The sequence below is a fragment of the Pangasianodon hypophthalmus genome, chromosome 25 (genome assembly GCF_027358585.1).
Source record: "Pangasianodon hypophthalmus isolate fPanHyp1 chromosome 25, fPanHyp1.pri, whole genome shotgun sequence".
Classification (NCBI taxonomy): domain Eukaryota; kingdom Metazoa; phylum Chordata; class Actinopteri; order Siluriformes; family Pangasiidae; genus Pangasianodon; species Pangasianodon hypophthalmus.
Genome location: NC_069734.1, coordinates 19,130,433 through 19,185,432, shown reverse-complemented (window position 1 = coordinate 19,185,432; position 55,000 = coordinate 19,130,433). Strand labels below are relative to the sequence as shown.

Sequence of the window (55,000 nt, the reverse complement as noted above, 5' to 3'; positions counted from 1 at the left end):
AGAGTGATACTCACAGCCAATCAGAGCACACTGTACTGCTCCCACCCAATCAGACTGATACTCTCAGCCAATCAGAACACACTGTACTGCTCCCACCCAATCAGAGTGATACTCACAGCCAATCAGAGCACACTGTACTGCTCCCACCCAATCAGAGTAATACTCTCAGCCAATCAGAGCACACTGTACTGCTCCCACCCAATCAGACTGATACTCTCAGCCAATCAGAGCACACTGTACTGCTCCCACCCAATCAGAGTGATACTCTCAGCCAATCAGAGCACACTGTACTGCTCCCACCCAATCAGAGTAATACTCTCAGCCAATCAGAGCACACTGTACTGCTCCCACCCAATCAGACTGATACTCTCAGCCAATCAGAGCACACTGTACTGCTCCCACCCAATCAGACTGATACTCTCAGCCAATCAGAACACACTGTACTGCTCCCACCCAATCAGACTGATACTCTCAGCCAATCAGAGCACACTGTACTGCTCCCACCCAATCAGAGTGATACTCTCAGCCAATCAGAGCACACTGTACTGCTCCCACCCAATCAGAGTAATACTCTCAGCCAATCAGAGCACACTGTACTGCTCCCACCCAATCAGACTGATACTCACAGCCAATCAGAGCACACTGTACTGCTCCCACCCAATCAGACTGATACTCTCAGCCAATCAGAGCACACTGTACTGCTCCCACCCAATCAGAGTGATACTCACAGCCAATCAGAGCACACTGTACTGCTCCCACCCAATCAGACTGATACTCTCAGCCAATCAGAACACACTGTACTGCTCCCACCCAATCAGACTGATACTCACAGCCAATCAGAGCACACTGTACTGCTCCCACCCAATCAGACTGATACTCTCAGCCAATCAGAGCACACTGTACTGCTCCCACCCAATCAGACTGATACTCACAGCCAATCAGAACACACTGTACTGCTACCAGCCAATCAGAGTAATACTCTCAGCCAATCAGAGCACACTGTACTGCTCCCACCCAATCAGACTGATACTCTCAGCCAATCAGAGCACACTGTACTGCTCCCACCCAAGCAGAGTGATACTCTCAGCCAATCAGAGCACACTGTACTGCTCCCACCCAATCAGAGTAATACTCTCAGCCAATCAGAGCACACTGTACTGCTCCCACCCAATCAGAGTAATACTCTCAGCCAATCAGAACACACTGTACTGCTCCCACCCAATCAGACTGATACTCTCAGCCAATCAGAGCACACTGTACTGCTCCCACCCAATCAGACTGATACTCTCAGCCAATCAGAGCACACTGTACTGCTCCCACCCAATCAGACTGATACTCTCAGCCAATCAGAACACACTGTACTGCTCCCACCCAATCAGACTGATACTCTCAGCCAATCAGAGCACACTGTACTGCTCCCACCCAATCAGAGTGATACTCTCAGCCAATCAGAGCACACTGTACTGCTCCCACCCAATCAGAGTAATACTCTCAGCCAATCAGAGCACACTGTACTGCTCCCACCCAATCAGACTGATACTCACAGCCAATCAGAGCACACTGTACTGCTCCCACCCAATCAGAGTGATACTCACAGCCAATCAGAGCACACTGTACTGCTCCCACCCAATCAGACTGATACTCTCAGCCAATCAGAACACACTGTACTGCTCCCACCCAATCAGACTGATACTCACAGCCAATCAGAGCACACTGTACTGCTCCCACCCAATCAGACTGATACTCTCAGCCAATCAGAGCACACTGTACTGCTCCCACCCAATCAGAGTAATACTCTCAGCCAATCAGAGCACACTGTACTGCTCCCACCCAATCAGACTGATACTCTCAGCCAATCAGAGCACACTGTACTGCTCCCACCCAATCAGACTGATACTCACAGCCAATCAGAGCACACTGTACTGCTCCCACCCAATCAGAGTGATACTCACAGCCAATCAGAACACACTGTACTCTTTCTCCCACCCAATCAGTGATGTGATACAGCCAATCAGAACACACTGTACGGCTCTCAACCAGTGAGAACACACTGTACTCTTTCTCTCACCCAATCAGAATATACTGTACTCCTCTCACCCAATCAGAATATACTGTACTCCTCTCAGCCAATCAGAATATACTGTACTCCTCTCACCCAATCAGAATATACTGTACTCCTCTCACCCAATCAGAATATACTGTACTCCTCTCAGCCAATCAGAACATACTGTACTCCTCTCAGCCAATCAGAACATACTGTACTCCTCTCAGCCAATCAGAACATACTGTACTCCTCTCAGCCAATCAGAACACCCTGTAATGCTCTCACCCAATCAGAGGACACTCTACACTCTATATTCTACACACTATGAGGTCACATTTTTTATCTCATAACTCTTTTATTGGAAGCCGCAGGCGATGCGGCACTGAGGGGAAAAAGGCAGCCATTAAAATTCAGATTTGCGTTCTTATCTCCTCGTAACCTTGAGTTCTTTTTATCTGAGAGATGAAAGTGCAAGTGTGTGTGTGTGTGTGTGTGTGTGTGTGTGTGTGTGTGTGTGTGTGTGTGTGTGCGAGCGCACTCAAATTGGACAGCTAACCTTTATCAAGCCCTAAATCCTCTCTAGATTGCGCGCCTTCAGGGGGCTTTAATTCCTGAAGGCTAACGCAGAAGCTCATCTGCGCGGCTGTGTGTCATTTTATTCCTCTTCACCGTGTTGTGTTTATCAGAGTGGCTGCGGGTGAGAGTCTGTTCGACAGAGCGCCACCTGCTGAGCGGCAGCAGGAAACGACCAGATACTGCGCCTGCAGGAACGCGTACAGCTCCTCGGCCTGTCTATCTGACGATCACGTCGACTTCACCTCGCTCTTCCCCTCCAGAGACGCCACGGCCGAGTATACCCAGGGGTCAAAGGTCACTCATGTGGGATCTGGAGGAACCTCTTACACTGGTGCAGGTCTGTTTTAAACTTCATGTGGGGTACACTTCTTGTTTTTCAGTGAGACAGGTTCGGTGTTGAACAGTGAGACAGGTCTGGTGTTTTTCAGTGAGACAGGTCTGGTGTTTTTCAGTGAGACAGGTTCAGTGTTGAACAGTGAGACAGGTCCGGTGTTTTTCAGTGAGACAGGTCCGGTGTTTTTCAGTGAGACAGGTCCGGTGTTTTTCAGTGAGACAGGTTTCCTATGTAACTGAGCTCTATTTCATTCTCCTGTGCATTTCAGGTAAGAAGTGGAGACGAAGTGCGCACTCCGTCCTCCATCCTGTTCACTCCGTCCTCCATCCTGTTCACTCTGTCCATCGTCTCAGCAGCATGGATGTGGAGCGCTTTGCGTACTTCTTTCCGTACGATCACCTCTCCTCCTCCTCCTCCTCCACTGATCCCTCGTTCCCGGGCGCTTCCTGGCCGACCCCCAGTGGTTTAACGTCGTCTAAAGCTCTGGAGCTGTGTCGCTCCGCCCTGGTGAACTCCACCCTGGGCTCGGCGTGCAGGGGGCTTGTGGGCCGGAGGATGGAGGACGCAGTGGATCTGTGCATCCTGGACCTGCAGATTAAAGACGACCTGGAGTGGGAGCGGGAGCTTCTGCCCTTCCTGGAGAACGAGTGTGAGAGGAGGTGGCTGGAGGGCCGTGCGAGTGCAGTGGGCGTGTCCGAGTTCGGGGGGACGGAGGTGGAGACGGCGCTGCGCTGTCCTGATCTGTGTAACGGGAAAGGGCGCTGTGTGGAGTGGGGCTGTCAGTGCGATTCAGGACACAGCCACTACGACTGCAGCCTCGCCATCAGTAAGTGTTTATTCCACATTAAATACTCACTCAGTTATAATTCTGTACCTGTGCTCTGATTGGCTGAGAGCAGTAGTGATGTAACACATGAGGAGTGTACTGATAGAGGTCCTAGGCTGTGTCCTAAATAGTGCCCTACTTCCTAATCCCTCCGTTCTCTACAGCTAGGGTGTGACTTCTACACTAACCTACTGCTGTGCACTGGATATTACCCACAATGCTTTGCAGCACGCATACAAGATAGCAAAAGTCTCCAATTAAATAACCTAGTGAGCAGAAGCTAGCTAACCTAGCGAGTGAGTGAAAGCTAACTGTGTGTTTGCTACATGGAGGTTGAATCTCAATTGTCTTCTTGAGTGACACTGAAGGCGGAGTCTCAGATCAATCAAATGTACTCATTAGCATATTAGACCCCGCCCACTGTGACAGTCAGCTCAGTGTGTCCAGCTGCTGTTCGAGTGTTTTATCACGTGTACGGTACGTAGTTATTAGAATTCTGCATGTTTAATGGAAACTGGAGTTTTATACAAACACTTAATCCATTTTCTGGAATGTTTTCTGATAAATAAAGTGATAAAGAAGATAAGAGAAGCGACAGTTCACTGAGGGGGAATATTTTTTTCTCGTGTGTGAAGAGTGAAGGAGGACGCGTGAAGTCGTTTACTCCGTATTTACGCCGATCTCCTCTCATGTTTTTGAGCTGGGAGCCAGAAGATGTTTTAATTAAAGCAGGACAGGACGACTTCTCGCAGCTGGCACTCGAGATGGCAGAGTGATATCAAACGCTGCCAGAGGATCAGATGTTCCTCCTCAGATGTTCTTCCTGTTCTCCTCATCAGCGCTCGCTTCCTCTCGCTTCAGCTCCAAACACGACCCTTAATTACGTTTCTCTTCTCACGGTGATATCTCATCTCCATACCCTCAGCTCAGAGACGCCTCTGCTCCACCACCGGGGACGAGACAGATGGTGGATTTCACTCTCAGACCTTCTCCAGTGTGGATTTGTTTTGTTTTTTTAATGATTGCTCATGTTGATGTTTTCATGCAGAAAATGATCAGTCGTTATTGCGTAAGCGCTAAACTCAGCTCACGTTGACCTGAACAGAAGATGAAGATTAAACGAGCTCCGTTATTCCTCCTCTCCGAATTTTACAAACTGAATCTGAACTTGAGAAACGGAGCTGCTGACCTTCACACAGTTTGCGTAGGAGCTTCACGCTTCAGCGTCGGAGTACGCTGCTACGAGTTAGCTCTCAAACAATACGCCAAAGCGTCTCCTTTCCTCCACATGAGCCAATCCAAGCATGAATCTGGAATGATTGGCAGTCGCGTACGTGTTTCGAACAGAAGCCCCGCCCCCTTCCCCTATTTCACATTAGTAATCTTTCATGTCGAATAGATTTTCCTGATGGAAAGATGCACTGATGCAGCGCTCTCGCTTTCCGTCACGCTAAACGGAGAATGTTTCGAGTTCGTTCACGTGTAATAAAATCTATTAGTGTGTGTTCCTCTTAGCTAATGTTACACATGTATAAAGCTAGCATTAGCTAATTATGTTTATTAGGGAGCTACCGAAAATTAGCAGCCAAAAATGGTGAAAAATGACACTTTTGAGTTTTTTGAATGATGCCAAAAAATTTTGACTTCAAAACAAATATATATAAAATAGGGTTAGGGTTAACTTGTCACTCGTCTTGTTCAGGAAGTGGTTTCTTTACATGCTTCCTTTAGGAAACATCAGAGTCGAGGCTTCTTCAGTGGCCCTCTGAGGGAACCCGTGAAGGTTCTCAGCAGAACCCTAGACCATAAAGTGTTTCCCTAATCAGAAACGGTTCCGAGTCTAATCTTTTAAGAACTTTTAATTATTAAGAGAACCTTCTGAAGAACCATTTTATAAAATGTTAAACTGCTGACAGGTTCTGGGTTTTAGGAGGAAAATAATGAGCAGTAATTTTGGCATTTGTTCTGCAAGCTTCTCTAATGTGTGTGTGTGTGTGTGTGTGTGTGTGTGTGTGTGTGTAGCCCAGCCAGTGGAGCTGACTGATGTAGAGAACAGTGGATTGTGTGATATTCGAGCGTTCAGCTGTGACACTGTGAGAGTTTTCGGCCTCGGATTCATCGACTCGCCCAAACTCGTCTGTCTCATCACCAAACTCACGGTGAGTGTGTGTGTGTGTGTGTGTGTGTGTGTGTGTTAGTTAATGTTAATCATCTAAATCATTAGAGCTTCACATCGTCACTGCTCGTTTCTCTTCTCTGGTGAAGTTTCATGTCAGTTCCAGTTTTTCAGAATCAGTTTAATTCAGTTTTTTTTCTTTGCGTCTGTTCCTGAGCGTTTAAACTCATCCTTCTTCTGTCTCTCTCCCTCGCTCACCCTCTGTCTCTCTCTCTCTCTCCCTCGCTCTCTCTCTCTCTCTCTCTGTCTCTCTCTCCCTCTGTCTCTCTCTCTCTCTCTGTCTCTCTTTCCTCGTATATTAATGAGTCGTTAGAGAATCTTTGTAGCCGGTGGAGTTTAAAGGCCAAGTTTAATTTCCACCTCATCATAATGAGAAGAGTCTCACACACATACACATACACACACACACACACACACACACACACACACACACACACACAACTAGCAAACGAAAGAAAGCTAACCTAGCGAGCTAACCTCATGTCATCTCGGGGAGTTTTCCCCGCCACCGCTGCCTCTGACTTGCTCATTAGAGATAAATGTATAAGTTTAAAATTAATATCCTGAATGTTTATATTTCTGTAAAGCTGCTTCGTGACAAAGTCCAGTGTTAAAAACGTTATAGAAATAAAACTGAAGTGAAGTGAATAGCAGGCGTAGGGCGCATTGAGAGGGGCGGAGTCTTGGACAGAAGGCTGTCAGTCAAGCTGCTGATTAGAATATTAGGCCACACCCCATTCTGTCATTCTCAGATCAGCGTCACACTGTATAAGCTACTTATATTTATTATATTCAGAAAGAGTGGTGGTGTGTTTGTGTGTGTTTGTTTCGTAGCGTGTAAACGAGGAGTGGATTAGCGGAGACGAGCGGAGAACCGAAGCGTCGTTCCTGAGCTCGAAGGCCGTGGACTGCGCTGTTCCCCGACTCAGCAGCATGGCCTCCGACAGCGTGGACTTCCTGTCCGACCAGCAGCCGTACGCTAGATGGGAGATAAAAGTACGAAAGTGTGAAGCTCAGGAAACTGAATCAGTGGCTAATCAGCAGTTTCCCAGCTAAACATGCTAATATGGCTAGTTTTATGCTCCAGTGGTCAGTTATTGTTAGCAAATCTGATTTCTAAACGCTGCCTTTTTCATTTTTTTTTATTAGCGTAGTCGTCTCCACAGTTGGAAACAAGACGTCTCACTTAAGTCTCAGTTTTCGTCCGTCATTAGCTAGTTAGCTACGCTACAACGCTTCGGCTAACATAGTAGCTAACCCTTATGCTAATTAATAGATAAAATTTCAGAAAAGTTCCTGAAATTCTGAGTCACGGAGTTGCACGAGTTTTTCAGATAACGTTTGTCAGCTAATATTGCTAATGTGCTATGCTAATGTTTTTGGTGTCCTGATAGCACTGATAGCGTAGTTAGCACTGTTAGCATTGTTAGCATTTCTCACCTTGTTTAATTATAACATAGTTAGTGACTTTTTGAATGCTAACATCCTGCAAAAGTGTGAGGTTTTGACCTTAATCTCACTTCATTCTCTTCACCTCCAGGGTGTGTGTGTGTGTGTGTGTTTACGGTGTGTTATAAATGAGCGGCGTGTGATGGAGAGGATCATTAGCGTGAGTGTGTGTGTGTGTGAATGTGGAGCGGTTGGGAAGGTTAAGGGAAAGTCAAGAACACACTTCAGGTGAAATGGATCACTGACAGCTTCATCATCATCATCACCTCATTAATCTGTGTGAATCTCACACACCTTTTCCTTGTACGCTAATAACCAGCATATGTGGTGCTAGTTTTTCTTCGTCGTTTGTCATCTGAGATGCTAACATGGCTAATCCTGATGTATAACTCCGTTCTCATGGCCACACAAACCGTATATAGAACCTCAAATAAAGTTAAAAATCGCTAACGTAAGTAATCATCTGAGAGCTACAACAACGACAACAAGCTATTTACGTTTGTAGACGACTGAAAGTTCGGCTGCCATTTTTTTCCAAGCTGAAAATATGATGTCATTTCCAGTAAGAAAATGTAGCGAGCGTCGACACTGCTTGGTTTTTGCGGTGCATTGTGAGATTTTTTTTTTTATGGAGCTGGAAGGATTTTGCGATTGAGACAGCCCTTAAAATGGCCGACGCCCTGACGACTGACCTACTAGCGAGCTGATTGAGACGCAACCACGGTCTCTTCTTTCCTTTTAAAGACAGAACCACAATTTCAGTGACATTTAAATCAAGATTTTAGTCTAATCTAACGAGGGAGTGAAGCTAGCACGAAGCCGAGCGCATAACACGTAAATCACGCAGCTGAATGTCACACTGATTAGTGCGTTAGTTAGCTTTATAAGCTACATATATACAGTACAAAGCCACTACTGTCTCATTTCAACTACTAAAAAAATATTCAGGCCACGCCCACGAGCAACAACAGCAGCCGTTAGAACACGCCCACAAGCGACAAACTAACTTGTTAGCGTTATATTTAAGTGGAAAAGAAACGTAAGCGCACAAATCAGTTCAGGATTTAATCTGAACAGAGTTTTCATGAGGAAATCATTAGAAAGCTCTAAAACTAAAAATCCAGATTTAGAGGACGGCGTCAGATTAGCACACACAATGCTGAGAGGAAGTGGAACACACTGAACAGGAAGTTGTCTTCGGGTTTAGTGTGCTGTGTGAGGGAACGTTCAGCGGTGTGTGTGTGTGTGCGTGTGTGTGTGTCAGCACCTTTAATATACAATATCATCCTGTTTAAAATGTGAGCGCAGCGATGCGGGAAATAAGTTTCCCGTTCTGAGTGACAGGAGCGGAATCAGATTTACGACTGCAGATTAGACGTGACGTGACGTTGCTGTAAGGACATCAGTGACTTTAGAGATAATAATAATAATAAAGCAGAGTTATTATCCGTCTCTTCACTTTTCACACACAAAGCTGCTCACACAAAGTTTGTCAGCTAAAAATAAAAAATGCTACCTATGCTAATGCACCATGTGCCCTTTCTAACCTTCTCCCAGAGCGAACACCTGAACGGGATTCCTCCAGGCGTAACGCTCAGGTATCGTTTAAGATGAAGCTAGGAGAGAGAGTTGTGTAATGTAGGACGGCGTCACGGGGGCTACGGTATTAATAATGTTAGCATGTTCTTATGCTAAATGGAAGATAAAAACAGAACTTGGTCATGATGGAGACAAACACTAACGTGAAATATAACTATGATAATTTTATTAATTAGTTTAGATTAATTCGCCCTGTAACCTTCCACTGATTATGATTAGCGCACGTTTCTGGACATTTTCTGCACTTGAAGCTAGCACATGTGTGTGTGTGTGTGTGTGTGTGTGTGTTTTGGGAGATCCTCTGCAGATGAATAAGTGCAGTTTTGCACACACACAGAACTTATTCCTGACCGTTCAGACGTCTTCATGTGGACCGGGTTCAGAGATTTGGACGGGGGTTTAAGCGGTTCTGGTCCAGTCTGGAGCTCGGTGTCTCAGTCACTGCTAACCGCAGAGCTCTCATCAGTTTATCTGTGAAGCTGCGCACTTTCAGGAGGGCCGCGATTTCATTTCAGCAGTTTCTACAGATCCGGTGTTTCTACAGAACGAGTGACGAGACGAGAGAGAAACGTGGCACACGACCGTGAAGAGTGTGTGTGTGTGTGTGTGTGTGTGTGTGTGGACAGTTTGGGAAGGTCATAATCACATTTTTACTCCCATTCGACCCACACGTAGCACAAATTATATAACGCTGTTTTTTATTGTATTAGGTTCTTTTATCATGAAATTAATTCACCCTCTCTCTGTCTCTCTCTTTTTTCCTTTATTGGCCTCTTGCTCTCTCTCTCTCTCTCTCTTTCTCTCTCTGTCAAAGTCAAAAGGTTGCTTTACTGGCATGACAAATGTTAACATTTGTACTCTCTCTGTCTCTGTGTCTCTATCTCTCTCTTTCTCTCTGCCTCCCTCTCTTTCTTTCTCTGTCTCTCTCTCTCTCTCTGCCTCCCTCTTTCTCTCTGTCTCACTCTATTACTCTGCCTCTCAAATTCTAATTCTAATGAGCTTTATTGGTATGACATATTGTACAATGTATTGCCAAAGTATTTATATGGGTAAGGAATAAAACCTGAACAGAGAACAAATGATAAGATTAACAAGTGAAGAAAAACAAAAGAAAAAGGTACAGAACAAAAGGTTTCTCTCTCTCTTTCTCTCTCTCTCTCCCTCAGGTCTCTAATGATGGCAGTGTGTTCAGTAACAGGAAGGTGTTTACACTCTATGATGGCGTGTGTCAGCAGTGTTCACGCTCTGGAGACTGTAAATTAAAGGTAACGCACTTTAACAGTAAAGATCAGTGTATACACACACACACACACACAGAAACACACACCCCCCTTTATCGCTACATTAATAAATCACTGACCCTTCTTCAGACCATGTATCACTCCATCCATCCATCCGTCCGTCAGTTACTTCTGCCAGTTTCATGTCTCTCCTTCCATCCATCCTGCAATGAACTTTGCCATTTATCCATCTATCCATTTTATTAAATGTCCTGTCCTTCACTCCATCCCTCATTCCATCCCTCACTCCATCCCTCACTCCATCCATCCATGACCACACGGTTCAGTGTAAGTTCACCAGCACTGAAAGTTCAGTAGTGAAGAGGAAGAACCAGCTCATGTTTCCAGCAGTTCAACTACTAAATGTCATGTAAGAGCTAAACTACAGTGTGTGTGTGTGTGTGTGTGTGTGTGTGTGTGTGTGTGACCACAGCAATTTACCAATAATTACAATTATATATTTATTAAAGAACAGCTTGTCATACTTTTTATCCCTTTATAGGTACATTTACATGTTGCCTAATGTCCATGAAGCAAGTTAGTTCAATTTGTTTTTTATTTGTATAGCATTTTTCACAATTTAAACAATCCAGATTCAGATTTAGTTCCTCACCAGAATTTCTTTTTTCCTCTTTCTTGATGCTAATAAGACAAAAATGTACAATTAATAAAAATAATTAAATAAATTAAATAAATAAATATAGATTTAATGTTGAAAGTTTGGGATATTTTTTTTATACCCAAACTCTAATTGGAACATTTCCAGAACTTTGTCTCAGAGTTATCCTGATTGTTTCTTGGGCTTCATGGCGCTGTGTGTTTCGGTGTGTTCTCTAACAGACTCGGAGATCTTTCAGGAACAGGTGTGTTTATACTGAGATCATGTCACACTTTAATTACACACAGGTCGACTCCGTTCATCTCATTCTGTCACTTCTGATAGCATCAAAACTAATTTAGGGGCTTTACAGTGATGGGGGTGAATACTTACGCACTTTTTGTATTTGTAAATAATTGTAAACAGTGTTTTTTTTCCTGCACTTCAGTTTTATGGCTCTTTTCAGTTCCAGACTGTAAAACGACAGAGTGTGGGAAAAGTTCAAGGGGGGTGAATACTTGTGCAACACACAGTGTGTCTCTCTCTCTCTCTCTCTCTCTCTCTCTCTCTCTCTCTCAGGACAGGGTGTGTGTTATAGATGGAGTGTGTGTTGCTGACGGGGACGCGAGTGTGTCGAGTGTGTGTCTGATGTGTAACTCCACTGAATCGACACACAGCTGGAGTCTGAATGGTGGTAAAGTCTCTCTCTGTGTCTCACTCCATTATTCTGTTCATTCTCTTTCATTATTCAGTCTCTTCATCACCACCTTCCCTCTCTTCTTCCTCCTCATCCCAGAGAACCTGCCTCCCTCGCTCCTCGCCCCTCAGTCCGTCCTGCACTCGTTTATCGGCGAGGACTTTGTGTATCAGCTGGAGGCTCGGGATCCCGAGGGCTCGGACGTGTCCTTCCTGTTAGAGGCGGGGCCGAGCGCGGCGTCGCTCTCACGCTCAGGACTCATCACCCTGAGGGTCACGACCCCGGAAACACTGACGTTCAGCTTCACCATCACAGACGAGTGTCACGCTCACAGCACACACAGCCTGCAGGTGAGACACGCAGACAGACGGACAGATCGATACAAGGAGGAGGACACAGGAAAACAGAGTGACAGAGAGAGAGAAAATGAACAAGGAAAAAGAGGAGAATCAGCAGTGCGTGAAAGAGAGACGGACAGAGAGAGAGAGAGAGAGAAAGGGACAGAGAGAAAGGGACAGAGAGAGAGAAAAGGTGAACAAGGAAAAAGAGGAGAGAATCAGCAGTGTGTGAAAGAGACAGACAGAGAGAGAGAGAGAGAGAGAGAGAGAGAGAGAGAGAGAGAAAGAGAGACGGACAGAGTGAAAGAGATGGAGAGCGAGAGAAAAAGAGAGAAAAATTAACTTAGTAACCTATGAAATTAATAACTAAACGATTAATAACAAAATTAAATAAATAATAAAATTTAACTGATAAGTTATGAAATTAGTGCAGTAACATTAAATTAATTTAGCTTATTAATAACTTATTAAAATAAATTAACAATTTATTAAATTAGAACTTTGAAAAAACAACCTAAATTATGGTATTATTCGAATTAAATTTACTGAATAATGTGTTAAATTAATAATAATAATATTACAAATTATTAACAACTAAGTCATGAAATGAGTAACTTAAAATTAACTTGGTAACTTATTCAATTAATTTATGAAACAGCAACTTATAAAATTAACTTACTAAATTAACATAATTTATGAAATTTGTAACTTATTAAATTAACTGAGTAAGTTATGAAATTAGTAACTTATAAAATTAACTCAATTTATGAAATAGAGCTTAGAAAAAACTTAGTAAATGAACTTAATGAAATGAAATTAATTTATTAAATGAGTAACATATAAAATTAATTTACTAACTTGTGAAATTATTATGACATGATTTTTACTAAACGAGGCTGAAGGCAGATTGGATTTACTGTGATGTGTTGTGTGTTGACGTGTGTCTCAGGTGAGCGTGAGGCCGTGTGTGTGTATGAACGGCGGCTCGTGTGTGTCCGACGTTAGCCGTCCTGCCGGAAGCGGAGAGCACGTGTGTGTCTGTCCACCTGGTTTCCATGGTGACCTGTGCCAGGATGGGACGGATTTTTGCCGCTCAGGTCCCTGTGTTTCAGGAGTGTGTGTGAACCAGCGGGACGGATTCACCTGTGTGTGTCCAGACGGACTGACAGGTACATTCTTACACTTTTACACTGCGTTTTATTACAGTATACACTCTGTACCTGGGCTTTAAGCTTCCATTACCTGTTAGCTACATTAACGTTAGCCTTGGATTAGCCTGAAACGCAAAACTAACCAAACAATATACACCAAACATACCTGAGCTAATGAATTAATTCATAAGGAAATAATTCTGTGAAACTCTATTAATCTCTTTACTTTACTTTATAGCACTACTTTATTGAAATAGATGTAATTACAACATCACTATTGTTACTGTTTAACTCCTTTAAGCTACGCTGTTAAACTCTGTTAATAATGACAATCATAATCTTTATTTATTTATATAGCAAGTTTAAAATCTCTAATAAAGGATCAGGATTAGTTCAAATTGGTCAGCATTAGGTCTCTAGTGTTTACGTATATTTTTGAACGATGTGTTTAGACCTGTCCCCGTCCATGAACACGAGGCTCCGCCCCCAGAGTCTCTACTGGCCAGCGGAGTTCATCTAGCGTTAGCGATGAGTCTGTTTTGTTTCGCATTAGGAAAGATAACGTTACCTCATGATGAGATAAATACCTAGCTGTAGCATGACTCGACAGGAGACCCAAACACACGATACAGAGTTTAATGTGCTGTGTGTGTGTGTGTGTGTGTTACAGGGACGTCTTTCAGCCAATCAGAACACACCGTAGTGATCAGTTTAATGTATGTGTGTGTGTGTGTGTGTGTGTGTGTGAGAGAGAGAGAGAGAGAGAGAGAGATGAAGCGTAGTGTGAGTGATGTGACCGTGATATCGGAGCTCAGCAGGGAAGCGAGTTCTCCATCTCGTCTTCAGCTGGTTTTAAGTTGCAGTTTGTTTTTCGCTCGTTATTGCGGAGCTTTGACTGACGCGGCGAACTGCTGCGCTGGAACAGGGTTTATGAGAGACGCTGCAGGATGACCAGAGAAGGAAAAACCACAAAAGCACACATGAAAAAAACATAAGACCTGGACAGTTTGCTGTAGGCACGAGATGCTCCATCTGCCATTCTCTCTCTCTCCCTCTCTCCCTCCATCACCTTCTCTCTCTCTCCATCCCCTTCTCTCTCTATCCCCTCCTCTCTCCATCCCGCTCTCTCTTTCTCTGCCTCCCCCACACACACTCTCCATCTCTCTCTCTCTCTCTCTCTCTCACCATCCCTCTCTCCATCCCTCTCTCACACTCTCTCACACACTCCCTCTCTCCGTCCCTCTCTCTGTCACTCTCACTCACTCTCTCCATCCCTCTCTTTCTCTCTCTCTCTGCCCCTCCTACACACACACTCTGTCTCTCTCTCTCTCACCGTCCCTCTCTCCATCCCTCTCACACTCTCTCTCTCTCTCTCTCACTCACTCTCTCCACCCCCCCCCACACTCACTCTTTGTCCCTCTCTCTCTCTCTCACTCACTGTGTGTGTGTGTGTGTGTGTGTGTGTGTGCGTGTGTTATGCGACAGAAATAAACAGCACATGCAGTAAACCCTGGTATAAATCCAATGCATGACGCCACCACAGTTAATATCAAGTTTTTAATATGAGGCGTTGAATTAGAATTATATTTACACTCGAGAACAACGCTGTTCCTTCAACGACTTTACAGCGACCTGCTCAAAGACACTTACAGTTTAATCTCATCCTTAATCTTCTGAGTTTTCTCTGAACACAGCACCGACTGTGGCCTCGTAGTGACTTTCTGATATTGCAGAAGCACTTAATCACAGAAAAGCTGACATCTGAGAATTTGACTTAGGCTATGTTACGTGTATGAAAGCTCGCTAGACACAGACGTGGATGGTATTAGAGCTGGATTCCATTTTCCTCAGAAGTGTGAAGTCGGAATTTCAACCTCCGTGCGTTCGAGCTACAAAGTGGTGAAAATCACGGACACCTACATGTTCGTGTTTGGTTAGCATCGAGCTATCCAGCTAACTGTGCTCAGTGCTGTGTATTTATCTCAGAACACTGAAGTGTGGAGTCAGTGTTATAGATTTAACATTTATAGATTTAAATTTTAGGGGTTTTTTTGGTTTTCTGTTTTTTTTTTGTTGTGTATTTTGTTTTGTGTTAATAATTATGAATCTCCACGTGCAGAGTAAAGAACTCATTTCTAACCCGGTGATGTGTGTTAATGAGAAACGACAGAGCGAAGTGAGGTGGAGTTCACACACAAACTGTAGGGGTGGTGTTCTATTTTTTATGATACACTGTGTGATTGTGATGTGTGTAACGTCACTCAGCTCTGCTGTAGAAGGTTTACAGAACACACACACACACACACACTCCTGTGATGTTCTCTGAGGAGACAGAACCTCAGAATGAGTGTAAAACAGGGAGAACTCCCTGAACCTCCTGCTCACACACACAGTTTAAACAGAATAAAATCCCTCAGTCACACAGGGCTGTTAAATAAATACTTAATGATTGCTCTGTGTGTGTGTGTTTGTGTGTGTGTGTGTATGTGTGTGTGTGAGATGCAGGGCGGGTGTGTGAGGAGGATGTAGATGAGTGTGAGCCAGCGCCGTGTTTCACCAGTGTGAGGTGTGTAAACACCTTCGGCTCATTTACCTGTGGCAGCTGCCCTCCAGGTACACAGGGAGATGGCATCACCTGTACAGGTAAACCCTAAACCTTTAACCCTAACCCCTAAACCCTCCGGGTACACAGGGAGATGGCATCACCTGTACAGGTAAACCCTAAACCTTTAACCCTAACCCCTAAACCCTCCGGGTACACAGGGAGATGGCATCACCTCTACAAGTAAACCCTAACCCCTAACCTTAATCTCTAATCCATAAACCCTACCCACTAAACCCTAGCCCTGCAGGTGCATGTACCTGGACACTAGACATTGTAAATTAGGTGTGTGATTGAGATGCCGTGTGCACGATTCTAATTTGGCAGCTATACAGTTCCATGACTTGTTAGCAACATTAGCCTCGTAGCTCAGCTGCAGAACTAAAGAAACAAACTTCAGCATAAAAACTTGGATCTTGACAGACGAAACTACACCTCCAAGGTTATTAAGTGTGTGTGTTATTTTTATTTTATGTGTTGACTGGGAGTGGTGTGGACATGTTTTCCATTTCCACTGTGCACGCACTCTCTCTCTCTCTCTCTCTCTCACACACACACACACACACACACACAAACTCCACTTGGTTAATAATTGTTTTGACACTAATCTGTGTGTGAATGGAGCGAGGGTCGTGTCCTCAATCTCATCCTCCCTGCAGAAGGTTATACATCATACACCATGCACACTGTTATCAGTGTGTGTGTTCAGAGCTGCTCAAGTTTAAAAAGTTTCACTTCATCTCTGTAACATACACACACACACACACACTCATCTATACCAATAGCATTGTGTGTATTGATACGTATGAAACATTATTTGCTAGCTAAATGTTACACTTCTCTCTCTCTCTCTCTCTAGTTGACCTGGTCACTTCTTTACCTGCAGTTCGAGTCCACACTAACATGGCTGCCTCCCTTGGCCTGGCCTTAACCCCCTCCTCCAGCCCCACCTTGGACAACAGACAGATGATGAGTGGCAAGTGTCTCTCTGTTTGTGTGTGTGTATGTGTGTGTGTGAGATGCAGGGCGGGTGTGTGAGGAGGATGTAGATGAGTGTGAGCCAGCGCCGTGCTGGTTTTGTCCTAAATTTGCACAGATTAAAAAGCTTTAATTCTCTGTTTAATACCACACTATACAGTTTAGATTGTATAGAACAGTGTAGTGTATGGTGTAAATGTATGTGAAGTTACTTGTGGCCACCCATACTCGGAATTTGTGCTCTGCATTTAACCCATCCAAGTACGCACAGTAATGAACAAACAAACAAACACACACCAGGAGCAGTGGGCAGCCTTTTTTGCTGCGGCGCCCAGGGAGCAGTTGGGGGTTCGGTGCCTTGCTCAAGGGTCTCACCTCAGTCGTGGTATTGAGGGTGGGAGAAAGCGCTGGTCATTCACTCCCCCACCTACAATCCCTGCCAGACCTGAGACTCGAACCCACAACCTTCAGGTTCATCTTCGGGTTACAAGTCCGACTCGCTATCCATTAGGCCATGACTGCCCCCCTGCATGTATGGTGTGTAGTGTAGGGTGTGGTGTAGGTGTGCAGTATAGTGTGGGGTGTATGGGGTGTTGTGTAATGTATGGTGTAAGTTTAGGTGTGTAGTGTGCAGTGTAGGTGTGCAGTGTAGTGTATGGTGTCAGTGTAGGTGTGTAGTGCATGTGTAATGTGTGGTGTAGGTGTAGGTTTGCAGTGTAGTGTGTGGTGTCAGTGTGTAGTGTGCAGTGTAGCTGTGCAGTGTGTGTGGCGTAGGTGTGTAGTGTAGTGACCTTCAGGTTCACCTTTGGGTTACAAGTCCAACTCTCTATCCATTAGGCCACGACTGCCCCCTACATGTGTGGTGTAGGTGTGCAGTGTGTGGTGTAGGTGTGTAGTAGGTGTGTAGTGTGCGGTGTAGGTTTGTAGTGTGCGGTGTAGGTGTGTAGTGTGCGTGGTGTATGTGTTTTGTGTACTGTGTGGTGCATGGTGTGGTGTAAGTGTGTAGTGTGCAGTGTAGTGTGCGGTGTAGGTGTGTAGTGTGCGGTGTAGTGCGAGCGCCACCACGCTCCCTCCGATCCTCTAGCACTGCTCGACTGGTCCCACCATCTCTCAGGGTAGAAGGAAGGCATGCGTCGAGACTCTTCTCTGTTCTGGCACCAAGGTGGTGGAATGAACTTCCCCTAGATGTCCGAACAGCTGAGTCACTGGCAGTCTTCAAACGACGGCTAAAGACTTACCTCTTCATAAAGTACTTAAATTAGCACTTTCACCAAATAAAAAAAAATAAATTAATAAATAAAAATGGAAAAAAAAAAAAAAAAAAACCCTCCCCAACAGAGTTTTGGACTGATGGTATTCCTAGTTTGTGACCTAGTGGTGTATTTGGGGGCAGTCGTGGCCTAATGGATAGAGAGTTGGACTTGTAACCTGAAGGTTGTGGGTTCGAGTCTCAGGTCTGGCAGGGATTGTAGGTGGGGGGAGTGAATGACCAGCGCTCTCTTCCACCCTCAATATTATGACTGAGGTGAGACCCTTCAGGAAGGCACCGAACCCTCAACTGCTCCAGGTTCGCAGCAAAAAAAAAAAAAAAAGGCTGTCCACTGCTCTGTGTGTGCGCGCGCACTTGGATGGGTTAAATGCAGAGCACAAATTCCAAGTATGGGTCACGTCACTTCACTTTTGATAGACTTCAAAGCACTATTGTAAGTTGTGCTGGATAAGGGCGTCTGCCAAATGCCATGAATGTAAATGTAGTGCATGGTGTGTAGTGTAGATGTAGTGTGGTGTATGGTGTCAGTGTAGGTGTGTAGTGTATAGGGAAGTGGTAGCTCAGTGGTTAAGACATTGGACTCCTGATCGGAAAGTTGAGAGTTCAAATCCCAGCACCCGCAACTGCTCAGCTATATAAATGAGATCATTATAAGTCACTCTGGATAAGGGCGTAGTGTGTAGTGTGTGATGTAGGAGGGTGGTGTATAGGGAAGTGGTAGCTCAGTGGTTAAGACATTGGACTCCTGAGCAGAAGGTTGAGAGTTCAAATCCCAGCACCCTCAACTGCTCAGGTGGCAGTGTAGTGGGTGTGTGCGCTGCAGGTGTCAGTGTAGTGGGTGTGGGTGTGCTGCAGGTGGCAGTGTAGTGGGTGTGTGTGCTGCAGGTGTCAGTGTAGTGTAGTGTAGTGGGTGGGTGCGCTGCAGGTGTCAGTGTAGTGTAGTGGGTGTGTGTGCTGCAGTTGGTAGTGTAGAGGGTGTGTGTGCTGCAGGTGTCAGTGTAGTGTAGTGGGTGTGTGTAGTGTAGTGGGTGGGTGCGCTGCAGGTGGCAGTGTAGTGTAGAGGGTGGGTGCGCTGCAGGTGGCAGTGTAGTGTTGTGGGTGGGTGCGCTGCAGGTGGCAGTGTAGTGTTGTGGGTGTGTGCGCTGCAGGTGGCAGTGTAGTGTTGTGGGTGTGTGCGCTGCAGGTGGCAGTGTAGTGTAGAGGGTGGGTGCGCTGCAGGTGGCAGGGTGTGTGTAGTGTAGTGTAGTGGGTGGGTGCGCTGCAGGTGGCAGTGTAGTGTAGAGGGTGGGTGCACTGCAGGTGGTGGGTGGGTGCGCTGCAGGTGGTGGGTGGGTGCGCTGCAGGTGGCAGTGTAGTGTGGTGGGTGGGTGGGTGCGCTGCAGGTGGCAGTGTAGTGTAGTGTGGTTGGTTGGTTGGTGGGTGGGTGGGTGGGTGCGCTGCAGGTGGCAGTGTAGTGTGGTGGGTGGGTGGGTGCGCTGCAGGTGGCAGTGTAGTGTGGTGGGTGGGTGGGTGCGCTGCAGGTGGCAGTGTAGTGTGGTTGGTTGGTTGGTTGGTGGGTGGGTGCGCTGCAGGTGGCAGTGTAGTGTAGTGTGGTGGGTGCGCGGGTGCGCTGCAGGTGGCAGTGTAGTGTAGTGTGGTGGGTGCGCGGGTGCGCTGCAGGTGGCAGTGTAGTGTAGTGTGGTGGGTGCGCGGGTGCGCTGCAGGTGGCAGTGTAGTGTAGTGTGGTGGGTGCGCGGGTGCGCTGCAGGTGGCAGTGTAGTGTAGTGTGGTGGGTGCGCGGGTGCGCTGCAGGTGGCAGTGTAGTGTAGTGTGGTGGGTGCGCGGGTGCGCTGCAGGTGGCAGTGTAGTGTAGTGTGGTGGGTGGGCGGGTGCGCTGCAGGTGGCAGTGTAGTGTAGTGGGTGTGTGTGCTGCAGGTGGCAGTGTAGTGTAGTGGGGGGGTGTGCTGCAGGTGTCAGTGTAGTGTAGTGGGGGGGGTGTGCTGCAGGTGTCAGTGTAGTGTAGTGGGGGGGGTGTCAGTGTAGTGTAGTGGGGGGGGTGTAGTGTAGTGTGTGCGCTGCAGGTGTCAGTGTAGTGGGTGTGTGTGCTGCAGGTGTCAGTGTAGTGGGTGTGTGTGCTGCAGTTGTCAGTGTAGTGGGTGTGTGTACTGCAGTTGTCAGTGTAGTGTAGTGTAGTGTAGTGGGTGTGTGTACTGCAGTTGTCAGTGTAGTGTAGAGGGTGGGTGTGCTGCAGGTGGCAGTGTAGTGGGTGTGTGTGCTGCAGGTGGCAGTGTAGTGTAGTGTAGTGGGTGTGTGTGCTGCAGGTGTCAGTGTAGTGTAGTGTAGTGTAGAGGGTGTGTGTGCTGCAGGTGTCAGTGTAGTGTAGTGTAGTGGGTGGGTGCGCTGCAGGTGTCAGTGTAGTGTAGTGGGTGGGTGCGCTGCAGGTGTCAGTGTAGTGTAGTGGGTGTGCTGCAGGTGTAGGGTGTGTCAGTGTAGTGTAGTGTGTGTGTAGTGTGTGTGGTGTAGGTGTGTGGTGTAGTGTGTGTGGTGTAGGAGTGTAGTGTGTAGTGGTGTGTGGTGTATTGTGTAGTGTAGGTGTGTGTAGTGTAGTGTGTAGTGTAGGTGTGCAGTGTGTAGTGGTGTGTGGTGTATTGTGTAGTGTAGTGTGTAGTGTAGTGTAGTGTGTGTGTGCTGTAGGTGTGTGTAGTGTAGTGTAGTGTAGTGTAGTGTAGTGTGTGTGTGGTGTAGGTGTGCAGTGTGTCAGTGGATTTTATGGCAGTGGTGGTAGTTTTTCATCCAGCAGCAGCGATAGTTAAGAGTTGATCATTTCTAAGCCAGTGCACACTGGTGCCATCTGGTGGTCAAACGCATGAAGTGCACACAGTCCTGTACTGCAGGCTATAGCGGGGTTTGGGCCATAAATTCATATTACTCATAAACAATAAAGGCAACTGGCAATGCTAAAGAATGCTGTATAACAAAAACACAATGCCTTTACAGTATACACAATACACACAAACTCATTCATGGACATTTAAGCCACACACAGTTCCTCACTCCCTGCTTCACACAGCAGGATCATGTGGGTTTAACTGACGTGTGAAACGTGTGAGGCTTTCATTCTGCTTGTTGAGTTGCTTATTCTGAGTTTATTTGTTGACACAGGGATTTTTCCCCTCGTTTTGTTCGCTGGTTCAAAAAATATCACAATCACAAATTCAGTCAAAATCGCTGCTACCTGGAAGGACCGCTGTTACACGTGCTATTGGTTTACGTTTCGTTTAAATCGGTTTCCAGTGCAGTTACGTGGCTGTGTGCCGAAGCCAAGCTTCAGACGTCAGTGGTGACGTGTTTATGGCAGATGACATGGAGCACTGACGGAGTGTTTTAATCACTACAAAGCACACACGTGTTATTGTTACTCTCTGAGAGGATCGATTCTGCTTCAGCACAGAAGTTTTTAATTTCTCACGATGGTGGAGTGTTGTGTGACGGCTTTTCAGGGAAATAACCTTCATTTTCCGTGGATTTGACATCACACTTTCTGTGTGTGTGTGTGTGTGTGTGTGTGTGTGTGTGTGTGTGTGTGAGGAGCAGAACGAGGGCGTTGTGTGCGTTTTGGTTCCTCTCAGCTCTCAGACCGCTCTCACTCTCCACCCGCATTATTACACCTTACACAAACACGCCAGGAAGTGTGTGTCGCTCGGCTAATGGCTCTCTGAAGGACCCTCTTTGTTCCCTCATTTCTTCTCCTCTGAAGGTTAAGAGTGTGACATACACTTAAATCCCTGTGTCCTAATTGAAACTGGAATTGGAACGAGGCCGGCCTGCGCTGCACGACAGGAAAGAATATTTTTGTTCTTTCTTTATAAAACGCGAGATCTTCTCAGAAAAGGAGGTTTTATAAAAGCTTTAATGTTAGTGTGAAGGGTTAAAGGTCTCTCTCTCACTCACACTCACACACACACACACACACACACTCACACACACTCACACACACTCACACACACTCACACACACTCACACACACAGAGCAGCTGAATTTCGATCATTACAGGTAAAAGGCTTTTAGTCTTTATTCAGCGTTACACAATAGAGAGCGTTCTGCACCTTTTAGAAGCTGAAGCTAAAAAACTCACTGATGAAACTCACTTTGTTCAAGAAATAAACTGAAATGTTCTGCAAAAAGATAAAATATTTAAATAGATATTTTTTTTTCTTTTTTTAATGCCTCGTTTTTCATTGTAGAATTTTTGATGTATATTTTTTCTTAGCTTTTTTTTTTTTGCTGCGCTTTAAATTTTGTCATTTTATTTATATATCGTTTGCTTTGTTTGTTTTTTTTTATTATTATTTTGCTGAAATGAAAGAAACCAGGTGAAAAGCGAGACGTTCTTGAACAGTTTCTACAATAGCTCACTAATAACACACTTTTGTTATTTTAAACGATAAAAGCAATACTGTTGTGAAATCAGTTTTAACTCCTGCGTGCACGACGTTTTTACATGTTCATGTTTTTTCTTCAGAACTCGAGGTTAATGAGAACGCGGCCGGGCTGGAAATGAATACGCGGAGAGAGGAAATGAGCCGGAAGCTCAGGGTAAATCCAGCAGGATTAGTGCAGATCTTACTGAAAGTGAACAGAACGAGACGCGGCTGACTGACACACACACACACACAGAGAGAGAGAGAGAGAGAGAGAGAGAGAGAGAGAGAGAGAGAGACGCTGCACTGCATGTGACGCAGATTAAGTTCTGCTTCTGCCACTAAAAAAAACCGTGGTCAAAGGCTGACACTGTTTATTTACCGTATACCAAAGTGCCAAAGTACCAAGTAAGGTTGCGCGGTGAACCGGTACTACGACAGTATCGCGATACTAAAGCTTCAAAATACCGGTGATATCGCCCTATTTTTAAATGGTAATATAGTAAATACGGTAGTACCGTAAGTAATGTTGTATGTGAGGCAGTTAACACTTTTACGTTAAGACGGATACGCTGCGCTAGCGTAGGAGTTCAGCAATACAAACGGACAGATTCCTCCACTAGCTCAAACTCGGTGCAACAACAGACGCAGAGAGAACAGACAGGAAGTGACACCGAAATATTTATTCAGTCAATAACGAGGAGAAACCAAACTCGTACTGTAAACTCAGTGTCGTGTGGCCAAAAAGTTACAGCAGGGGTGCACAAAGAGTGTGTGATGAACTGAAAGACGGCATGTTTGTTTGGGTAGTGTGTGTGTGTGTGTGTGTGTGTGTGTTGTTTAAATAATGAATAACTGTTGTTGCAGTTGTCACCCAAACCCCAATTACAGCTCAGTGGAACCGAATGGGTTTTAACTCCCAGGTAACATCTCACCTGAGCTTTGTGTGTGTGTGTGTGTGTGTGTGTGTGTGTGTGTGTGTGGAAGTCAGGAACATACACACCCTTTCTCACACTAGTAAGCAAATGTGTTATGCTGCACGTTTGTTCATTATCACATGTTGGTGAAAGTGAATGCGAGCTCTACCTCAGGCTGGGCTTTTTACTGTTATGTTTGGTAATTAGTATTTCTGGAAGGTTCTTCTGCTCGGCTGTGGAACGTTATTAGTGCAAGTGCTCACGATCATCTGTTATTATAGTTAATTATATTAATAATATTAATGCACTGAGCGCGGTGTGAATATGAGCTAAACGCATGAACACACAGCATTGTGTTAGTGCTGTGTTCACTGTAGTGGTGTGTTCCAGGTGTTCCCGGTGGGACCGGTTTTCCCGTCGCGCACAGCGACTCGTCCTCGTGTGCCACGAGGCCGTGTTTTCCCAGAGTTCAGTGTTTCACCCTGCGGCCCCCCCACACCGGCTACGTGTGTGCTCGCTGCCCACCTGGTTACCACGGCAACGGGCGCACCTGCACCAAAGCCCCCAAACACCCAGGTGAGACCGCTCGCGTCCAAACTTTCAGCTTTTTACTAAACGTGGAACGACGACGACGCTTTGGAGACGATCAGCACTTCCTCCTTTCTTTCTCTGTTTGCTCCCTTCTTTATTTCCTTCTTCCCTTCTTCTCCCTTCTTTTTGTCCTCCCTCTGATAGTTTCCTTCTTTTCTCCCCTTATCACTATTTGCTCCCTTCCTTCATTCCTCCTTTCATTTCTACCATCACTCCATCCTTTCCTTCCTCTATTTCTGCACAATATTGTTATATTCATGTTCTCTCTCTTTCTTTTTCCCTCCTTCTATCCCTGAGTCTTTTCCTTGTTTATTTATTCCTCTTTTCTTCCTCCTTTTTTCCATCCCTCTCTGCTTTCCCTTCTATTTCATTTTTTCCCCTCCATTTCCAGAACATCATCATGTTATATTCATGCTCTCTCTCTCTCTCTCTCTATCTATATATATATATATATATATATCTCCTGCATGTGCTTTCTACATCTATCCTTTTATTGCAAAAAAAATTCCTTCTTTCTCTTCTCTCTTCATTCCTGTATATTTATTCCTCCCTTTTTTTTATCACATTTCTTTCTTCCATCTCTCCTGCCTCCCTTCTTTCTGTCTCTATCTCCTTCTCTGTCTGATTCTCTTCTTCTTTTCTCCTCTCTTGGTCCATCTCTCCTAATCGCCCTTGCTTATCCTCTGCATTTTAACCATCACTCCATCCCTCCCTCTTTTAACTCTTCTCTTTACATCCCTTCCTGATTCTACAGGCAAAACATCATGTTGTATTCATGCTTGCGCTCTCTCTCTCTCTCTCTCTCTCTCTCTCTCTCTCCCCCTCCCCTTAATGAACCCTACTCTGAGTGTAGTGCACTTGAGGTTAGTGGAAGTCGCTCTCTCGCTCCGCCTGACTGAGTGGTAGACGTGTTCAGCTGCTGTCTCTCCTCTAATTGGTCGACCTTTTACACTTCAGGACCACAGGGATTAAAATACATATTTAATAAAATATAGAAATGTTCAGCACACAAACACACACACACACACACACACACACACACACACGCCTCACTGAAGGAACTCTAACAGGAAGGAAAAAAAGAAAAGTTGCGGAGAGGACATTCTGACACGATCACACGAAAACGCTTCACGAGCATTTTTAAAAACCCGCGTACTGAAATTTTCATCTCATCCTTTTTTTCTTTTTCAGTTCCTCCTCCGAGTCGTGGCGGCACACACCGTTTACCCGACACCTCTCCGAAATCCCCCCATCTCCATTTACCCTCCCGACAACCGGGGCGAGTCCGGGTCAGGCCCCGCCCCCTGTCCACACCGCCAATCACAATAAAGGGCTCAGCGGTACTCGAGTCTCGACACGCTCGCACGCACCTCGACGGCTTCAAACTGTTCTCGAGAGGATTTGTGGGCGGGACCATGAAAGTCACTCAGCAATCGCCACGGAAACCGCACCTTGCATCAACCGCAGTGACCTTTGACCTGTCAGAGTCATCTGCAGACGGGGAGACGGAACAATTCGCAGTGGCTGATTCCAACGATCTTCAGCTGCCGTCGCTGGTGAGGCGGAGCCAAACCCACAAAGACAGAACGGTGAGCTGTGGGGGCGTGGCCTGTTTCGCAGGTGTGCAGTGTGTGGGAGAGGAAACGCTCAGGTGTGGCAGGTGTCCATCAGGATACACAGGAGACGGAAGGACATGCCGAGGTAAAACACACTCAGACTCAGAAGCGTGTTCTGTCTGTAATTCATCATCTCCACATCCACCGAGCCTCAGGATGTTATTTATCTGTGTGCGTGTGTGTGTGTGTGTGTGTGTGTGTTAGCCATATGCAGACACAGGTGTGCTCAGAACATGGAGTGTGTAGCGCCCAACACCTGTCACTGTAAAGCAGGATACACAGGACTGCACTGTCAGACAGGTAACACACACACACACACACACACACACACACACACACACACACACACACACTATTGTAAAGTGAAGATGTGTGGAAAGACAACTCTTGACAGAGACGTTCCTTCGTTCCATCCCGTCCACACAAACACTCTTCCTGCTTTGGTACCTGAGCAGTAGTTCCACTTCCTCATCACTACACACATCAATCCTCCTGTTTATCTGAACTGTTAGAACGTTCGCTGATGTTTTAATGCGTTTCTTCTCCAACGCTCAGTACGCAGCTCTTTCCGTTATTGTTACTGCGTGCTGTAGAGCTCGTCTGGACGGGGTCTCAGTTCGCTAGCCGAGTTTAACATCGCCCTCATCAGGAGCTTCTCCGCCCTCGTGTCCTTGTGAGGTCGTTTTACAAGCGAACTCCTGGAGAACATTATTCACAGGAACATTCTTCATGAACAGTCGGAGACACAGAGAGAGATGGATGTGTGCGTTTTCCTCATTTATCTCTCCTCCTGATGGTCAGATTAATGACAGCAATAAGGGATAAATCCAGCCAAATGTGATAGAGAACAGAGAGAGAAGCGTAAAGGAGAAAGACACGCGCCGACTTTAACGATTATTAATTCTCTTTGGTTTTGATACTTGTTCATTTGGCTGATCATGGAACAGCTAGGGCTTTTCACCCTGATGTGAATATGTAAGTGATGTGTTAAAAAAAAAAAAAAAAAAAACGTGTGTGGTGCTGTTATAGGAAAATAATCCACGCTGTGGTGGGGTAGTTAAGTGGAGCTACGTCATTATTTGCGCAGGGAAAGTTTCTGGTATTCAGAGTCGGGTTACGCAGACCACCGCCTTTAAACCTTTAAAGAAAAACACTTTAAACGTGAGACTTACAGCATGAAGCCAAATCTATAGCGATGTCCACTTGATCCCTCCTCACCTAGTGCACTTCACTGGAGCTGATGGAGCAGCAGGACAGCTCTCAGGATTCACTTTCCCTCCATTTATCTCTCCGCCTCATGGTCAGCGATTCGGCCTTCTGACCTGTCCATCCATCAACACACACACACACACACACACACACACACACACACACACACACAGTTTTACCTCCACACTCCAGCCATTTCTCTTCATTACTGTCTCTCTCTCTCTGTGTTCCAGCCACATGTCTTCAGAAGTGTGTAAATGGAGGAGTGTGTGTTGGGGCGAAGTGTCACTGCAGTCCTGGCTGGCAGGGTACAGCATGTCAAACACGTGAGGACCTACACACACACACACACACACACACACACACACACAGAGTTACAGTTGTGAGGTTTTTCAGTAACTCTGACAGACTGAAGTGCTGTTATTATGGGATGTTTTTTTTTTTTTTTTTTTTTTTTTTCTTCCACAGCGGTCTGTGAGCAGAAGTGTGTGTTCGGTGGCCGGTGTGTGAAGCCCAACGTGTGTGCATGCAGGACAGGATACACAGGACCAACATGTGCTAGAAAGGTACAATACACACATCTGCACACACACGCAAGTATTAATTATCAATGCTAAGGTTTGCTCTGCAGTGCTACAAGTCTTTTAATTGTTCCAGCGACCAGTAAGAAAATAAATAAAGAGCTAAAAGAAAGACGCAGAAAATTTCGTTTGTGGATCCTTTTGCCTTATTATTACTTTTAGCACACAATTAACTCCATAGTGAGAAAAGTATCTTACCTGTGTTCATTTCTCCTTCCCTTTCCTCTAGCGTCCTATAGGTCACGGCTGAAGAAGGGGGCGGAGCCTGTAAAGAAGACACGTTATCACACATGGCTAATTCACATCTATTTATTTATGCATTAGATAGTGTAGGTTTTACATTATTCTCAGCGAGACACCTGTATTACCCATGATGCACTGCGAGCGGTGTCCTGAATTTAACAGGCAGATAAAGAAATGTTGGACGTGGCTTTTCTTTTCTTTTTTTTACAGAGTTACAATAAATGCCTTTTTATAAATACACATTTACAGTGTGTGTGTGTGTGTGTGTGTGTGTGTGTGTAATAAATGAATATGAAATACCTGACCTTGGAAAACTGAGTGATTTCGGTTAATCTGACACTGTTCTACTCTCTTCAATCACAAAACTCAGTGCAGGACCGGATTCTGAGAAACCGCTAGAACAGTCAGAACCCATCAGTACCGCTGTAGCGATTCAGTGCGGGTCGCGACGTACTGCTTCACTAATTCTCAGAACAATTCAAGTGTAATTTTGCACATCGTCGACCCGAACAGTGGGTAAGTGTTCAGAAATACAGCGACAGAAAAAGCTTTTTTTAAAAAAAAAACCCTTTATCACCTGAAATGCCCTGAAGAACCGCACCGAGGACACGATCACACCAGGGCTCCTTTCACCAGGACTGAACACTGTTCAGACTGCAGCTGCCTCACAACACGCTCTGTTCTATTGAGAACGCTGCAGGTGGAAGGTCATGAACCTTTGAGAAAACCAGAACCTGTTCTTTATTCCTGCTCTTTTCTTCTCAAGCTCTCCTCATTTTTCCTTCTTCATTCTAAATAACACAACTCAAGCACTCTTCTCTCTGAAGTGCACACTACACACTCCGCTATACAGAAATGACATCACAGCACTGAGACTCCACGACAGAGCAGAACAGGATCTGTGTAAGTATTCTGAACTCTGCAGTAGTAACTGACACCAGCTGGAAGCCCCGCCCCCTTCTCTCCATCTCACATTAGTAATATCTCGTCATGACACGATTTTCACGTTTAAAAGATAAGCTGACGCAGCATCCTCGCTTTCTGTCACAGTAAATGGAGAACGTTTTGAGTTTATTAATGTGAAATAAAATCCAGCAGTGTGTGTTCCACTTAGCGAACGCTACACACACATACAGCTAACGTACGTTAAACAGCGCGATTAGGGATGCCGACGAAAAATCTCACACACAATGGTCAAAAACAGCACCTTCAGTTCTCAAAAGAGACGAAAACACTGACCCGAAAAGATTAAATATCCTACGACGAAGTACCAAATCTAACACTTAGTAAATAATGTTAATGCTGATGATAATTAGAAAGTGACTGAACACGCTGGTTTGTTTTTTTCAGCAGTGAAAATGTTGGTCACGCAGACATTAAACAACTGATCTGTGAAAGGATTATACAGTAAATGTACTGATAGTGTTTACTGCGTATTACTGCAGAGTCATATTAAATATTATTCCACACTCCTGTACTGTCCTTAACCCTGAACCGGTGTTTTTTAGGCTAGCAACAGTTCTGAACGATTAAATCAGGAATTTTTAAATAGAAAATTGCGATCAGGGAAAAATTCAATATCACACAAGCCTCCTCAATATCACACACACTTCATTTCTGTGGTTCTGGTGCATCACCTGGATATTAACGGCACAAACTCTCTCTCTCTCTCCGAGTGTCCTGAAGCGAACACACTGCTGCGTGACCGGTTTGAGACGCGGCCGTTCCTCTACACACTACCAACACTGAACCATACAGCCACAAGGACAAAAGAAATGATTTTCACTGATAGAACATGTTCTCTAAGCCAGAGGTAAAGCTGCTGAGATCCTTCAGGGTCGTCATTATTACACTGTGTGTGTGTGTGTGTGTGTGTGTGTGTGTGTGTGTGTGTCTACAAGAGGGTTAGTAAAGCAAACAGCACAATTTATTCGTCGGCTTCAGAATATTTGTGTGTCTGTGGTGTTGGTGTGTCAGTGAGTTGCATCACCAACACACACACACACACACACACACACACACAATCACTGACACACACACAGGGGAAATGAGCGGAGGAACACAACTCATTAGCACAGTGAACACACACAAACATGTAAGAATGGAGAGAACAGAGACAGTGCAGTGACTCGGTGAAGAGATGTGGTGATGACAAGTGCATGATGGGAAGGAATGACAAGGGAAGATAGAGAGAGACAGAGAGGGGGAGGGAGAGAGAAAGAGAGAGAGAAAAGGTAGAGAGGGAGGTAGAGAGGTAGAGAGGGAGAGAGAGAGGGAGAGAGAGAGGGAGGGAGAGAGAGAGCGAGAGAGAGAGAGGGAGGTTGAGAGGGAGGGAGAGAGAGAGAGAGAGAGCGAGAGAGAGAGAGGGAGGTTGAGAGGGAGGGAGAGAGAGAGCGAGAGAGAGAGAGGGAGGTAGAGAGGGAGGGAGAGAGAGAGAGAGACTAAAATTTAGTTTCCTGTCACTGAGATGTGTTCAGGAGTGTTAGCAAACCGTGATAGTATGGTGTGTGTGTGTGTGTTTTTACATGTTTTATATTTTCGCTCTAAACTCGGCCCTTTCATCAGAACTACATATAATCAGAATTTAATCTACAGCCGCGTGAGAAGCACGATTTAACATCATGGTTACCATAGAAACGAGAAGCGCAGCTAATGCTAGCTCAGCAGTGTTCACTCACCTCACATCTGATCACTAATGAACTTAAGGAGAGCAGAGATTACGGCCACGACACTTTCAGCCCAAACTTTTACTCCATAACACACTCATACCTGCTCTAACACACACACACACTCACCTGAAACTTTCCCACAATCCTCTGCGCTCTGCGCCCTGGCGATGTCTCCGCTGAACGTCCTCCGATCGTCCTGCTTCTTAAACTCACACTCTGCCAGGGGAAACAAACAGATATAAACATTAACACAGCCTTTATTCTTCTAAATAATGAATTATTACACACACCTTTAAACATCAGGTGGTCAAGGTGCTGTGACCTTTGACCTTTTCACGTTTAGGTGTAAACAGGAAGAAGTTAATTCATAAAAAAATCATAAAACCCAATATAATTATACAGCAGATTAATGGCACATGTCTAATCCAAATATTACAGAGAGAGAGAGAGAGAGAGAGAGAGAGAGAGAGAGGGAGGGAGGGAGGGAGAGAGAGAGGGAGAGAGAGAGCATGAACAACAGACAGGGAGAAAGACAGAGAGAGAGAGGGAGAGAGAGAGAGAGAGAGAGAGAGAGAGAGAAAGAGAGAGAGAGAGAGAGAGAGAGAGAGAGCACGAACAACAGACAGGGAGAAAGACAGAGAGAGAGAGAGAGAGAGAGAGCATGAACAACAGACAGGGAGAAAGACAGAGAGAGAGAGGGAGAGAGAGAGAGAGAAAAAGAGAGAGAGAGAAAGAGAGAGAGAGAGAGAGAGAGAGAATTTGAATTTTAACAAGACTTTTATTACAAAAAAAAACCTCTCCTATTCACAATACACTCCTACAACACAGTAAGTTTAGGTGGGGGGGGAGGGGGAGGAAAAAAAAAAAAAAAAAAAAAAAAAAAAAAAAAAAAAAAAAAAAAAAAAAAATCACAAAGTATGCATAAAAATCAGTTCACCCTCAAAAACAGAGCACAGAGCCTCATTACAACACCAAATACATTTAAAAGTGACAAAATCATCAATAGACTTATAATAAAGAAAATCAATCAAAACTCTTGACTTCACCAAGTTAAAAAACAAGGCTACTATGTTCTGATTTAAGTTTTGTTCTATTTTCTTTTTCCTACTTGTATAAATGGCCAGTTTTGCTTGGCCTAAGACAAAATTCAGTAGTTGACAGACAAATCTTTTCTTCCTCACATATTTGTACCCCAAAATAAAAGTCTCTAGAGAAAAGGTCTCATTACAACTCCTGAAAACATTACCTACAGCTAGAAATAGAGGTTGCAATCTACAACAATTCATAAAAGCATGAAAGATGGTTTCTCTGTCAGAACAGAAAGGACATGTAGAAGTAACCTCAGGGTTTAGAACTGAGATAAAAGCATTGACCGCGACAGCACCATGAATAATTCTCCATTGCAAATCACCTGTTCTCTTGGTCAACGGTGGTTTATACAAGGATCTCCACTCAGGTCTTGTGTTTTGATCCAGTTTAAAAACATCACGCCAGGGAGTATCAACTTTCCCATTTAAAACCTTTTTGCTAAAAACCAAAACACAAGACCTGTACAAAGATTTACCAGTACTTAAAAAGAAGTCTTTACACAGAGATGTAACATTTTCAATGAAAGGAGATGTAATCCCTTCAACATTTACAGACAGTAGTAGACAAGGAAAAGAGTCTTTAGGATCAGGAACTCGGGAACCAGCACAATACTCTGCTAGCAAGTCCATTTCAGTTGTCTTAAACGCCGCTTTCCATTTCATGAGCAACTGGGTAACCAGACGAATAGACCTGATTCCCAAATGTTGAGCTAATGCTGCTTTGTTCTTGAAATCCGGCCCTACAGTGTTCAGTAGCTGACTCAGAGTAATAATGTTGTGTTCAATCAGCAACCTACTAAGTCCAGGGAAAAAGGAACTGTCTGTTAGGTCCAACCGGGAGCCACAGATTAAAGGCTCCTCCAGTAACCAATGAAGAGAATGTGATTTTTCTGGTCGTTGAACAGCAAAGAGACTCCAAACTTTAAAAATGTTCTTGTAAAAAATTGGCAACGTGGAGGTGTCCAGTTTTAGGGGATCCATCAAAAAAAGTGCTTTGTCCAGCCCCAAACCTGCAAAACTACGTAAAATCAGGCATGAAACAGCACGCCAGCTAAAACGTGATGGTCCATCCAACAGTCTTTGCACAAACTGCAGACGAAAGGTTGCAATTCTGCTCTGGAGATGAATTAGTCCTTGACCACCTTCCTCCTTGGGCAAGAACAGAACATTTTGTGAGACCCAATGTAATTTATCCCAAAAGAAGTCCACCAGGGTAGCCTGGATTTTTGATAGCAGCTGCAAAGGAGGATCTACACAGGCAAACTTATGCCATAAGGAAGATGCCACCAAATTATTAATAACTAAAATGCGTCCTCTGTATGACAATTTTGGGGACAAAGACTTCCATTTTTCTAGGCGTCCTTTGACTTTTTCTATTAAACCTTCCCAGTTTTTCTGCACTGTTGTGTCATTGCCTAAAAAGACCCCCAAATATTTAAAACCTTCTTTTCCCCAATGTAAACCAGCAGGAAGTTTCGGTTTTCCACTTTTCCAGCTTCCTATCAGTAGTGCTTCACTTTTATTCCAATTTATATTAGCAGAAGATAAAACTTTAAATTTTCCAAGCAATTCAGATAAAACCTGTACATCATTTTGCTTACTGATCATAACTACTATATCATCAGCATACGCTGATAATAAGAAATTGCCATCACAGTTTGGCAAAGATATACCATGAAGTTTCATTCTTATTTGTTGTAACAAAGGCTCTATGGCCAAAGAATAAAGCATACCAGAAAGTGAACACCCCTGTCTGATACCTCTACAGGCTCCAAAAGGAGCACACAAACCACCATTGACCTTGAGAATGCTCTGAACATCACTATAGAGAACTTTCACCTGATCTATAAATTTTTTACAAAAACCAAAGGCTTTCAAAACTCTCCATAAATAAACATGTTCAACACGATCAAAGGCTTTCTCTTGATCCAATGATATTAAACCACAATCTAGATTTAGCACCTTAGAGACATCGAGAAGATCTCTAATCAGGGAAACATTATCAAAGATTGACCTACCAGGGACACAGTATGTCTGGTCAGGATGTATGACCTTGTCCATAACCTCTGCCAACCGATTAGCTAAAACCTTAGAGAGCAGCTTGTAGTCACTGCACAGGAGGGAGACCGGCCGCCAGCACTTGATGTCCGTCAGGTCACCCTTCTTGGGTAGGAGAGTCAAGACTGCTCTGCGGCAGCTCAACGGCAATAGCCCTCCGGCTAAACTGTCATTCAGTACCTCCAGCAAGTCTTCTCCAAGCTCTGACCAAAATGACTTATAGACGTCGACTGGCAGGCCATCCATCCCTGGTGCTTTTCCCAGCTCCATACCTTGGAGGGCCTTCCAGAGTTCCCCCATGGTCAAGGCACCTGAAATCTTTGCGTTAACTTCCTCTGACACTTGAGGAAGGTTGTCAAAGAAATCACTATCATGCCTATAATCTGGACTCAGTTCATTTTTATATAAAGACTCGTAAAAAGTGACTGCTCTCTTACGAATGTCTTTGGGGTCAGTCAGCAATACCCCAGATTCAGAACGTAAAGCATGAATAACCCTGTTCTGTCCATTTTTTCTTTCCAAACTGAAAAAAAACCTTGAGGGTGCATCCATCTCATTTACACTTAAAAAACGTGACCTGACCAGAGCACCCTGTGTTTTAACCCCTAGTAGATCAGACAACTGAGTTTTCTTGTTTTTTATAAGAGACTCCACATTACTTTGATTCCCAGGCAAGTGAGCCAATTCTTGCAATTTTAAAATATCAGTCTCTAAGGTGTTCAAAGTCAGGGTTATCTCTCTAGTGATATTCTGGGAGTATTGTTGACAAAACTGTTTTATCTGAACTTTCCCAAAATCCCACCATTGCTGCAGTGTTCTAAAAGAATTCTTTGTAGTTTTAAAAACATCCCAGAAATTTTTAAAACTTTCTTTAAAACACTTATCATCCAATAAGGTGGTATTTAGATGCCAATAAGCACTCTTTGGCTTAATAGAGTTTAAAAAGATACAACACTGCACCATACTATGATCTGAAAGACATGATGGGATAATAACACAACTCTGAACAATACTACCATGATGTTTAAAAACATAAAACCTATCCAGTCTTGCCAATGAAATCGTGTTATCACGAACATGGGTCCAAGTGTATTGTCTTTGTTCTCCATTAAGCTGTCTCCAAATATCAATTAATTCATGTGTTTTTGTTAGCTGAACAAGACGTTGACGTGAAGGTAAATGGGGGTTCAATGTGATTTCTATCCAAGTTGGACTCTGTGCAATTAAAATCACCACCCAAAAATAAATATTCATCAACACCAACATTTTGTAAAACAGAGCACAAAGTATTTAGAAATAGCATTCTTTCAACAGCTGAAGTTGGTGTATATACACAAATAAAAACAAATACAACATTTTCAAAAGAGGCTCTTACTTTCAAAAGTCTCCCTTTAATAACCTCTTCAATCTGATAAGAGCGTGGGCTGAAACTCTTAGCAAAAAGAATAGCAACTCCACCACTCAGTGAAGTATTGTGACTTAGAACAGCAATCCCATTCCATTCTACTGCCCAATCAGCAGCATTATTAACATCAGTGTGTGTTTCCTGTAACAGAGTGACATCAATTTTTTTCTGATAAATTACTTCAAATAATGAAGCTCTTTTGTGCATATCTCTAGCACCATTCAGATTCAGGGTAGCAACATTAACATGACACATACTTAAGGAAAAGAAAAAAATCCCTGCCCACAGGAACATTCTATTACAATACCTGGCATTAGGCTTTCTCACTGTCCTCATTACTGAGCTCAGAGTTAAGTTTGCTCAATGTCTTTTTCAATCGATAAACCTCTTTATTTGTAAAGGAGCCCTCCATCATGAAGCACCTTGTTTTCTCAACAAACTGCTTTATGTCAGGAAAGTATTCGTTAATGCGCACTCCTCTCTTATTCTTCGTAGCTCTGAGGAACAGTTTAATGTCATCTACCTCATAATGACGTCCAGAAAAATCACTCTGAGAAAGACTAACACTCGAATCAGAAAACTCACTGTCACTTTCCGTTTCATCCTGATCACTTGGCTCGGTTATATCTGCTTTCTTTGCATGTCTAACAATCGGAGCTTTACCAGACTTCTTTCTTTTTAATGGGACTTTAAAATCTGCCTGCTCTGTTTCCATTCGACTGTCATCATGTACATTACTCACAGTAGATTGCAAGTCATTGTGGAAAGCATCGTTTAAAAGGATATCTGTCTCAGTAACGGCTATCTCCGCCTGAGCATTAGACACTTCTACACCAGAAACTGTGTTTTTAGGTGCTAATTCTTTAGCATCAGTTGGTGTGATCACAGGTAAAGCATCATCATTCTTATCCTTCACTACTCCTATCCCTGATACACCCGGGGCCTCGTCTGACGGTCCTGCTTCATCGGGTTCAGCGTTAACTACCACGTCACTTCCGACAGCGGCAACGTCACCATCAGCTGACGGGTCGTTTGAGTTTTTTGCGGGACAAGCACGGATTAAATGACCAGATTGCCCACAATTAAAACATTTCATTTTATCAGTTGTTACGTAAATAATGTAATCATACTCATCAACCCGAAAGTGCAAGGACACATCTAACTCAGCATCGTCATTCATAATCATGTAAACAAAGCGCCTAAACGAGACAACATGCTTCAGGAAAGGCGATTCGCTACTGATGGGGATCTTTTTAATAGGAGAAACCAGTTTACCGTAACGAGACAAAGCTTTAACTAATACCTCATCACTTAAAAACGGTGGTACATTGGACAATGTGACTTTCTTTGATGGTGCAGAAAGTGGAAGCACAAAGGTAAAAAAATCATCAATAACAATCCCTGTCTCAACTAGTTCGTTAGCCTTTTCAGTAGTGCTGAGAAATATAACCGTAGCGTTATTCATCCTGGAGGCAGACAATATGTTTTCATGCCCAACAACATCACCCACTGCCAGGCAGCATTTCTCTACACTAACCCCGGACGCCACTTTCACTCCATGACGCCGGGTCAGTGAACTCAAACACTGCGAGCGCGGGGCCGGCATGCTCCCGAGAAAACAGGCAGCACGCGGCCCAAAACAACTGCACCGTAAACCAAAAACACACAAAAACAACTAACAGAGAGAAAAGCCAAGAAAAGAGAAAAAAGATTCACTCACAGAATCCAAACGCACTCACACCACTCAGTCCACACGCTCACCCCCAACAATCACACCGGAAGTGAGAGAGAGAGAGAGAGAGAGAGAGAAAGAGAGAGAGAGAGAGAGAGAGAGAGAGAGAGCACGAACAACAGACAGGGAGAAAGACAGAGAGAGAGAGAGAGAGAGAGAGCATGAACAACAGACAGGGAGAAAGACAGAGAGAGAGAGGGAGAGAGAGAGAGAGAAAAAGAGAGAGAGAGAAAGAGAGAGAGAGAGAGAGAGAGAGAGAGAGAGAGAGCATGAACAACAGACAGGCAGAAAGACAGAGAGAGAGAGAGAGAGAGAGAGAGAGAGAAAGAGAGAGAGAGAGAGAGAGAGAGAGAGAGAGAGAGAGAGCACGAACAACAGACAGGGAGAAAGACAGAGAGAGAGAGGGAGAGAGAGAGAGAGAGAGAGAGAGAGAGAGAGACAGAGACAGGGAGAAAGAGAGAGAGAGAGAGAGAGAGACAGAGAGAGAGAGAGAGAGAGAGAGAGAGAGAGCATGAACAACAGACAGGGAGAAAGACAGAGAGAGAGAGGGAGAGAGAAAGAGAGAGAGAAAAAGAGAGAGAGAGAGAGAGAGAGAGACAGAGAGAGGGAGAGAGAGAGAAAGAGAGAGAGCATGAACAACAGAGAGGCACAAATTACAATCCCAGTTTCTTTTTTTTCCTCTGTCTATTTTTATAGATTATTCTCTCTCTCTCTCTCACTGCTAGACTTTTCTTTTTTCTTTTCTTTCTTTTTTCTTTTCTTACAGCCTGTAAGGATTTCAGGATGAACGGAGTTGAGAGAGATTATTTCTCAGTATCACACTGCCATCTGGTGGTGAATCAGAGAAACTACCAGCCGCTCAACAGAAGTCTGTGTAAAACTCACTGCTGCTAAATAACTGAATAAACACTACAATAAAGACCAAGTGTGTCTGCTGTTTTCTCTTCAACATGAAACAGCTCATAAACTCTTTCTATAGGAATACTGACATGAGAAAATAATTCAGATTCTCATTAATCAAAAAAATCAATCAGCTATTAGGATTATGATGATTATTATTATATGAAAAAATTTCATCTTAACATTATGTCACTGAAACCAAGCTAGAACTTCTCTGGAGCTAATCTGGTGTTGTGGTGTTGGTCTCTAACTGTGTAAACTTTCTTCTGGATGACCTTCAGAAAAACCACTCACTCAATTTACACACATTTACACTTTCATTTACGGCAGATGCTCTCATCCTGATACTGCTTCCCTGCTTCACTAGCTCAGGGACTAAGAGTACTATCAGTGTAAAACACTCTGCTGGGGAGGTAACACACAGACAGCATATTATTTATTTATTTACTTTTAAATTAAACTGCTAATTTCTACATACAGCTTTATGTAATGTTAGATAAACAATAAGTGAGTCAGGATATCTGAATACATTTTATAACCAAACCCCTCCACAGTCTTCTCATCAGGTTACTGTTTTCACACTTAGGCCAAATTCATGAGTCTGTAGTGAGGATCTAATCTGGGCTCAGTTGATGAGTTTTGTTTTCTAGTGACTATCATGTCTGGAATTTGTAGTGAGTCGGATCATTTGACTCATCTCACAAATAAGAGTCGACTCCCAAATGGCTCACTGACACTGTTTTGTACACCGGATAAAGTCTGTGACATTATGACAGTTGTCTGAAATTGTTTAATGAAATGTTTACGCTTTCTTTCATCACTGTTACTGTGTCTGTTTTTCATGATGAAGATTTATTTCCATTATCCTGATAACTGATCTCACACACACAGAATCAAACACACGACTAATGATTCACACTAATGATTCACACTAATGATTCACACTAATGATTCACACTAATGATTCACACTAATGAACAGCTCAGATGTATTAAAAAAAAAAAAAAAAAAAAAAAAAAAGGTTTCCGTGGAAGCATTTAATATACTGAAGATAAATTAATAAATGATTTGAGTAATGGCATTGCCTACACCTACAAAAAAAAGAAAAGAAAGAAAAGAAACAGCTGACCTACATGAGTCAACTCACACAGTCGTTCATCTAAAAGAGCCGACTCACAGAGTCGATTCGCTCGTGAACGACTCATCACTATTAGCAACAAGTAATAAAATTAACAACGCTGAGAGAAACACCAAAATACACACTGGTGTAACTGCATTAATATAACTTCTGTATTATAGCTGAGGTTAAATGTCCTTTCTAAATAAAACGCATATAAAGCAGTCCAATCTACATACATTAGCATACATTAGCATACATTAGCACCGTGTTTTAGCAGATTAGCATTCACCAGCCAGGTTGGCGTTCTCTACATATAATCTGATTATTTTACAAAAACAGCTTCACTTAGTCCCCTTCCTGGCCTTAGCTCATCTTTCGCGAGTGTTATATTGTTATTTTGAGTGTATTTATACTGTTTTAACAGTTTAAAGCACTTATAAACTAACTCACCTTTCAGTGGGACACAGAGCGGCGTGCAGGTTAAAAAAAACGCGCTTAGTGATGACGTCACAGAAAACAGTGCACGTGCGGGAGCTTTGAAAAACATTTTTATTCATTTTAGCACATAAATAAACTACACTTATAAGTGATGTGGGTGGTGTGTATGTGTGTTTATCAACAGAGAGAGAGAGAGAGAGAGAGAGAGAGACAGATAGAGAGAGAGAGAGACAGAGACACAGACAGAGAGACAGAGAGAGACAGAGAGAGAGAGAGAGAGAGAGACAGAGAGAGACAGAGACACAGACAGAGAGACAGAGAGAGACAGAGAGAGAGAGAGAGAGACAGAGAGAGAGAGAGAGAGAGAGAGAGACAAAGAGAGAGAGAGAGAGACAGAGAGAGACACAGACAGAGACAGAGAGAGACACAGAGAGAGAGAGAGACACAGAGAGAGAGAGAGAGAGAGAGACACAGAGAGAGAGAGAGACACACAGAGAGAGAGAGAGAGAGACTCTCAACACTTAAAATAAATGTTAATAATAATTATGCATTGATGCATGTGCATGTATGTGTTTATAAATACACACACACACACACACACACACACCTCCGGGGCTCCACCTGTCCCGCGTGGTGGCGTCCAGAGTCCCAGAAAGGATTCGTTATGCCAGCTATGGCACGCGCGAGCGACGCGGCACCGGATCCGCGTGCTATTTTCACCGCGCATTAAAGCAGCAGCAGCAGCAGTATGGGGAGCCACGAGCTCCAGCCGTGCACAGCGGGCGCGAGCACCTCTCCCTCTCTCTCCGTCATGAAGTCTACCGAGAACGAGCGCGCGGTTTTCCGCGGGCGCGAGCCTCTCTCGGACCCCTCGGACCCGGACAGCGGCAGCGAGAGCTCCTCGGAGAAGTGGACGGAGACGGAGGGCGCGGGTGTGCGCGCGCGCGCCGTCTCCGTCCCCGGGCGCAGCAGCAGCAGCAGCAGGCTGGTCGGTGTGAGCAAACAGCGGCAGGCGGCGAACGCGCGCGAGCGGGACCGCACTCACAGCGTCAACACGGCGTTCAGCGCCCTGCGCACGCTCATCCCCACCGAGCCCGCCGACCGGAAGCTGTCCAAGATCGAGACGCTGCGTCTGGCCTCCAGCTACATCGCGCACCTCGCCAACGTCCTGCTGCTCGCCGAGAGCGGAGGAGACGGACCGCCGTGCACGCGACACCGAGAGGCCCTCGTGCACGGCGGCGGCGGCGGGGGCGCGCTCAGACCCATATGCACCTTTTGCCTCGGAAATCAGAGGAGAAGGGTGAGTGAGGAGGCGAGATGCTGTTAATTAGTCATTTCCGGTCAGCAGAAAGGTGTGTGTGTGTGTGAGTGATTATATGGATGTGAATGCATTAACATATAGAAGTGCAGGTGATGTGATGTGATGTGATGTTTACACTCTTGTTGGGAAAAAAAGTTTTTAACATTTTCATCTAACATCCTAAATGGTTCTCTGGTTTGTTCTTTTATGGAACCCTTTAAGGTTCTCTTTAGAACCCTACAGCAGCGTTTCCCTTTCACAGTGTTCAAAGTGCAGCTGTTATTAGTGTGTGTGTGTGTGTGTGTGTGTGTGTGTAAAAAACACTGAGAAAACACTCTTCTCACCTAAACACTAAAGTAAAACTTCATGCATCTTCACTCTCAAAGTGCACACTTAAACACCAGAGTGTGTGTGTGTGTGTGTGTGTGTGGAGATTGGTGTTTGGGTTGCCAGGTTGTGTAGTAAATCTGTTCTCAGGTCTGATTTGTGGACTCGCTGCCTCACAGAGTTTCGTGTTTCTTGGTTCGCGGCTCTAACACACCTGTCCTGAGAGCTGATGTGTGGAGTCAGGTGTGTTCGAGCAAAGACACAGTCCTAATGTCGTCCATGTTGACCTCCAGACAGCAGATAAACAGCAGAATAAAAAAAATACACACTGGACAGAACAGAGTTTATATGAGTTGGGCTGCATATATTACACATTTACTCTATAACTATTTAAAGATAATAATAATAATAATAATAATAATAATAATAATAATAACAGTACTGGGGTTTCTGCCTGATGGATTTCGATTAGTTGGGCTGCATCATGTGACCAGGAATAAACACAGAAAGTAAACACAGGATGGCAGGAGAAGGAGGTCATGGTCTTAAGATGAAATAAGAGGGAGGTTGTGGGTCTCAGGTTGGAAAATGTAGGAGACCGAGGCTTCAGGATGGAAAGTGCAGGAACGTGTAGGAACGTGTAGAATAGCATTAGTAGGAGATTGTTAGCCTCTGGATGGCAGGAGCAGGATCTTATGGGTCTTAGGAGCCTCAGGATGGACAAAGCAGGAGCTTGAGGCTTTAGGATGAAATGTGGAGGAGCTTGTGTACTCCAGATGGCAGGAGGAGAAACTTGTGGGTCTCAAGATGGACTAACCAGGAGTTTGGGTCTCAGGGTGGCAGAAGGAGGAGGTCGTGGGTCTCGGGATGGACTAACCAGGAGCTTGAGGGATGCAGGATGGTAGGAGTAGAAACTTGTGGGTCTCAGGGGGTTGTGACTCTCAGGATGGAAAAAGTAAGAGCTTAAGGCTTCATAATGAAAGGTAGAGGAGCTTCTACACTCCAGAGGGCAGGAGTAGATACATGTGGACCTCTAGATGGATGAACCAGGATCTTGTGTGGCAGGAGAAAGAGCTTGTGGACTTGATGTGCGCTAACTGGACCCCAGCTGCTGCATTTTGGACTAACTGGAGTTTGATTATTGACATCCAGCTTCAAGTGTGTTCCAGTAACTTAATCTAGAAGTTACTAGAAGAAGTGCATGAACTAACTTCTCCGCATTGCTCATGGACAGTATGTTCCTTTTATCTCGGCAGTGTTCTGGAGATGTAATGGGTTACGCGAGGATGAGATCGTCTCGACTGATGGCTGTGCTCAGGCAGCTTCAGGCTGAGTGGGAGAAAGTCACCAGACATCTAGTGTTTAATGTCTAGCAGATATTTATAAGCGAGCGTCATCAGCACAGCAGTGAAAATTAATAATAATGTGTCCTTAATAACGCATACGAGGAAAAACAACAGCGGACCCGAGACCGAGCCTTGAGGAACGCCGCAGTTTATCGTTTCAGGGCAAATAATTCCCAGTTTACACGCACATCGTGGTGTTACATCTGTCATGTAAGATCTCAACCAGGAACTTTCCCAGAATCCAACAGTTTTTAAAGAGAATATTATGGTCTGTAGTAGCAAAAGCTGCACCACGAACTCGTCCATGGCCAGAACACCATGTCATTTGTTACCCGTTAAAATGTCGTGTAAAATCGGACCAGAATTTCACACTCCACTTTCTCTTTTCTCTGTAGGAAGGTGGAGAGTTGAACAAACACAGCTTTATGTAGGATTTTAAAATAAATGATAGGATTATTAAAGCAAGTTCATGTGGATAACATAGAAACTAATCTAAAGTTCTGTCAGTTTTCAAAAAGCTGATGCTCATGTGAGGCAATACTAAACAATACATACATGAATGATGTGTTTTTTAATGTGTGTGTGTGTGTGTGTGTGTGTGTGTTTTGCAGATGCGAGCCGGCGAGAATCCAGGTGTGTGAGAATCCTCGTCCTGCTCGAGCAGCTCCATGTTTACATGTAAAGACTTTCTCTTCACCTCATACGGACAGAACTAAAGCCTTGTTGTATATTTTCTTTCTTTTTAAAACTTTAATAATGAGGATGGAAGGAGGAAGAAAAATCACATGATGAGATGCACTTTTTCCCCCTGCGTTTACAAACGTGTGTGTGTGTGTGTGTGTGTTTGCCCTTGTGTTTCTTGGTGAATGTAACCAGAGCCATGTGTGTAAAAGCAGCACCTGGCAGGAGGTTATTTCAGAAGGCTGAACGAGCCTCTCCTTAAAAAACACCACTCTGTGTGTGTGTGTGTGTGTGTGTGTCCCTCATGTGTCACATGACAGTAACCCAAACCCGTGTGTGCTGCAGCGGTTGCTGTCAGTAGGCTATGATGATTTAGGTTGCCATATTGGATGGTTTTACACCAATCTGTGAAAAATGGCGAATGTTCTACTGAACGCAGTAAGAAGGCAACAGGTCAGGGGTTAATTACAGTTCACTGTGCTAGTTTTACACGTTTAAGCTATTAAATAGAAGACTCATAAAAAATGAGGCAGTGATGCAGCCTGGAACTGAAACAGATCAGAAAAGTCCCGAACTTGATATTATAATCTCGTTATTATTTCTTTATGTAAATGTCGACCTTGTTCGACTTTGTCCTGGTTTGATGTCATGGCACGCAGTCAAGCCCACGTACGATGTACCGGCTGTGTCCCGAACGCTTAGCAGTTCTCACTAGAAGTTCTGCGTAAATAACCTTGTGGAGAAAAGTTAGGAATGTTTCAAATGTCACGGTTCTAAAAAGGTGTAAAAACTTTAATACAAATATTATTTGTTTTTCTGCAAACTTTGTACAAAGGAAACCTTTTTTAAAAACGTCTTTTCAAGAACGTTGTTTTTATCTGTAACATCAAATACTTTACGTTCTGTTAGTCTGTCGAACGTCTAATTAGCGTGTAGTCTATGAGATTAGTGTTTTTTACGTAAATCAACACAAACAAAGGGACACAACAATGATGCAGTGCATTGTGGGTAATATACACTTCCTCAATCACAGAGAAAAACACCAAGATCAAATAACCTCCATTAAGACAGTTAGAGGTCCATGTGTGTGTTCTTACTAGAAAGCTAAGTAGTGATGAACTCGAATGTTTGGGACGGAGCCATTTTATATATTAATATAATTTTGTTTTATGAGGACATGTTGTTGTTAAAATATCCTTAAAACCTAAAACAGGGTGTTTTTTTTTTATTAATTAATCTATTCCATACTTAATGACACCTTCAACAATGAAAGCCATGCTGTTATCAGGATTTTCACCTTGACCTTTTGACCTTTTTCTGCCCTACATGAGTTATTTTAGTTTTTAATCCTACATGATATATAAATAAATAAACATTATACATTACTTTAGGTTGGTTTTTGAACTTGAATGTCTTCTAAACCCTACATGTTCATGAATCAACAGGATGTTTACGTTCACTTTCATGCATTGCACATTGCGTTGTTTTATGATGTAACCCGTAATCGTAGTCTGTTCTTTCGCACAGATCGCTACAATAATGAGCCGTTTGCACAGTGTGTATAGGAGTGTGTGTGTGTGTGTGTGTGTGTCGTGTTGGCCTACCTCTAATGAGCTCAGCAGGGAAAGTGTTTAAACCTCAACATACTTGAACTTGTCCTTTGCACACGAGCTTCAGAAAGCTGCTACTAAACGACTGTGTATTTTTTTTGTACAATAAAAGAACTTTGTCTGTACTGTGTGTGATCATCTGAAAATTGATCTCGATTTAGCTGAGAAACCATTAAACAATCAGAAATAAACATCAGATACAGAGCAGAAGGAACTGGTCGATGTGTACGCGTATTTTCTGAACCATAAGACGCATTTATGTACAGCAACTTACAAAGTGTTTGTTACACTGCATTAGATTTAAAGCTAAAAAGCAGACAGGGCTGGACAGTGGGGTGCCAATACTTTTGCAGCACAATGAGTAAAAGGAAATCTAATTAAATAAAAAATTATTCACCTTTTATACAGATAATCTGTGCAGTTTGGGTTCTGAGATAAAGTAAAGCAGTAAATCTGTGACACAGGAGGATGTCATATGATTGTTATAACCTGTTATAACCCAAACAGGCACAAACACACGACATACGGTTTAGTCCACTCGCTTTTAGGATGTGAAGCCTCTTCTCAAAAGTCAACAAGCCTAAATAAAAATATAAAAATAAAGATAAAACTTAGTAGGTGCAATGAGAAATAACAGGGGGGAAAAGGCAGATTATGGCTCCACCTAGTGGACAGGACAGGAAATGCTACAGGATTATTCCTGAGAGCTCTTTAGAAAGAAAGCCGTGGACTCTGGTGTTGAAGGTGTTGATTAATTTCCTATAACAGCAGCTCTAACAGTAGAGCAGGTTTAAACTGACATGTTATCGTTTCTATAGTAACAGCTCGCTCACAGGGACGTGTACCTGTAGGCTAGGTATTTAGGAACGGAGACTCAGGAATACTTACAACCCTGTATGCAGGAACACGCCGATGCCCGTACGCATGTAAACATCGTGTTTGGACTACGGCTGCAACCCGAACACAGACCTTAAACAGAACTAGACGTGCACGTGAACGTAGCCATTGATCTGTGAAGAGACGTTTATGTAACATTAAGGAAGGAGTCTCCAGTGTCAGAGATCAGCATCAGTCAGAGGACAGATCTTCAGGACAGAAGTTCACAAGCAACTGTTTCTTTGTGTTATTAACTTGAACTGTTTCTAGCTGCTATAATGCAAGTGACAACAGGAACCAACTCATCTCAAACCTCGATTACACTCGGCTTTCTCTCTCTCTCTCTCTCACACACACACACACACACACACACTTCAAAGCTTAAAACACTCCATGTTAGTGTTTCTCTCTGGCTAAAAGAGGATCATGTGACTTGCTTTAGTTTTAAAACAATTTCACAGCAGGTTAAAAATAAAAAAACAAGACTATTTAAGAGGCACTTGATAATTTCCCATTTTTATTTCTTTAAAAAAAGTCAACAGGATTAAAGAAATCTGAGAAAATCAAAAGCAGAGATAAAGTCAGGCTTCTTTTTGTTTTTTTCCTCTTTTTTTTTTTTTTTTGAAAGGACAACTAGCTGAAGGAGACTAGTTGGTGAAGCTAGTGATGTTTCTACAGAGAGTCGGGGCTTTAACCGGGTCACGTTTCACTCATCGGTCCAATCCACAATCATGATGGTGGGAGATTTTAACTCGTGCATTTCAGCCACACTTGAGGCCAAAAACAAAAAAAATGAACGGAATGTAAAATCTGAGAAAGTGATCGTGTTGTATAATTTACGAAATCCAAAATTACAAAAAAAAAAAAAAAAAAAAAAAAAAAAGTTTGCCGATTCACGATTTGTGTTTCAAGTGTAAACCTTAAGATCAGATACAAAAACAAATCTGTTAAAATTAACCATTACAAAGCCCTTAAACGACATCTAAAGTGTTATGGTTGGAGAGGGGCTGGGGTGGGGGAAGAGAGAAAAAACAAAACAGGAGGTAGAACTTAAAAAAAAAAAAAAGAAAAGAAAATGGAAATAACTGGGGCAGGAAAAAAAAGTAAAACTCTGAAAGACAAGCACTTTCTTTTTTTGTAACAAAAGCACTCTGCGAGTCCGAAGCGTCTCAGTCTCCCTCCTCCTCATCAGATTCAGACTCTGAAACACAGAACGACAAACACACACACGTCAAGTTTACTACAAGAAGCCAAATAAATAAGCCAAATAAATAAATAATAATAAAAAAACCTTGCTCTCTAGATTAGACTTATTACTGTCGGTGCTTCTCTAAGCTCCGCTGTGAGGAGAGAAACCCTGCAGTCACTTCCTGTAGATTACACGGCCCAAGGGCGAGGGCTTCATGATGAGGACGGATGTTACGGAGCCAAGCTACAACATGCAGAACACTAAACTGCACCTCACGTGTGTGTGTGTGTGTGTGTGTGTGTGTGTGTGTGTGTGTGTGTGTGTGTGTGTGTGAGAGAAGGGCCTTTCACACCACTTTAGTTCCAGAACTAAATTTACAGTACTAAAGCACTGGGCGATTTTGCGTGAACTATTTCCCAGTACCGTTTAAAGGGTTGCATTCGCACCGACAGCGGGCACTAGGAAGTGACGTAAGCCGGTCGACAGCGACGTCATTTGTGCGCGGCGTTCAACAACGGAAACAAAGAACAACGGAAACACCCGGAGGATGGAGGACGCTGTGATCGGAGCTGTGTGTTTGTCTATCTATCGCTGTTCTCCATACTTGTGGAATAAGTCGACACTACAGTATGTTTACACGGCGTTTTAAATCATGGCGGGTGAGGGCGTTTTCATACGCGTTTGGTCAATCAGCGTCTACTTACCTCACGGATAGTACCAGTTGTGCTGGTTAGACCCTGCTCCGGAGTAGGAGCTCATTTGGTTCTTGAAAAAGGCAGTCGGTACTAAAATCACACCCAGTTCCGGAGGTGCGAAAACGCCAAAAAGTGGGTAGTTCCACAATTAGTTCAGGTACTATGAAAAGGTTCCTGCAGGGCGAAAGGCCCTAGAGAGAGAGAGAGAGAGAGAGAGAGAGAGAGAGAGAGAGAGATGCTTTACCTTCCTCTGCGTTCTTCAGCCACTCCACAAACTTCTTCATCTGCTCCAGGAAGACGCTCTTGCCTTTGGCCAAGTGTCCCTCAGTGTACCACTTTAGAATGGCTTCCTCACTCAGAACGTCAGCTACACACACACACACACACACACGCCCAATTACAACTCAAACACAGTAAAGCTTAGGTTTTTCAGTAAAGCCCCTTCACAATCACTTGTCTGAGGTAAAACTGTAGTGCGTGTATATACAGGGTTTTACGGTAATCTCCAGGCGCTTGGAGAGGAAACAGCTCATCCGTTTCAGTTAAAACTAAAGATAAAAGCACAACGAACTAGAACCAGTGACGCCACAAAGCGCTTGGAGCGCGTGCGCACACACACACACACACACACACACACACACACACACACCTTTATAGAGCAGCACCACAATCTTCTGGAAGGCCTTCATGAAGTGGATGTTGTCGTAGCAGTACTCCTGGATCTTCAGGAGCAGGGTGAGTTCGGACAGGCCCTGCGTCGTGAACGCCTTCAGCAGCGGGCTGTATTGCTGCAACAAGCGCGAGGGAAAAAAAAAGAAATAAATCAGAGACACAGGGATCACGCGTTACCATAGAAACGATAACGCGTTAGAACGGGCGCATCGTGATCCGCCTGGTACCTTCAAGTGTTTGATGGCTTGTTCGGTGACGAGCTCCTCTTTCTTGTTCCACTCCACGGAGCTCATGACACTCGTCCATACGATCCCGATCATAGTCTGCTCAGAGATGCTGGTCTTCTTCATCTCCTCGCGCACGTATCCAATCATCTGAAAGAGAGAGAGTTAATGTGATGAGAAATACCAACATCTCCACACAGATCGTTCCTTCACTGAAGATCAGTGCAGACTGAGTGTGATGGCTCGCTCACGTCTTTGAGGGTTTCTCCACGCGCCATCTGCTCCTGCAGCTCTTTCTGCAGCTCCTTGCGAGCGCCGATGGACTGCTGATTGCGAGCGAAATCGGAGAGCTCCTTCAGCCCGGCGTCCGTGAAGTATTTGGAGAAGTGCTCGCAGCTCCGCTTGTTAGCCGGAAAGAGCTCCTGGTTAAAAATAAATGAATAAAAAAATTCCAGGCTCAGATCAGAAATCCTCACTGAAAGTCCTAAAAAGCTTGAAGGATAATAAGTGTAACGATTATGGAACGCGTCCATTTGCAAATCGTCTCATCGCACTGCAACACTGCAGGTGAACATCTCCAAGGGTTGGGTTATGGTTAAGTCTTTGGAGAATTTGCATTTTCCGTTTTAATATGCATCAACAAACCACTAACCTCACCGAGGAGACGCAAATTTCCGAACACAAACACGTCCTGGCGTCAGGGAGGAATTATCGTGCACGTTTAAATCTTCACTCTCGGTTTATTCACACCTGCACTAACGTATTTACAGTGCTCACGCTTTATCTCCAATGACTGATTAACCTAAAAATTATAAAAATTCAGGAAATGTTTCTAATTTCATTAATGAAGACTTAATTCACATCTACACTACCGTATTTACTGTGTTCACGATTTGTCTCTAAAGACTGACGACCTTAAAAATGATTAAAATTCGGGAATGTTTCATGGGAAGTTCGTTCAGATGCTCCAGGTCACATCCGCGTCACACACGAGAGCATCACGGCTAAATGACGTCTTTCTGAAAAGTTTTCTGCAGACGTTTAACGCGTCACAATCGCTTTCTGGTCAGAACGCGTGGCTGGGTTACGCGACATTACATCATCACAGCGATAAACGACATCACAACACACTTTTGAGTAGATAACTAATTGACAATACATTTCTGTCACAAAGGCATAATTTTCTGTTCTTTCCCTCCGTCTTAAATTATTTCTGTAGATCGTTAAATAAATCTCGCGCATCCCGACACGTGTATACGTCGTGTAGCGACGCGTAAACGTTACCATCAGCCTGTTGTCCATGCCGACTTTCCGCAGACTGGCGGCGACCGAATTGATGTCCTTCTCGTTGATCCAGGATTTAAACAGTTTGACGGCGAAGGCAGCAGAAACACCTGCAAGCACACGATCATGATCAACATCACCGTTTGATCCTCACACGTCCTCTCATTTCTGATGTTTCTACTCACTCAGTCATTATTATAACACGCTACTAATAAAACGAAGCACCGAGCTGTAGATCAGGGTTCGTTAACTAGCGCACAGACCAACAGCAGCTCAATAACTCGTTAGTTAACCATCAATATGGATCGGCGATAAACCAAATTAGTCGCCATTTTTAGTCTCGATTCTTATATTAGACTAAAACAAAACTCACTGGAGGATTTATTTGGCCAGGGGTCTAATAGTTAATAGGGACATGATTAAATTATTTACATTAAATTACAAATAAAGTTCTTTTAACAAGGGTATGTTTTTCTGGCACTTTGTTAGCAGTAGAGCTGGACGAGATACGATATCAGTATCATCACACATCATCTATCACTATACACATAGCCGATAGTGACGTTTATACTTTTTTAAAATTAAATAGAACAATTATAAACCGACTGCAAGCAACTGATCTGATTATTACATTTCATACTTAATCATTAAGTTTTTACAGACTTAAATCTCACTTTCAGCGTTATACAAGTTTCTTAAACAAACGTGTTCTACGCATTAAATCTGACCTTTTTAATGTTTTATTTTTGCCATATTGCTGGCAGTTTGTTAGCAAACCTGTATTTATATCGTAAACAACGTCTGAGAATCATGATACTATATTTGTGTCGTATCGTCCAAGCAGATCCAAGGAGTGGGATTAAAGTTAAATATTGAAATGCAGCGCAGGGAAATAAAATAACATCGATATTGTGATAAGTTGTGATTAATGATGACAACACACTGAGGCATCAACAATTACACTGATTAGCAGCAGCTGATGCTGATTTGGTGTTAAAAATATTATTCTACATCTTAAATTAAAATTAAATAAACAGTAGCAGCACTATTGTTTGGATGGAATAATAGACATCATGAAGAGTGAATCGCAGAAACGTATCGTGATGTGACTACATTTTTTTTTTTTTTTTTTACCTTCTTTGACCAGGTTCTCGTTGAAGAGGCTGCTCAGGATGGACGCTGATATATTCCCGTTGGCCAGCAGGATGCCCGTCAGCATGGCCAGCTTGTTACGCTCGGACTCTGTGAAGCCTTTTAAAAACAGCAGCAGCTACGAGACAAGCGGAGAGGAGAGAGAGAGAAAGTCAGCCGCGTAAAGACCACGTCACAAGTTTCTCTTTCTACGTGAAGCGATCACAAAGCAGCCTGTCGTTTATCGTTATCTCAGCGGCACAGAACGCGCCGAGAAGGACGAGAATTCTCAGACAGTACGTTTAAATTCTAACAGAGTTACAGCTTCGATCAGATGAACCCGAATCAGACACACGAGGGCTTCAGGAACACGGAGAGATCAGACACGTGTTTAACATGATGAATGTGTGCGAGTGAAGAAAAACCTCTCACCTTCTTGATCTCCTCCTCGAACCCTTTCTCCAGGTACTTGTACCGTCTGATCAGCTTGTTAAAAACCTACACACACACACACACACACACACACAGAGACTTACAGCAAACGTGGACGCTAAATACAGAGTTACGTTACTCATCGCTCTGACGAGTTACAGGACAACAACAAAAAAAAAAAAAAGTCCTAAACACGGCAAATGAAATCATTCTGAAAACAAAAAAGTTGTGCAACATCGGTTATTTTCTTCTCTCCAAAGTAAACGGCACAATTTTTTGGAAGTGTGAGTGATCAGACGCGTACGCCGATCAGATTAATCTGCGAGGGAGAAGAGTACAGAGTGCAACTTAAACCTACTAAATGTTTTCATAAGTCACCTTTGACTACATGTCCATTATTTCAGCACAGTGCTGTGAGTAGTAAAGGAAACACACACACAGTGTTAGAGGAAAGTAATGCATGACCGAGTGGCGTTAGAGGGACCTACGCAAACCTTTTCCCTCTTACAGCGCAGAAACTCGTCAGTGATCACAATTTATATTAAACTACGACATCATGCTTTATCCATTTATAATTACGTTTAATGTTTAACGATGTTGCAGAATGTTAGAAAACACGACCACAGCAGCGATCAGATTAATCTGTTCGCTCGAGTCCCTGCGCACGAGGCGTTACTATAGAAACGATATATAATATAAACCTGTGAGCTTCCTGTAATTACCTGAGCATAAGCTTGCATTGTCTCCAGGTCTTCATTTGCCGTGAAGAGACAGTACTCAGTACGGGTCATGTCATCAGAAAGGGTCCCACCTGGAGCTACACAAGGGGGAAAATATTCTTAATTAACAATGTTCATTTATTGTGAGTACAAAGTCATGAATAATCGAATAAACTGCAGGGAACTATGAGAGGCGCTACAGGGAGAAAAGCTGCTTCAGTGCATTGAGGAAGCGTGTGTGCGTGTGTGAGGAGGGAGACGACGCGTGAGGCTCGTTACCCAGCATTCCGCCGGCCACCAGGATGTCGAAGAGCGTCTCTGCATACCGGCGATAGTCGAGCTTAGCGCCAGAGGCATCGAGGAACTTCGCGACCGCGTCCAAATCAGTGCCAGTTTGGTTCAAGCCTTGCACGATACTTTCTTGAAACTGAGAAGGGTCAAATCTCTCCTTTTCATCTGTTGAGAGAGGACAAGAACACACACACACACCACAAACACACACGCACACGTCAGCATCACAACAGCATCACCACGGAAGTTCACTTAAACCCAGCATCGGAGACTCACCTCTTTTCCGTGTTTTAAAACGCTGGCCGGTTAGCGTTGGCTTTTGCTGCTTTTGATTATTCATAAAAGACACCTAGAGAGAAAAGGAGAGAGAGAGAGACACATTACTGACCAATAGAGATGGTGACCTCATACTGCATCATCCTCAGAGCCAGGAATTAATATTGAGATATTATAGACATTACATTATTAGAAAATGATTAATACAGTTGGCACATCATCAAAATCATATCATGCATGTTCAACTGTATTTAACTTACAGTAATGAACCACTCTGTAATTTATCATCACTACTACTACAGAGGTCTAATGCTCTTCTCTCTACTTCTAACACACAGTAATCATGAGCCGAAGGTTTGTGAACAGTTTCCCAGCAAATACCAGAGTGCTGCTTTTATTTTATTTAATACACACACAAGTTCAAAAAAAAAAAAAAAAAAAAAAAAGCCTCTGATTTTTGACTACCAAAAAAGTCAATGTACTTGGAAAAAATTCACTTTAAATGGTTAAATAATAAAAATAAAAAAATGCATCCCATCAGATGTTCCAGTCAGTTTGTAATAATTTCTGAAAACAAAAACATTTATCCACGAGATCAGTGAAAAAACATTTCGTGGCATAATTTATCACATAATTAAATTTTATCGATATTACAGTCAATTCCCCAGGAAACTAAAGCCGCTATACTCCATCATTATAACAATATTTTTTTTTGTATTTTAATTATTATATATTAGTAGTAGTAATCTTACAACCTCTGGATTTAACTTATAAAAACGAGAGACATGCTGAATTCAGTTGCCTGATCACGTGACAAATCACTTCCGGAAATGATAAACTAATTCATCTAAAAAAACTATTTTTGATGCGTAATGAATAAAAAGTGAGCGATATGGCATCCCAAGTTGAAATGTATTAAATACACGGAAATGTGAACGATTTTTTAAAAAGAAAAATGTCCTTTATATGGAACCCGTTTCCGCCGCTAGCTGCAGACTGCGCATGCGCAGTAGCCGCATCCTCGAGCCCCATTTGGACGCGTTGTAACAATGCTCGAGCTCGCGAGGCCTAAAACCGGCTGAGTGACACTTTACAGCCACACTTTAACAATTTAACCACAAAAATTACTCCGACATCAAAACTTTCTCTATATTAACTCAACTACAAATCTTAACTAATCACTGACAAATAAACAAACAATCAGGTATTTCTTTACCAAAGCCACTTAGCTAGCATGCTAGCAACACCTAGCATGCTAACGCCTTAACCTAGACAGCCATAATTAAAAAAAAAAAAGGCAGATTTATCCGCCATCTTTTAGCTACCGAATATGATGTCGCTTCAAATAAATCTATCTGACAATGTCCTTGAAATGTAATGTAAGACTCACCGAAATGAATTCAAATAAAAACGGTCTTAGAACCACCAAACAAAGCGACACAATGCTGTCCCGAACCCTTCCAACAAAATCCCCTCCGAGAAAGCGAGAGCGCTGTGCGCAGGCGCAGACGCCATAAAAAATGCGGACCAGTCCACGTCTCAGCGGAAGCGGGGAGGTCAGGTTTCATTTCAAACTTAATATCTATCCGTCATATAACATAACAATTACTTTCAAATACGTTTTAAACTCTAATGTTCATCTAGTTTCCAATACCAAGTCGAATTCTGTGAAAATAGATCCATTTCATAGCATCGATGTACATTTCTTAAAAGAGATCTCCCCCGTAATCTGACACGGTTGACTATTCCATTGTAATCACGCCTGTGTGGCAAGACCAAGTCTGATTTCTCAATAATGGAGTCTCTGCTTTAACTCTTTACTGTTAGCAGAAGTGTGAGTGTTCATACCATGTTTTACATTTTATTTTAATCATGATCATGCTTACACATTTTTATAGACAGCAACATCCATAATCCAGCTAATATTATAACAAATATGTATTGTTTCTTTTGTACAGAAACTTGAAGAATAAATGCTTCCACTTTTCCCCAAATAATAACAACAATAATAATAATAATAATAATAATGTAAAATAAAAGGGATGCATATGGATTAAGAGGTTAAAGAGTTTATTATTTTGATCATAGAACATAATGAACAAAGCTTGATTTATATAAGCACTTTTAATTGAGTCCAAAATCTCAGTGCTTTTCATAAAAGATTTTTAAAAAAGGATATTTTCTACTATTAAGATAAAAGTGTTAGACAGATAAAGAAGGTTATATAATTGTTAAGTAATTTATCAGTGTTGTGAAATTGATCTGTCCAGAAAATACCAGATAGTATCGATTATTTATAGCTGTGTTTGTAAGACGTCCCATTTTACAGGACTTTATAAACGTGATCGTTCAGCACCTACGCATAATCATAAAATAAATCAATCCTTGTAAATCTATAACTCTAAATCATCACCTCACACACCTCTCACCTGGGTCTATCTCCGACTCACATACAGAAATGTGTCTTTAAAAATTAAAAGAATTGCATGAATGTTAATGTAAATGTGCTTCTATCATTTTAATGTAATATGTTATTGCCTTGAACTATATATTCTACCTGTGCAAACTACCTGATGAGCTCATTATATCATTAATTCAGTTTATTTATTATGTATGTATGTAAAGTTGCAGATCGGATCATTTAATGGTTATAATGATGAAATAAATTGATCAGAAAGGTGAAATGAAGGTCAAGGCAACTGCAGAGCCCACGGCTGCGACGCGTCTCTTCCTGTGTCTGGAATCTGGAGACGAAAAACACAAATAGTCAGATTCATGTGTGTGTGTGTGTGTGTGACAGAGAGAGAGAGAGAGAGAGAGAGAGAGAGAGAGAGAGAATATATAAAATAAAGAACTGTGAAAATTCACTCAGTAAAACACAGTTCCTGGCTCTTAATCGTGAAAGTTGTGTAGAAACGAGGACAGATTTGAGGGTCCAGAATGACGTGTGAACAAACCTCTGCTCACGAGCACTTTATTTACGTCACACGCACACGACATACGACAAAACACCACAATTTACCCTCATATACAGCTAATTTACACAAAATACACATTTATT

General features: G+C 43.5%; 3 protein-coding genes and 1 long non-coding RNA gene across 5 annotated transcripts in view; 2 read left to right on the top strand and 2 right to left on the bottom strand.

The window, feature by feature from the left end:
• The first annotated feature begins 6,407 nt into the window (after positions 1–6,407).
• Positions 6,408–27,746, top strand: LOC113524275 (von Willebrand factor D and EGF domain-containing protein). The gene is made up of 12 exons (XM_053229491.1): positions 6,408–6,952; positions 10,171–10,269; positions 11,462–11,929; positions 12,867–13,086; positions 15,574–15,711; positions 16,530–16,646; positions 23,627–23,812; positions 25,019–25,528; positions 25,648–25,743; positions 26,886–26,978; positions 27,121–27,218; positions 27,463–27,746. Exons 1-12 carry the CDS (start codon positions 6,890–6,892, stop codon positions 27,481–27,483), a joined length of 2,109 nt encoding a protein of 702 aa, XP_053085466.1. The 5' UTR covers positions 6,408–6,889; the 3' UTR covers positions 27,484–27,746.
• On the bottom strand, positions 11,784–27,605 carry LOC128317464 (uncharacterized). The gene is made up of 4 exons (XR_008300988.1): positions 27,432–27,605; positions 26,616–26,986; positions 13,866–14,008; positions 11,784–11,923 (listed from the first exon to the last, which is right to left on the bottom strand). It is a non-coding gene; the product is annotated as an uncharacterized LOC128317464 (long non-coding RNA).
• An 11,596-nt stretch (positions 27,747–39,342) lies between the features above and the next one.
• On the top strand, positions 39,343–44,534 carry si:ch211-246m6.4 (transcription factor 15). The gene is made up of 2 exons (XM_026910421.3): positions 39,343–40,186; positions 42,471–44,534. Exons 1-2 carry the CDS (start codon positions 39,635–39,637, stop codon positions 42,498–42,500), a joined length of 582 nt encoding a protein of 193 aa, XP_026766222.2. The 5' UTR covers positions 39,343–39,634; the 3' UTR covers positions 42,501–44,534.
• Positions 44,535–45,514: 980 nt separating this feature from the next.
• Positions 45,515–55,000, bottom strand: part of aox6 (aldehyde oxidase 6) — a 35,342-nt gene continuing 25,856 nt past the window's right edge. The window contains exons 1-12 of one of the 2 annotated variants that reach the window (XM_034299538.2): positions 53,330–53,472; positions 51,940–52,012; positions 51,652–51,828; positions 51,376–51,470; positions 50,654–50,719; positions 50,225–50,360; positions 49,091–49,200; positions 48,058–48,228; positions 47,810–47,956; positions 47,560–47,698; positions 47,155–47,277; positions 45,515–46,227 (exon numbers count right to left, since the gene is read on the bottom strand). In XM_034299538.2, the coding sequence (XP_034155429.1) occupies positions 46,196–46,227; positions 47,155–47,277; positions 47,560–47,698; positions 47,810–47,956; positions 48,058–48,228; positions 49,091–49,200; positions 50,225–50,360; positions 50,654–50,719; positions 51,376–51,470; positions 51,652–51,828; positions 51,940–52,003 (1,260 nt within the window). In that variant the 5' untranslated portion in view covers positions 52,004–52,012; positions 53,330–53,472 and the 3' untranslated portion in view covers positions 45,515–46,195. Of the gene's footprint in view, positions 46,228–47,154; positions 47,278–47,559; positions 47,699–47,809; positions 47,957–48,057; positions 48,229–49,090; positions 49,201–50,224; positions 50,361–50,653; positions 50,720–51,375; positions 51,471–51,651; positions 51,829–51,935; positions 52,013–53,329; positions 54,684–55,000 lie in introns of those variants that run through there. The other variant, XM_034299537.2, reaches the window with a different exon arrangement.

Coding starts and splice junctions, on each gene's coding strand:
- LOC113524275 (XM_053229491.1), top strand. CDS start 6,890: ATGGCCTCCGACAGCGTGGACTTCCTGTCCGACCAGCAGCCGTACGCT. Junction 10,270..11,461: donor CTGGAGACTGTAAATTAAAG/GTAACGCACTTT, acceptor TCTCTCTCTCAG/GACAGGGTGTGTGTTATAGA. Junction 13,087..15,573: donor GTGTCCAGACGGACTGACAG/GTACATTCTTAC, acceptor TGTGAGATGCAG/GGCGGGTGTGTGAGGAGGAT.
- si:ch211-246m6.4 (XM_026910421.3), top strand. CDS start 39,635: ATGGGGAGCCACGAGCTCCAGCCGTGCACAGCGGGCGCGAGCACCTCT. Junction 40,187..42,470: donor TCGGAAATCAGAGGAGAAGG/GTGAGTGAGGAG, acceptor TGTGTTTTGCAG/ATGCGAGCCGGCGAGAATCC.